This window comes from Camelus dromedarius, chromosome 7 (genome assembly GCF_036321535.1).
Source record: "Camelus dromedarius isolate mCamDro1 chromosome 7, mCamDro1.pat, whole genome shotgun sequence".
In the NCBI taxonomy this organism is placed as follows: Eukaryota; Metazoa; Chordata; class Mammalia; order Artiodactyla; family Camelidae; genus Camelus; species Camelus dromedarius.
This window is the reverse complement of record NC_087442.1, coordinates 10,057,419-10,118,366: the sequence shown is the minus strand read 5'-3', so window position 1 is coordinate 10,118,366 and position 60,948 is coordinate 10,057,419. Positions and strand designations below refer to the sequence as shown.

At 41.2% G+C, this 60,948-nt stretch overlaps 1 protein-coding gene across 5 annotated transcripts; it reads right to left on the bottom strand.

Annotated features, from left to right (window-relative positions):
* Positions 1-666: 666 nt before the first annotated feature.
* Positions 667-42,576, bottom strand: TCAF1 (TRPM8 channel associated factor 1). Of its 5 annotated transcripts, XM_064487276.1 has the most exons (10): positions 31,280-31,552; positions 30,274-30,414; positions 21,967-22,600; positions 10,781-11,775; positions 10,424-10,521; positions 9,105-9,318; positions 8,552-8,791; positions 7,134-7,471; positions 5,427-5,677; positions 667-2,874 (listed from the first exon to the last, which is right to left on the bottom strand). In XM_064487276.1, the coding sequence occupies exons 3-10, from the start codon at positions 22,584-22,586 to the stop codon at positions 2,865-2,867; spliced, it is 2,766 nt and encodes a 921-aa protein (XP_064343346.1). In that variant the 5' UTR covers positions 22,587-22,600; positions 30,274-30,414; positions 31,280-31,552; the 3' UTR covers positions 667-2,864. The 5 variants fall into 5 exon arrangements, with proteins under 5 accessions (XP_064343346.1, XP_064343347.1, XP_010997567.1 ...); XM_064487277.1 differs by lacking the exons at positions 30,274-30,414; positions 31,280-31,552 and adding an exon at positions 42,417-42,576 and having other exon boundaries at positions 5,401-5,677; XM_010999265.3 differs by lacking the exons at positions 30,274-30,414; positions 31,280-31,552 and adding an exon at positions 42,417-42,576.
* Positions 42,577-60,948: the final 18,372 nt, after the last annotated feature.

Sequence of the window (60,948 nt, the reverse complement as noted above, 5' to 3'; positions counted from 1 at the left end):
ATTAAAAATTTCTCAAATACATGCACAAGGTAAAAAATTAAATAGTACAGAAGGACTTAAAATGAAAAACATGGTTTCCCACCCCACCCTTTTAACCCTAGTCCCGTACCCTAGACGCAATGCACTTAACAATTTCTATTTTTAGATATTCTGTTAACTAACTTCCTAACATTAAATAATACGTTTGAACAATAATTTCTTGACTTATTAACTTTAGACAATCTTTAATAATTCCCCATTACAAAAGATAAGGATTTAACGTACGCAATTCCCACCTTTCATTTGCCTATCCTTTCCCAAGTTTTTGATAGATGTCATTTTTAATACCTAGGTTGGTTTCATTTATAGTTTTGAACAGTAGCTAATTCTTTAGTTCTTGTCCCATTGACTGTACACTTGATCTTTTCACTTTGAATAGATACGTAATTCTAGTCTTCCTTCCACTCCACCCCCCCACCGCCCCTCCACCTCCGCCCACAACTAATCCTCAATCTCTTCCTGCTTTCTTTTTCCTTGTCAGGATTAACTACTTTGAATTTCATTTCTGAATAAAAAATTAAGCCATTCATATTTTGTCTATAGGCTGATCAGAACACCAAATACCAATAAATAATATCTACATTATTTTGACTTTGTACATACTGTTTACTGAGAGCTAAGTAGAGCTAGGATATTTTCTTCCATACATATCCAGTGTCACGATTCCTGTGTCACTTGAAATGTACCTACCGCCGCTGTCAAATCGAGTCTCTTCTTACATTCTATGAGTATTTTTTGCTGTTGTTGCATAATTGGACCTGAATTTGACGTATTTTTGTTTTGTTTTCTTTTTGTTGACTGAAGAATGTATCTCCTCTGTATTCTCAAACATTCCAGCTTCTCAGTGATACTCCCTATGGTACATAATGCATATTCTCCCCAGGGAGCCCAAGACTGTGTACTCTCATCTGAAATGGGTCTCTTGGATGACTGTCACTCTAGAGTGAGACATCCTGTTGGATGACTGTCACTCTGGAGTAAGCCCATCCTATTGGATGAGTGTCACTCTAGAGTGAGATATCGTGTTGGATGACTGTCACTCTGGAGTAAGCCCGTCTGTTGGATGACTGTCACTCTGGAGTAAGCCCGTTCTGTTGGATGTCACTCTAGAGTGAGACATCCCTGTTGGATGACTGTCACTCTGGAGTAAGCCCATCCTGTTGGATGACTGTCACTCTGGAGTAAGCCCGTTCTGTTGGATGTCACTCTAGAGTGAGACATCCCTGTTGGATGACTGTCACTCTGGAGTAAGCCCATCCTGTTGGATGACTGTAACTCCAGAGTGAGACATCCTGTTGAATGACTGCAACTCTGGAGTGAGACATTTTGGGTGAGGTCCACTGTTTTCTGGATTCCACTTCTTCCTCTTTCCCGATTTTCATCCTCATTTTGCTGGAGAACTTCCTCAAGGTACTTCCTCAGTAAGGGTGCAAAGAAGGTAGACTTTCTGGAAACATGCATGTCAGAAAATTTCTTTCTTTTGACTTGACTCTTGACAGTTTGGCTTGCTGTGGAATTCTGGGTACAAGGATTTTCCATGTGAAGACACTTCTCTATTGGCTCCTAGCATTGTGTTGCTGATGAAAAATCTGCTCCCAGTCTATTTTCATCCCTTTTCAGTTGAGTTAATTATGACCTAGTTTTATTTTCTCTCGGTACTTTCATTGCCTTCTTTATCCTTAATGTTCCAAATTTTCACAAGATTGTGTCTACATGTAGGTTGAATGGGGTCCCCTTAATTTGGAGACATAGTTCTTTCTGTTCAATTCTTTTTCATTTCTTCACCTACATTTTCTGTTCTCTCTTCCAGAAACTCCTAACAGTTAGATATCGATTGTCTATGTCTCTTCCCTCTCTTTATATTTTCTGTTTCTTTTTGCTCTGTTATCTAGGGAGATCAGCTTGACTTTATATTCCAGCCTGTCTCTAAATATTTCACCTTTGGGAAAGTTATTTCACATTAGGGAAAATTATTTCGCCTTAGGGTTCTTATTTTCAGGGTTTCCCCTTCTTTGTAGCATCCTGTTTTTATCTAACAAATACACCTCAGATCTCTCTGATGATATAGTTAGATTTTTAAGTTATCTTTTTTCCATGTTAACTCTGTTTCCCCCAGAGTTTGCTGTAGTTTTCAAATCTCCTGATTCTAATTGGTTATTTTTCTTAGATAATTCTCTCTTGGTTCTTTCCCCAACCCCTGCTCCCAAGGCTCAGTGTCTGGGAATTCCTAGCTGACCATTTGCACTGAAGAATTAGTATGACTGCTGATGTTATATGGGAGTTGCTGTGGGTTCCCTCTGCCACTGTGTGGTCAGTCTGCTTCTCCAGCAAACCCTTCTATGACTAGAAGCACTTGGTTACTTGAGTAACCAAGATCTCAACTGTCAGTACAGAATTAGCTAATGGGCTAGGGGGTTACTTATTTCCACAAAAAGAGAAGTTTTATCTTGGAACACGAACTCCTACCTCGCCTCAGGCAGTTTATTCGATTCCTTTATACAAACAACAATAGACTTTTAACTGAAACCAAGGGTAGATTTCCCGTGTTCTGTGCACAATGGTTTGGGTAGAATGGGATGGGGTTCAATTTCACAATTAATATAATTCTTTAGTAGATAGACTTTTCAGATGCCCAAGTCTCTTTGGGGTTATGTGTTCAGATCAGCTTATTTTCTGTCTGAAAGGGAGCTTCACTCCTTCATTATCACTTCATCCATTTTCTCTCTTCCAGAAATGTGTTGAGATCTTCTTTACTAATAACCAAATCCCTTCAGTTTTGTTGGCTGAGACGTGTCAGTTCTCTTTTATGTTTCTTGACTTCGGTTTCAGTGGGGCCTAGGGAGGGAGGGAAGTAAACTTACATGTTCAGTTCATCATCTTAAATTCAAAGTCCCACTGGAAATTTTTAGACAAGGAGATTGACATGGATAACTTGATATTTTTAAAAGGTCCCCATGGTTGTACTGCTGAAAATGGCTTAAAGAGGGCAAGAATGAATATAAATATTGTTCTAAATGGCTGAGGATCTGATTTCTTTTCTGAAAACTTGCAGTGTCTGGGGCTTTTAGGAGTCAGACACTTTACCAAAATAGCCCATCATTCAAAATCCAGTAAGCTAGCAGGATGCTTTCATGGTGCCCTAGAGGGAAGGACTGAAACTTGAAGAACTTGGAACTCAGAAGACTAAAGGGGTCATCCAGCCCTGTCCACTGGGAAGCATGTCAGGAGCCTGCCTTCAAAAGTCTTCCTTTGAACTGGCATTTGGGATAAACAAAGGACTTCCTGTTCTGATAAAATCAGATGAGGGGCAGCCAAAGTCCTGGCAAGTAGGGACATAAAGGTCCTTCTACTTGCTGGTTGGTTTCTTCACTTACTCATTTATTTGGTTGTTCAAAGCACTGTAGTTACTAACACCTAGTCTGTAATCAGAATGCCTGGGTTCAAATCCCACATCTATCACTTACTAGCAGTAAAGGCTTAGGCAATTTACTCAATCTCTGTAAAATTCAGTTCACTCATTTGTAAAATGGGAGCAGTAAGTTTCCATCCCGTAAGATTCCTGTGAAGATTAAATGTAACAATCTATACTTTGCACACACTCAACAACCCACCAGTTGATAGCAGTTATTTAAATGTTGAATGTTCATTCAGCGCCTATGTTTAAAGTATCCAGATGATAGATGTTTATGAAATAAGGGAAAATAATTCTAGGACTGAGAAATAACATGATAAAAGAATTCAAAGAAAAACACTGTCCAGGTCAAATCTTATTGTCTGTGCATCCACCCAATTCCCAATAAAGGGAAGAAAAAAGTGCATTAAAACAATTAAAATAAGTGAGTAAAGGGAAACTGGGTGGATGTACACAGCAATAATCCTGGAGCCTCAACTCTAGGGGAAACGTCGAAGAAACGAGAGGTTCTGAATAAGATTGGAAGAAAAGTTAAGAAAATCTTTGAATGCACTGTAATTAAATGAAATCTGGGTCGGCGGTATCCAGTTATCTTGTTCCAAAGTAAAGGTTTCTATTTGTGCATGGACTTTTATCTGCCAAACAGCAATAGGAATCTGTGTCACTACGGAAATACAAACGCTGTTACTAAGCCGGATGTCCCTTGTTTGCTAAGGACAAACACTGTCATGCAACTGTCCTGGTTTTTCAAGCAACCTCCACTCTTGACTTAATGAAAGAAGAGATTTTACCTGAAAAAGGGAATTGAAGAAGGAGACCAAACTCTCCAAGTAGGTTTAGAACCCCACTGTGGATTTAGAGACCTTCCTTTAGACCACAGGGCAATGTACCAGAATCTTTTCAGAGTCACTGTATAAAGTGTAGGACGGGACAGGATTACTTCACTGCATCTGTAAATGCCATCTTAAAAGTGCAGTCCTGCTCCAAAACGATATTGAGTTGATCTGATAAAAATAGTGACAGCTGACATCTTCTCAGTACCTACTCACTGACAGGTACTGTTCTAAGCACTTTTAGAGGCACTAAAATTTAATCCTCACAAGAATCCTATGAAACAGATCCCATTTTACAGATTAGGAAATTGAGTCACGGAGAAGTTAAGGAGCTTGCCCGGAGTCATACAACTAATTGGTGAAAGAACCAGGATTTGGATGTGGGGAGTCATCTGTGAGATGATGACCTTAACCCCTGGGCTTTGGGAAGACAACGGGGAGTAGGAAGCTCACTACTCTGGACCAGCATAAAATAAAACCACGCCCTACAGTGCAGGCACGGGAGCCACACAGCTCCTCAGAATTACCAGAGTCTTCATGGCAACCCTGTGAGGCAGGGATCTTAACCCTGACCTCACATACAAAGAAAGGGGAGTTCAGGGACAAAATGACTTTCCTAAGAGCTAACCCTAGTTACAGGCCCTTCCGACTACACCAGACTGCTTTTCAAGCCACCCAAGATACAAAATCTATGAGTTATCAGGGAGCTATCTGAATATCATGGTAAATTTGTGTTTCATTTGGGTTCTATGGTCAGGTCTGGGGGGACATGATTAAAAATAAGAGCCCAGAGAGTCCTCAGGATGTCAAAAGGAGAGCCACCCTCTATGGGCTGTGGCCCTTGATGGTGAACCAAGGGCCATCCTAGAAGCAGGGGCCAACGCTCTCAGCACGGGCCCAGTCCAGGGACAGGAGGGAACCTGATGGCTGACAGCAGAGGAATGAGGCTCTGCTCCTGAGAAATTCTGATTCCACTTTTTTCTGTTTTCTTAACCCACTTCCCAGAGATACTGCTGAGATCCAGGGGCAGTGACCTGAGGGGGCAAGGCTAGGACCTAAGAGACAGAGGTCGAGGAGTGAATCCCCATCTCTGCCTACCTCCCCAGACCTCTCTACCTGCCACCTCGCTGGGCACTCCTTACATCTGTGTGAGGAGGTACAATTTCATAATATTTTCCTTCCATTCGGGCAGATATGCCAGGCTGGTTGCCACTTCCTTCTGGATCGGCCAGGCCCAGGCCTCAAAGAACGGAGCCAGATTCTTCTGCACTTGGTGGGAGAACATCTTCACCCACAGGTTCATTTTGTCGACGTTGTCTGTGGGCAGGTTGGTCTGGTTCCTATACTCAGTGAAGAGACGGATGAACGGCTCCCACCCAAAGGCCTCCTGGAGCTGGAGAGAGAAGGAAGAAGCAGGATGAGCCATCTGGGCTACAGAAAGGAGACCTGACCAACACTCTGAATGGACTCGTGTATCTCACCCGTTAAACACCAGCTTCACACCCATCACCGACCCTCTCCTGTTTGACCTGCTGGCCTTGCATGCTGCTGTCATGGTCTGAGGATGAGAAGGGCCTCTGAGCGAGCACGGCGCTCAGCACAAAGCAGACAATGGATAACTGCAGTGAATATTGTCAGGATTTACTACCACTTACTCATCTGTCTCACTAGATCATAAAAGTAGTGGTAGGATATGACACAAGGATTTAAAACTGGTTGAAGTGAAAAAATCCATTGTCTTTCATAGTTGCAAAGGTAAACTCCCACCCCTATTCTGCCATAATCTGCACTAATCATAGGTCCATGTCAATTTGCAAGGCGACTAAAATGGCTTTTGGGGAAAAAAGTGAGTTCAGTAGAAGCAGAAGACAATACACAGCCCAGGTAGCAAGAATTAAGAGTAAGGCGTCATTTTGGGAAAAGGCAGCCATCCTGAGGCTGGTGGAAAGAGGCCGTGTTAGGCTGGGTTAGGACACTTGGGAGCTCAGAGGGACATTAGCACTTCCATACTCAGCTGGGTTTCACAGATGAGGAACTCCTGTCCCTGGGGTGAAGTGGCCCCAATGACACAGTTAAAGCAGAGTCTCCTGGCAGCTTCACTGTCAGTTTCGTGGTGGAGGGAATCGACAGAGAGAACTTGAGCAGCTGGGAGGACCAGAATAGTGTGTGCCGGACCTGAGCCTGAGGTCCAGAGTCCAAGGTGATGCAACTCCCCATAGTGAGCTGGGAACTGATCCAGGGACTGGGGGGCCGGAACTGGGGTGTTGAATGATAACTCCAAGGCAAAGGCCACCCCCATGTTCAGGCCAGTGAGGAATCCTGGCTTGCTACTAAGGTGGAAACTGAGGCACAGGCAAGTCGTAAGGAGAAGATGGTATTTATCTAGGGGAAAAAATAGCTTCTATCCCACATATTGTGTGTGTGTGTGGGTGGGTGGGTGCGTGAGGAGGGGGTGTGTTGAGTTTGAGAGAGCTATTTAAGTAGCACAGTTTGGCTTCAGTCTCAGGTGTGTCTGGGTTTAAAGCCAGTGATAGTAAGTTTATTTATAGTATTACATTTGCCTCTTAACATTTTTTAACCTTTTCTCAGTGCTTTCTATCTACTCTCATAATCTCTTAAAAATTCTGGGGTGAATGGTGGGGCTGAGATAATTAAGTCCACTTCAGGGTCATACAAAGTGACTCCCTGAGTGGCATCGGCAACCAGGACCCACACACCTGGGCCGCGTCAGGGCCTCCCTCGGCCTGGTGTGGGAAGCAGATTAGTGTGAGGGCCCCTGGGCATCGCAAAACCATATGCTCAGGGTCCCCACAGTGGGGCTCCCACCACCCCCCATGCTGGCCCAGCACCTGCAAGTACGTTTCCAGGGCCGTCCACGCATTCCAGTTTTTCACATTGGGACCCTTGCCCAGGTAGATTCTGACTCTCTTCTCCCGAACTGGGGGCCACAGAGCGATGTTGGCTCGTCCGCGAGGGATGCCCAGGACCGTCTCGTGCACGTAGACACACCACAGGTTGCAGGTGGCCTCGGTGGTGTGTGGAGGGAACTCCCACTCCTGCCGCTGCTGGTTGCGGCCCAGCTCGTGCACAGGGCCCCAGAGACCCTTGGTTCTGATGAGTTTCTCATTGATGAGCTCCTGCACCGACTCCAGGTGGCACATGATGGGGTACCCCGCGTGCATCCAGCCTGGGAAAGGCAGGACAGGGAAGAGAAGGTTAGAATGCTTCCCACCCACCTTACAGAATTCTTCTCTGACTTGCATCTCCCGAAACTCCCCGTCATCCCCAATGACTTCCAGAACTCGGTGATGCTCAGAAAGGCAACCCAAACCCAGACCCTCCCAGGCTTTCCTCCTTCTCCTCTCATTCTGTAATAATGCCTGCATCCTCACTCTGACTGGCTGTGGGAGGTGAGGCAGGTATATATCGCCGCTCATGCTACTGTTCAGTTCTTCTGTTTCTAGGAGAGTGCCTTGTCCACCTGAACCTGTCATTACACTCCCTTCTCAGAATTAAGAACTTGTTGAAGGCATGTTCCCTTCTCATTATTTAGAAGTGGACTTGCCCACCTGACACTACTCTACACTGATCACCTATGTAAGCCAAGCAAGCTAGCGTCCAGAGAGATTTCCGTGGTTCTTAAATTTCTATACCTCCCCCTCATTTTTTAGGGCTTTTGACCCACTGGCAAAGATCTTTTTATTCAGTGCCTTCTCGAAGTTGTTAAATTCCTTCTTCCAGCAACTGTGATCTAGGAAGAGGCCCTCCGCCATTTTTAGCCACCCCTTGAAGTCCCCTGATGGACATCTGTCAAAGCCCTGCATGTATTTTCTGCACCATCCAGACTGGCTGACAGCATCCCTTGACATGTTGACTTAAATGGTTACATATTTTAACATACTCCATACTTACAGTTCTAGGATCTGCTTTTTTGGTCACATAATCTCATCATATTTCCTTTAGCCATCAAAATATCACTTTAAATGTCTTCCTTAATGTCCATTGAAGGTACACATAATACATTACATAACTGTTCCACAAATGTTGGACATTTAGGTAGTTTCCAATTTTTCTGCTTGGGAAGATGGCCAAGTCTTTTTTTTTTTTTTTTTTAATGTATTTTTCCCTTTTGATTTAAACAGCAAGGATTACATCTATGTCCTGCTAGAAAAACATTTTTACCCTGGTGGCTGCCCACTGCGTGGATGTTGTAAAACAGGAAGGCCCCGAGGGGCAGCATGCACAGAGGTTCGCCCCGGGTACCCACCAACTGAGATCTGCACGTCGGCCACGATCCTCTGAGGCAGACGCAGTGGGAAGGGCTCGGCCCCCAGCCGGGCCACGGCCTGCATCACCTCGTCCCAGAGGCGAAGCAGTGGCTCAGGGTTATCCAGAGTGCGAAGGTTGGCAGTTGGCACAGTCAAGATGATGTTGTCCGTAGCCAGCTCTCCCCAGGGGCCTGGATTCTCCTGGATACGCCTTTTCCACTCCTCCTGGGATGTTTCCCCTGGAAGAAAGGCCACAGGGCTTGAAACTCACTTTCTCAAACCCCTTGGACATTAACACGTGCAACTTGAACACCAGGAGGAGAACATCAAGGCCATGAACAGCCCGACCCCACCTCTGTCCCTCTTCTGCAAAGTTCCCGTGGATGCGAAGCGGTTTGGTCTTCATCTCCTTTGCCCCAAAGCTGAAGCTATGGAAGGCTACCTCCCATCCCTCCACCAGTCTGCGTCTCTTCCTACACCAGCAGCCCCAGATGACCACCTCGCCCCCAGCTCTCCCTGTCCCTCGGGGCTGGCTCCGGGGCCTCCCCTCACCCAGCTTGTAGTAGGGGGCACGCACAGCCCCCTTAACGGTGACGGGCACAGCGCCCAGCTTGCTGCTCTGAGGCACGATGATGTAGAGGAGGCCGCCCCAGAGGCAGGTGATCGACTTCGTGGGCTTGTCCAGGCAGCAGCGGTTAATCACAAGTGGGCCTCGGAACAGCTTGCTGGCCCTGGTCAGGTCGTCAGTGTGGCAGCCAATCTGTACCTGGGGCAGAGAGATCCCCCAAGTCACCATGGGGTGTGTGTAGTCAGAAGGAGAAAGTGCCCAGGATGTGGGGACAGGAAGGGTCATAGGGCCCCATGCAAGCCCAAGCATCTCACCACTTATGAACCATATCTGCTAAACCCATCCTTTGAGGTCACATGGACCAGATGTGTAAATCCCCTCTCGGGGTGGGGGGGTCAAACAGCTCCACAAAGGGTCATGCTGAGACGCCGTGTGAGGGGCAACAGGTGTGACCCACAGGCTAATTCTGAGGAGGGCGACTCCCACACATTATCCCTTGGTGTCTTTGTAGCAGAATTGTAGGCTGCCTATTCCCTGGTGGTGATTTTGGCTTTGGGAGTGGGCAGAGGGGATCCTGCCTTTTGCTGACCAGAGAGAAGGCCCAGTGGGAAGGCAGTGTGATCAATGGATGAGCGGAGGGTTGATTCCCTTCCTCCCATTCACCAAGGCCCCCCGTTCCTGGGCCGATGGAGTGACCCCTGCCTTTGGAGGAGTCCTGGGACTGTTTTCCCGGGTTTATGCTAAACAAGTTCCAGGATAGATATAGGCACAGAACAGACTCTAAATATCAGGGTGACCCTCAAAGGGGACAGAGCAGGACAGCAGCTTAATTTTGTGAACAGGGTGTGTGTATGTGAAAGTGACAGTGAAGGTGGGCTGGGCAGGTGAGGAACAGCCTGTGGCATCGCAGGGAAGAAGCTGACGTCAGAAGGGCCTCGTGCTCCAATGTGAGATGTACACAGCACGGAACATGAACGAGGATTTACTGGACGCTACTGTGTGCGAGGGCACCTTCCACTTGGTACCTTCCTTATTCCCCATCTTACGATGTAAACTAAAAGCACGGGGACCTGAGCCAGACGTCGGTTAGGTTTGAGTCCTAGACTCTGAAATGTGTCAGGTCCATACATTTAAATCAGTTAGCTGTTCTGTACCTTAGTTGCCCTGTTCTTAAAATGGAGGTAAAGGTACGTGCCCTGTATCACCAATAGGGTTTGTAGGAGGATCAAACAAGATGCCGACTGTGAAAGCAGGAGCATCTAGGTTCTGTGTTACGTACGTAGCGAGATCAGGCATGCCTTACCTTCAGGTCAGCAGAGGCAGCAGCTTCGGGCAATGAGACCTCTATAATTTGCCTTCCTGGTATGTAGAGCCCGGTACTCATCCAGCAATACCTGGTGCCTGCCAAAAGCAAAGGAGGAGCAGGCGTCACCCCTCCTCCAGGATGCCACCTCCACCCAGCTTCCAGGGTCCCTTCAAGAGCTCTGCATGCTGCCTCCCCCTCTGTGCTCCCTTGGCTGCACTCTTCCATTACCCGAACCCCCAACCCCCATCTTCTTGAGAGTGCCTGGCAGAGGACGGAGATGGCCCCTGGGAGGCAATCAGACCCTGTCCTGTCCCCCAGGTCCCCACCCGCTGGCTCCCTCCCCTCCTTCCACACCTGGATTGTTGCAGTTGACCTCAACAGTGATGGGAGATTCCGAGGGGCGCAGGTACTGGCTGCTGTACATATCTTCCATTTCTGGGACTAACAGAGAGAGGTCACTTCCCGAGTGGGCCAGCCCGGTGGCCAGGGAGAGCATGGCACCCCTGCAGCAGTCGTTGATGACCGGGTTCTCTCGGGTGGCCACGGGGAGCCGATAGCGGCTCAGCAGCTTCCTCAGGAGCCGGTGCACCGACATGTAGGCGGGGACCTCCTCGGCCGGGATCTGCAGGAAGGCTGCGCCGTCCGGGCCCAGCTTTGCCAGCCAGCCCTTTTCCACGTTCCCTCTCTTCCTGCCCATGATCACCTGGAACTCGGCCAGGGTGGAGCGGAAGTGATAGGTCCTTATTCCTGCCTTAGGGGTGCGAAAGGGCCCGGGGTTGAGGCTTTGGCTGGTGATGCTGATGCCAAAGGGGTTGAGGAGGAGGTTTCCCGGGAATCGAGCCAAAGGGGACACTCCTGGGTTCTTGAAGGCCCACCACCAGGCTTGGGCCCCAACGAATAGGCCCCCGCCCTCTGCTACAAACTCCTGCAGCTCCTTGACCCCGACGTCACTCACGGGCTCAAAGCAATAGACACTCGCATCGCTGGTCAGATTGGGCTCAATGCTGGTGTCTATTCCCCCCACGGCAAGCAGCCCACTCAGAGTCCTCAGTTCTGTCTGCACCACGATCTTGCCTCTGCGGCCCCCGTCTAGCCAGCGGACAGCATTGAGCAGAAAGGGGCCCAGTTTACCAACGGTGAATAAGACCTTGTGGCCAGTCACGACCACCCGGCCCCGGCCGTAGCGGGCAGCCGCTATGACACAGCCGTGGTAGGAATCTAGCCCCAGGGGAAAGGCTAACGCCCCGTGCACCAGCAGCTGGGACGGGAAACAGTCCGAGTTGCTGATGTCCAGCTCAGAAATCCCGTGCAGGAGCTCATCTCTGTCCTCGGAGAGATCATCTTCACAACTGCAAAAGAAACGTGTTCTCTATTACAAAGCGCTCAGAACACCCCCCGGCATATAGCAAGTGTCGTGTTTAATAATGTAATCATTTTTAGCTCTTAAAGGAGAACTGGGAGAACAAAGTGGGCAGATCTGACCTCACCAGGTATAGAGATTTGTTTGAGGGAAGACAGGGACTTGGCATTAATTCTGCTCTACTTGTTCTTGAAGCAAACTCTCCAAAGGAAATTTTGAAGGAATCCTCTTGAGTTTACCCAATAACATGTCTCAGATATTATGGATTTAAATGTTTTGTATCAGCCTTTTAAGCATTACATAAAGAACTGAATGGCTTTCTTTTTATAGAGTCTTGTTTATAAATTTCATGCAGCTAATTTTCTGCAAATAAAGTCAACAGAGAGCTGAGTTAGTTACTGGCGCTGGTGAAAAATCACCATTATCTCAAAAGGTGGGGCAGGGAGCTGACTGACCTCAACTCTAGAGAGACCCTCCTGTCACTTGAACCCAAGAGGACTGACTGTGTCCACCCAGCATTCCACACATTCATTGTCGGCCCAACAGGAGTGATACACAGCTATACTGTAAGGTTTTTCTCATCACCAACTGTTCCTGTCTAAGGATAACAAGCTTCCTTAAGACTTCAGGACATCTGTAAGCCCCAAATGGGGCAGAGAGCCCTGGACACCTATGGGGTTATTAGAGGGTAAGAGGTACAGAGATCTCTATAAGCTTGAGATCCCAGAGCAGGTTGAATCACTTCTGTAGGTAAAGCTGTGGCAACTGAACGGTCAGAGGCAGCTGTAAGGAAAACACTGAAAACTGGGGGTCGGGTAGATGGTATACTTGCAGGATCTGTGTTGTACTCTCTGTGGTTTGCAGAACTATAATTAACTGATAGGGAAACTGTAGTCCTCTTAGCAGGTACAAACCTCTCCTAAAGATAAAGGTATCTATTATCTTACGAGATGACTCTCCAGCCCCTTGAAGGCTGGCACTTCTTACTCTGATTTCAGGTTTACCCAACAACCTTGTGTTAAAATCTTGCTTTCTATGATCATCAGCCTAAAGAAATAAGTCATTGGCCAGGCCAATCAGAATGTTCTATTTTTGTGACATTTATATTTCTCAAGCAATATCTTAATGTATCTTTAATCTGCTGATTCTAAAATTTAAAAAATTCATTTTTAAACTTTAGTGCTTTAAACATGTATCGAAAATTAAATGGAAAATGTGTTTTAATTCTAATAACCAGGAGTTCTGTTCATAAATTTCGTGCAATTAGTTGTTTTACAAATTAAGTCAGTGAAAAAATGAATTACTGTGCTTTAAATTAATACTCTGATACAATTAATTAATTGGTATCAAAGTTTATGCACTAGCCTGTTATGAGAAGATGAGCAATACTGAGTGTGCAAGGTTGAGACCCAGACACTGAGGCACTAGCAGGACCCCAGGTGAAGTCCTGCTCAGTGCTGAGCCAGGGGCATCGTCCGAGACCTCTGTCTCTTATTTCCAACAGCCATGACTTATATGCAGGGGGGAAATAACTCTTTTATAAAAAAAGGCTGAATTGGATTTTTATTTCTCTTTACCACTCTGTTCTGAAATAAAACAAAAGCTATTAAAATAAGAATAAATCCATGATAGCACTGGATTTTGAGAAGGGTGCAATCAACAAACTGGGACAGGAGGACTTAAGAGGAAGTTTAAGTCAAATGGAATCAGATTGATCAGAAACCCACGAGAAGAGAAGAATCTATAACTGCACATATGAGGAGAAGATCAAGAAAACAACACTGGAATTTGACACAACATTGTAAAATGATTATAAAAAAAAAAAAAAGAAAACAAGAGCCACAGAGGTTATCATTTGTCTTTAGAAAATACACTTCAATAACCAAAAATGTTCAATAGGATTTCAATGCTATTTAACATTTAAATAAACAAGAATCACCAAATATTTGATGAAAATTAACAGCACGAAAGACAAGCACCAAACTAAACAAAGGGAAAACCAACTCCCTCCAAAATAACTGAAAAATGAACAAGAAAGTCCTAAATAAATATTGTACATCATTGGAGAGTACAGAGATGATATATCATCTCTCTTCAAAAGCTGCTATAAAAAGTTACTAATTAGAATAAAAACGTAATTGCCAAACAGGTAATCCCACTTACACATGGGCAGAAAATGAGTCTTAACATAAAGACTACGAATAAATCAACAGGAAAGTTGAGTGAAATGATTCTTCCAAACAACAGTGCTGAAGGTCAGTCAGATGAACGTTTATTAGAAAAAAATTAAGAGATAGCAAAGGACAGATGAGAAGATCTAATGGCTCGCAAGGAGTTCTAAAACAAAGAACAAAGAGAAAAAAGAAGAAATAAAGAAAATTAGATGAAAATTTCCTTGTGCCGAAAAACAGATTTGCGTTTTTAGAATGAAATGACTATCCGAATGCAAAGCAGCACGAATAAAATGAAGAACAAAGTCTGGTCAATTCATGGTAAGCTTACGAACTTCAGAGTACAAAGAAAAGGAAAAAAAAATGCCTACAAAGAAATAAGTGAAATGAGTGCCCTAAAAACAGTATTTTAGGGCAATGAAAATACTCTGTATGATACAAAGCTTCAGGAAGACTCTTCACTGGCACAGGGAACCCTGAAAAAATGTCAGAGGGACTAATGAAATTTACCACTCATGAAAGTTTTCCAGAAAAGCTACTTGAGGTTATGCTGTAGGTTTAGAAAAACAAAAATGAATACAATGTAGGAACAAATTTGCTACACGAAGCAGTGGTGGGCAAAAATGCCGGTATAATTTATAACTAATGCTGGAAAACTGCTGATAAAGTTCTTGTGATACTTGATGTGATTGGCAACAAATCATTCCAAGTTAGTAGGAGCCACAGTGTTAAAAAAACAAAGCGAACAAAGAAACAAATAAAGCAAAGTTAAAACCAAATTGGAACCAAATACCAGACAATTTCAAAAGAACATGGGCGGTAAGGAGTGAGCACAGGAAAGCAGAAGGATGGGACAAAGGAAGTTCCTGTTTTGAATGGAAAGGTAGATTATAAAAACTAGTTAATTCCCAACTCAGAAAAATACACATCTGTTAAAAAATTAAAGGCAACATGGTAAATGTGGGTATTAGTAATATAATAAAGGTGGCATTTTATATTACCTGGAAAAGATAGATGTTTTCACAAATGTCGTTGGTACAACTGATTGCCGTTTGGAAAAAGATAAACTGAACCCAGGATACACAAGAAAAGATTCCAAATGCATCAGAGATACACATTTTAAAAATGAAAACACACAAGTACTAGAAGAAACCAAGAGTGAAATCTTTTCTAATCTGGGTGTGAGGAAAGGCTTTTAACTATGATCCTAAATCAGATGTGATAATAGAAAAGACTGGCAACTCTTACAGTGTTGTGGTCACTTTAGCTTTCTAGTAAACCTTGAAATTAAGTTATGTTAGTTCCTTTCATTTGCATATAATTTTAGAACCAATATGAATTTTGTCTGGGACTGCACTGGATCTACAGATCATTTGGGGAAAAACTGACATCTTAAAAATATTGCATGTTCTAATCCATCGACGTAGTGTATTTTGCCATTTCTTTAGGTTTTAATTTCTCTCAGTGATGTTTTATGCTTTTCAGCACACAGGTTGTGTGATATATTTTCTTAAATTTATCTGCTAGTATCTCATGATTTGGGGTTCTGTTTTAACTGATACTGTATTTCTAATTTCAGTGACCAATTTTTGATTACTAATATACAGAAATAGAATTTATTTTTGTATTTGGACTTTATATCCTGCAGCTTTGCTAAACTCAGTTATTACAGTAGCTTTTTTGTAGGGTTTTAAGAATTTTTTACACAGTCATGTTTTCTGCAAATAAACACAGGCTTGGCTCTTAATTTTTAACATCTATTCCCTTTTACTTGCCTTACTGCACTGACTAGAACATTTAGTACAATGTTGAATAAAAACAGTGAGAGCGGTCATCCTTTCTTGCCCTGTTTTCAATACTTAGGGTATTTCACCTAAGTTTGTTTATTAAATATGTTCGTAGCTCTAGGTCTTTCAAAGATGACTCATCGCATTGAAGAAGTCCCCTTTTGTATTTAGTTTGCTGAAATTTTATCATGATTCAGCACTGAATTTTGTCAGAGTTCTTTGATGTGAGTGCATCTGTTGAATTATATAGTTTCCCTCATTGATTCTGTTATTATGGTGAATTAATTCAATGTTTGAATGTTAAACCAGCCATGCATTCCTAGAATAAGCCTTACTTGGTCTTGACGTATTATCCTTTTTATGTACTGTAGTCTATTTACAATATTTTGTTAAGAATTTTTGCAGCCATATTCATGAGGGACATTGTTCTATAGTTTTTTGTTTTGCAATTTCTTTCTCTGGTTTTAGTGTCAGAGAAATACTGGCTGAATCAATTAAGTTACAGAAACTTTCCTCCTCCCTTACTTCCTGAAAGAGTACATGTAGGGTTAGCATCCAAAAAGACACAGTCCAAACCATTAGCAGTGATCACCTCTGGGCAGAAGTGGTAAGAGGCAGAGGTGGAGGACAGAAGATCTTTCACTTTTTATTTTATATACTTTGGGACTGTTTCCCTTTTCTCCAGGAAGCAAATGTTTTGAAATTGAAGAAAGGAAAATGTTCATAAAAAGGAAAAGAAAACTGAATTGTGATTTAGCAATTTCTCTTGTCAAGTGGCTCATCTTCCCTCTTGAATGTACTCTCTAAAAACTTATAGATTATTTTGTGAGAACCAAGTGATACCATTCTGCTAGACACGGCTAGGAACACAGTGAGAAGGGCAGAGGACGAGTCAGGCAGGTATGTTCACCCCAGCATGCAGGGCCGTGACCTGACATACCATCTGTGGTCAGCATTCTGTCCATCCTAGCAGTGACTTCCAAGGACTTGTGGATCCTCGTTACAAATAAGCTTATTAATATCTGCTCAGATATTTTTGTTTTCCAAACAACTTGGGGAGTCATATTCATGCTTCTCTTCCGTACATTTTCTTGTTTCATTTGAGCTCAATTCAAGTAGATAGTCAGTTCTCAAGATTCTGAAATCTTCATAATCTGGAATTCCAAAGACTCCTTTTATGTATAGTATCTCTTGACCATCTTTCAAAATGAAGTGGAGATACATGCATACCAACATATGGCATCATTTTACAATGTCTGCCAATTCCGGTTTCACGGGTGTTTTCAAGGTGAGGAATGTGGAGCACGTGGACATTTCAGAGCATGACCATTGTACCACATTCTTTCCTCTGCATCTCTGATGACTCTGTGAATATATAGGGATCACTGAAGACTGAAAACCAGTCTCAGTGGAGTAATAGCTGAAAGGGGGACTAAGACCTACTCCAGCACTTTCCCTTTAGAGGGAAAAAGAGAGTTGAAAGCACATGCTGAGGTCACCACATGCAGCTGCTGGCAGCAACCCCAGGTTTCCACTGAACCACGACATCACAGTCCTCTTCCTACAACAGTTACTTGGTTTTGCAGTTTCTTCCAGGCCTGGTTATTGGAGATGTTTGTGTGCTTCTAATTCTCAGATCTTTGGAAGTCATTTTCTTGAAATGAGAAATAATACCTGGGAAGTAGCGTATACTCAATAAATGCTCACTGAATGAATGAATGAATGAATGAACGAACATAGAACTAGAACTCTAACAGACGCCTGAGATTTGCGTTAAAATGAGACACAGGCCTTCTTATCCAAAAGACAGAGCAGACAGACTGCTGTGGAACTATTGTGGTCAATTCTCTCGAAACCTCTCTAAGATTCGTTACCTAATAATATGTTTAATCTGCATCAAATCCCTTTATTGGTAAAGCCAGTTCCTAATCCCTGTTTTGTAAAATGTATAAAGAAGGTAAAACGTGGCTTCCATCATGATGCTGCGGCCTCGGTCTGGTGGAGGAAGTAGGAAGAGATATCAGTTAAAATGTCAATAACTTATACAACTGTAACAACATATATGACTTGGGGCAAAGCAGAATAATGATGGATGCCATGTAATTTTCAATTTCGGAATGATATTCATGCCCTCATCCACTTCCATACCATAGCACGGAGGCTGATGTCAAAATAATTAAAGTGTTTTAGGTACTTTGAGCATATTTCTTCATTTAATCCTCACAACCACCCTTAAAGGTAATCATTATTAATCCTGCTTTAGAGGTGAGGCTCACCTGTGGCTCAAGGTTTTAGAGCAAGCACTAGACAGAGCTTGGGAATTTACTAAGACCTGCTTCCACTAAAATCGGTGCTTTTCCCAGTATATATGAAATATCTTACTAGAATCCTGAGTCCTGCAGTGAGACTGGGAGTAGTTTACGACAGTTGGATCCAGTGTGCGCTCAAATGAAATGCTTAATAGGAAGAAGGTGGGACTGGTTTTTGCAAGTACCATAGCTGTTGCCCTCAGAGCTGGAGGCACAGCGGAGGCCACTGAGGACAAGCGGGTGGAAGGGCAGAGACTGCTCAGGGAACAGAGCACCGGCGGCTTGGTCATGCTGATGCCACAGAGGCTAGTGTTCTCAACACAGTTCCTGATGCTTTCCAGGCGGGAAGTGAGGGCAGGGACCGCGGGGCTTGCGTCCTGACATCTGTGGGTATCCTCACTAGGCTAAAAGTAGATCCTCCGGTTTTATTACTTAGGGTTTTATTTTTCTGATCATAAAATAAAAATTTGATTCATCTTGGTAAGACCTGTGGACAGTTTACTCTTCGAAGGTTGAGATGATCCCAAGATCTTATTTAGGATTTAATTTAGTAAGAAATGTGCAAGCAACAAGGTTAAAGCCATCTTAATTCACACTCACGTGTTCAAACGCGGGTTTAAAAATAAATAACAAGACACTTGGGCAGAGTAACTAAATCCATAGGGGCTTTCAATGTGAACCTCACATGGCCTGTGATGGAAATAATCTTCCTTCTTGAATTCTAATAGAAGCATGTTGGTGTCTAGTACTGTCTAATATTTCTAAAGTGCTTTGAAGATATTTTATACAGTATTACATAATTACAAGACCGAAAAAAAGATCCAAATCCTCAACAGTAGGCAAATGATTAAATAAATAAGGTATATACACTGGTATTCCCATAAAAGCCATCAAATATAATTTTAAAGATTACATAGAATGAAAATTACTTATGAGCAGAATTCCAAACAGCATGTGTGCTAAGATGACAACAGCATAAAATTATGAATGAATAGGGAAAATAATGTGCAAAGATGAAAAGAGTTGTGGGTTTATGATTTAATAATTTTAAAATGAAAATTAAAAAATAAGAGATCCAGCAATATTGAAAATGTAGTTTAAAAGAATATCCCATGAAGAAAAATCATAATTCAAAAATACAGTTGACCCTTGAACAACATGGGTCCACTTATATGCGAGTTTTTTTCAACAGTAAGCACTGCAGTACTGCAGGATCCAGTTGGTTGAATCCGAGGATATGGAACCAGAGACACAGAGGGCTGACTCTAAGTTATGTGTTGATTTTCCACTGCATGGAGCAGTGCCCTCAACCCCCAAGTTGTTCAAGGGCCAACTGTATTGGTAACACCGTGTGTGTGTGTGTGTGTGTGTGTGTGTGTGTGTGTGTGTGTATTCAGAGATATTAGAAAGGAAAAAGTGAAAAAAAGTGACCCATTAAGTGAGTTAGAATTTTAAAAATATTTTCTTTTTATATAATAAGAAGCATTTGTGTGTTGTAAAGATGTGGGATTTTTAACGTGACTTCTGAACTGCATGTGAAGCAAGGTAATGAAATATATGCCTCATTAAAAAATTTGATAGAAGGTTTGGAAAATTAAAGTTTATAACTGAAAATCATCTATCATTATTCGATGATCAAGAGATCCACCTATTAGTACTGTTTTGGGCTCTTTTCTTATGTAATACTCTCTACACATAGCTATATTTTTTGAACAAAATTGGGAACATGTTGAACAATTATTAGCATCCTGCTTATTTCATTTCATGGTGCCCCCCAAAATATTTTTCCTATGTCCTTAAATATTCATGGAAACGTAATATTTGTAATGGTTAGTTAATAGTCCATTGTATAACATTACATAATTTATTTATTTACCCATTCTACTCTTACAGGTAACAAATAATGCGTAGTTGTGATCCTTATACATGAATCTGATTATTTCTCAGATTATTTCTTTATTTTTAAAAGTCCTATTTAAAAACATTTTTTCAAAGGTTTATTGAGATTTAATTTACATAAAGTAAAATTCACTCAACTTCAGGGTACAATTAATCAATCTGGATAAATGTATACCGTTTGGTAACCACCACCACATCAGGTGGGAAAAAGATAGCTCAGTGTCGACCTTTAAGCATTGTTTTGATTTTTTGAATTCTGTGACTACATTATTTAGTAGAAGGAAGGAAATAAAGAAGGGAAGAGCAAGGGAGAGGGAGGGAAGGAGGGAGGAAGAACACACACTGGGCGTTTGAGAGCTAATACTCAGAACATTGTGGGGTTAGGTTTTCCTTTTCTCTTTTTCCCTACTCTACTCATGTAAAAGTACTTCTTAATGTAGGTATGTTAAGAAATATATATATATATCACACACACACACAGATACGTATTCTCTTGCACCTTTTTCTTCTCTTTACTTCATCTCAGCCAATTAGCTTAGGAAAATCACTGCTGCCATCTTCAATTCATCCCCAAGTCAAAAAATGACACACATAACACAGGAGTAACACTATGATATACCTACCTATATAAGCAGAGGTAAGAGTTATGATGCAGTCTTACCTAGTGAATAACCAGTGCTAACAACGAATACTCTCCACAGTAGCTTTATATACTTCCTCTATTAAGTCTGGTCGTCTCCTCCAGCGTTAGCCTTCAAGTCGATTTCACACGTGTGCGCACGCCCCCCCCCCCCCCCACATACGACTAACCAAAAAGAAAACAATTCAGATTCCATGATGATGGGATATAGGCACAGCTAAAGAAGAAAGAGGTATGATTTTGATAGATAAAAAACATCTTTTAAGGCAACTAAAGGGGATTACACGGTTTAAAAGCAGAGTTATGGCCGTCCTTTCCCTTCCTGTGCCTTACGATGAAGATCACCAGTAAGCCGAAGTTTGATCAATCTGATCAATCACTGCGCCTCTGAATAACTCTTTCCTTGTTGCACGTGTGAGAATGCAGCTGTGGGTGTTGCAGGAGTTCCATGCCTCAGAGAGGCCACAGCTCATGCTCTCTCTCTATTCTATATCTGGTGTGCCCGCCTCAACCAATCCTGCCTTGGGTCAGAAACACCAGTGCTCTTTGCTCCAAGGAGGCTGTGAGTTTTCCCATACAATTTAGGGCGTGGCCTGGTGTACTTTTTCTACTCCTGGGACAACTCCAGCTTCTCATCTCTCTCTTCATCCATCCAGCAAATGTTTACTGAGCACCTATTAACCTGCTCCATGTTTAGCACTGTATGAGGTGCTGGAACACAATGTGAATGGAACAGGATGGACAATGCCCTCAAAGAACTTTCTGTCCAGCCTGATTCTGCACCCGTCACCTGCCTCCTTCATTCTCCATTATCTGATTTTTTTGCCCCCAGAGGTTAAAAATCCTTTCTTCACTCCAAGATTTAAGATTCAGCACATATCACTTTTGCCAACTCTTCTGGTATCTCAGCTTCTGAATCCTCTAATTTTCACTTCCATCCTAATCCCAACCAGCTGTATATTTCAAAACCTTTCCCACAGTTCTCTAGACTTTGTCTTCTGGGGTGCTTTATGTCTCTTTCCCTTTTTCTCACATTTCAGTCGCAAGCAACCTTCTCCTGGGAACCCTCTTGGATTAGTCATACCAGATCTGAGATTCAGCAATATATTTTATTAAGCTAGATGCTGGGGGACAAAATGGTCACAAGGATGTTTCTCCCCTCAAAAAGCTAAGTGATCTGGTCCAAAGAGGCAGCAGAACCAGGGACCCTGCCCCTCCTGTGCATTAAGGTATTTTAAAACTCTGGTTGATTCATGGTGAATCCATGTTCAAGTGCCAAATTCTCTTACGTTAGCCTGGGAGTAGCCCGAAGACAAGAACCATTTGTCTGCTTTTTAACCTGGGACCAAGTCCCCACGGGGGTAATACACTCACCTAACTAAGACTGGGATCTTGGGCATCTTCTTAGAGACTTTGAAGAAACTTGTGTCTCCTTTGTTGTCGGTGAAGTACACGCCAGCCACGCTGGTCACGAGGTTCCCAGGGAACGTGAACAGAACCCTTTCATCGTCGCCCTGGTTGGCCCAATCCCAGGCTTGGCCTCCAATGAGCAAGCCCCCTCCACGCTTCACGAACTTGACCAACTTTTCAGTCATGGTTTCATTGTAGGCATCAATACAGTAAACACCCAGGGAGTCCTTCACTTCCGGCTCAATCTTTGCCTCCACACCAGAGCCCTCGAGGATTTTGGCCAGAGGGGCCAAGGATGGGTGTACACCAATGGGAGCCCCAGGGGAAGAGCAAAGCCAGCCCACTGCATTGAGGAGAAAGGGAGTGAGCTGGGCCTCCACCAGGTAGTCCTCGTGGGACACCACCACCAGGCGGCCTCGGCCATAGGAGGAGGCGGCAATAAGGACCTGGCCCATGTCATTCACCATCACCGGGAAGGAGGCTTCTCCAATAAGAAGCAGTTCACATGGGATGGCATCTTCGGGGACATCCCAGCTTGTCACTCCATTCATAAGGGCCTCAAAGGCAGCAGAGGGAGTCGCCATGGCTGGATCGGCTTCTGCAGAGAGGAAAGCAAAGACAGCCTGGTGAAAGGTGGATAAACAAACAAACACGCCAGGCAGTTCACTCCCCCACTGGCTGGGGCAGTTCTTCCCATTCAGCAAATGAGTGACACTGCGAAATGACTCAAGAGCTCACCGGGGTGTCAGTGTCTCCCTGACCCCAGGAGCACCGTTGTGTCCCATCCTCTAACACTCCTCTGGTCAAACTAAATGAGTTCAGTACTTTTCTGTCACAGAATGAAACAAAGAGAAGTGAAGAATGAGAGCAGAACTGGGTCCCCAAAGACATATTTAAGTACTAACTCCCAGTACTGGTGAATGTGACTTTGTTTGGAAACAGGGTCTTTGCAGATGTAATGAAGTTAAGGTGTGCTCATACTAGATTTGAGTAGGCCCTGATGTAATGACTGGTGTCCTTATGAAAGGAGGGTATTTGGGCGCAGACACAGATACACAGGAGAGAATGCTATGAGAACACGGAGGTGGAGACTGGAAGGATGCCTCTACAAGCCAAGGAATGCCAAAGATTGCTGGCAAAAACACCAGAAGATGGAAGAGAGGCATGGAACAGATTCTCCTTTGGAACTTCCAGAAAGAACCAAACTTGCCAACACCTGGATTTCAAACTTCTAAGCTTCCAGAACAATTAGAGAATACATTTCTGTTGTTTAAGCTACCCAGTTTGTGGTACTTTGTAGTGGCAACCACTGGAAACGAACATGCTGCCTCCCCACTCTCACTTCACCCAACTCAGCTCCCACACTGATCCAGTTAATCCCAGCTTAGGGCCAGAACCTCAGTCTGAAAATTCTGGGTCCTCAGAGAGTGTTCTTTGGTCACAGTCACACGTAGGTAAGAGGAAAGCAGAAGTCCTCTGTGGCTCGAGTCCAGATCCCAGACAATCAGAAGCAGAAGGTAACACATTCTGAACTACGGCAGATTCTTACTGACACCTGGACATAGCAGAGAAAGGTGTGTATGTCTGTGGATGTGTCCTCACAGAAGTCCTCTGCTTCTTCACCGTGAGCTCCCGCTTAGGGTCACGCTATTGTCTGACCTCCGTTGTATGCACTTCCCTGGAGCACTTCCCATGTGTAATAGTCAGGACATCCAGGCCCGTCATCCTCACCGACCACTTGGGTGCAGCTTCCTGGCCTCGGAGGCTCTTACCTCTTCTAACGTTACGGCCTGAGCCAACCTCATCATCTGCAACCTCTCAATCGACTCACTTCCTGTCTTCCCTTACCGCTCCTGAAAAATGCAGGTATTCCTTATGTGTTTATCTTTGGCTCCTACTGCCTCTCCCTTGTTAGAGAACATGCTCACTCTCCAGGTGCTGTGGCAAAGTAGGCAGAAACTTAGACGCTGGAGTTAGGCTATCTGGGTTAGAATCTCAGCTCTGCTACTAACTGAGATCAGGCAACACTTCCCAGACTCAGTTTCCTCATTCATTAAGTAGGGATAATAGTATCTACCACATAGTATTAAAGGAACAACATGGGTTAAGTGCCTTCCCATTATTTATTATATGTATAAGTATTCATGTGTTTTTATATATATATATATATATATATATATACACACACACACACACACACATATATGTATATATATATATGTATATGTATTTGCCTAAAATTACTTGGTTAAGAGTAAACTATTTAAGTATATACATAATAGGGAATTCTTATAAAGTGAAAAAAATCTAATTTTTAAAGCATTTATTGATTCTGATTTTATAAGTTTCCTATTTTGGAGACAATACTAACACTAATGATGGTATTTCCTTCTTAAGTGTTCTGTGGGCCCTTGAAGAAGTCCTTGGCATAGGCCTTCCCTGTGCCTTCTCCCGGCCACAGATGCGAAGACCTTGGTCCTGATATAACTAACAAACTCGAGACCCCTCGTGAATGCACACTGTCATTTGTAGCTATCTCTAAAACTAAAAGGTCTAAAATTTATTCTTTTCCCTCCAAACCAGCTCCTCTTGGGTAAATTACATAAACTCAAGGTTCCCAGTTGTTAAAGAGGGGACCCTCTACCTCTTCACTTCTATTCTACTGAGAAGATGCAATCAGCAAACAGCTGGTTGATAAGGGGCTTGTCTGTCCCTGCTCCTCCTGGTGTCCACAAATAGCCAGGACAGCGAACTGCAAAAAGTCACAGTTGTGTCCCTTCTCTCTCCTGGTCCACATCCAGCTGGTCACAATGTCCTTCTTCATAGCTTCCAATCACACAGCCGTTAACCTCGTTTGCATCCTCAGTAATGCATTCCTGAACTAAATGGATCCAGTTTCTAAGTCACCAGTATCTGTTCTCGCCTTTATTCTTCTACAGCAGCTGACTGTATTATTTCTCAGAAAAGATCCTTCCAGAGCTTCGCTTTTGCCCACTGGGGAAAACCTGAGCTTCCTCCTGGGGTTTAAGGCCTTCGGGGCTGTCTGCTCCTTACTTTCCAGCTGTACCTCCTTGTCACCTTACCTCCCTGCAGCTTCCAGGATATTTGCCCTTCCTGGACGTGCCCTGCTTTCATTTTAGATTATCTTTCTATTGTCTTTCTTCGTGTTACCTCTCTCACATCTTTCTACCTGATGAAATCCTACCCTTCTAAGAGAAGACTCTCACAGAAGAGGAAATTTAAATAGCCCAGTAGTCTATGAAAATATGCTCAATCTCACTAATCAGGCATTTGAAATATATGTTACCCATAAGATTGTCCAAAAAGAAGGCGGGGAAAGAGGAAAGAGGAGGAGGAGAAGGTGAAGATAATGATGTCCAATGTCCCCGAGGCCATGGAAACACTGTCACAGTCTGCTGGAAGGACTGAGAATCTGAAAGTAGTATGACAGTGGCAACTCCGTTTTAAAGGTGTGCCTGTCCTTAGACTAGCGATCCCTCGAATGACCTTTCTTACAGAAATAAGAGCAGCTGTATTAAAGATAAATGTGCACGGACGCTCACTGCCACACAGAACTGCAAGTGGACACAGATTAAAGGAAAACCTAGACGTGCAGTTAGATCAATGACAACAAATATTTCCCAGAGTCATTTCTGACTCCCATGGGTGCAGGGTCTCTAACCCACAGCTACAGCTACCGAGCTTCTACATTTGCCCCCGGCGCCCCCCGCCCACCAGAGCCTACTGTGCCCAACGTGAGACTGTGAGGCACAGCCCCAGCCAGCCACCCACACACACCCCTGCAAACAGCTGCCTGTTGCTACCAGTGTTGATACTCCAGACACACCTGGAGCAGGGCACTCACAGTTCTGTCTCACTAGCTGTATCTGAGCTAGCTCACGGGAGAAGAAATATCCGTGGTGAAGTGATAAACGGCTGGACAGGTGGCCTGGAGATTTGAACAGTAGGGGACCAGATGGAAGAGGGGCACTTTTCCTGCTGTGTCTCCTCCTCCTTCCTGGTTCCCTGGCTCGACTGCCAGCCTGAGGTTAGGGGGGTTTGGGTGGAAACACCCGAGCGCCCCTCTGGCTGCCAGCTCTCCCCTTTCCTACACTGTGAGTGAGTTGCTGTGTCAGCCACACTCTGACCCCAAAGCTGTGGGTGTGGCAAGACGAGTTTTGAGAGGGAGAGTGTTTGAGTAAAGTAGGATAATCAGTACTACAAAATACCACGTAGCTATTATAAAGAATAGAGTTAAATCTACTTTCCTTCTACCTAGAAGAATGTCCTAGATACATTTGAAGTGCAAATTTCAAGTCACTTTAATATGTAGGACACAAATCCATTTTTGTACGGATGAAGGTACTACTAGTAGTAGTACTAGTAATTTTCGTGGCCGTAAGGGCAATCCCGGGCTCACCAGGCTCCAGGCCTCCTCATGAGTGCCTTATATACACTATTTAATCCTGATAATAAACCTGTGAGGTGTGTACTATTACTATCCCAATTTTAAAAATGGGCAAAACCAAAAAACAAACCAAACAAAAAACCTGACGGCCAGAGAATCTGTTACTTGCTTAAGTCATGGAGGTGGTAAGTGGTGGATCCAGCATTCAAACCCAGGAAATCTAGGCTTGGAGCCCATGCTCTGAAATACATAAGCCTGTTCCTAGGGCTTTACAGACACAGAAAATTTAAAGAAGCCACATTTCAACAAGCTAACACTGACTGCATTAGAAAGGAAGAGGTGGACAGTACTCTTTCTCTTTACACAACTCTGCAGCCTTTGAATTGTGGTGTATGACTATTACAATTAAAAATAGCACAGGAAATACAAATTCAAGCAAGCAAACACACATGAAATGGTTGAGTATATAAATGATTAGATTCATCAGCTGACCCCACCTCAGTCATCCTAAAATGTCTTCCTTCATCTCCCAAAAGATTGTGCATTTGGTCACCAATAAATCTGATTTCCTCCTCTGCAGGGAATTCCCTGACCTTTGCAGTGGGTTCTGTTCCCACTTTAACCAGCTATCGGTGACACTTGATTTTTGAAGCAAATGTTTCCTCTCTGCGCCTCTGTCACTTTCTGCCCTCCCCCTCGGTGAGCTCAGATGGACACAACATGAGGGAATCTCTTATTTCTCTCCTGAAGTTCTTCAACCTTGATTCTCCTTCCATGCTCCTGCCTTCTCTCCCCCAGGCCCACTAGCTTGCTGGAACCCAAGGCACTTCTAAAGCAGGAAGCACCTGACGCTCACCCTGTAACTCAGGGAGAGGGCTTCCCAAATCCCCTACCACAAAGAGCCCCGTGGTACCTAGACAGGGCTTCCCTTTCTAAGAGATGTATTTGGGAGGGAAGGAGGGTAGCAGGCCTGCATTATAGTTTGATTTCAAACCCCCAAAGTAGGGTAAGTGTCTGAGGTCAGGGGACACGTTTTATTCTTTGGATTCCCCAGGAGAATGAGTAGGTACTCCATAGATGGATGAGCGAATGATGGATGTGGGTGTAAGGGCAAACTGGGATCACTTCTTCAGCAAACAGCTGCCCTGGCCTTGAAAAGGATTCATATCACAGACATGCAATTCTATGGGTCTTCTCTTCTTCATGCTGTTTTTTTTTCATGAACCCCTTGTTTCTTTTCCCTTATACATCCAATATTTTTTCCAGTGTCCACCATCTTCTGCAAATAGTAACCAGAATTGGGGTGGGTTTAGCTCTTTTTGCATGCTTAGACACAACTAGGGCAATCTTATTTATTTGATTTTCACTTAAAAAGGGTTTAATTCATGCATTTAAAGAAATAAGTAATGCACGTGTAAGAATACAGACAGTAAAAAATCATAAAACATTTAAAAAATTAAACAAACTCCCATATACCAACCATCCAGCACAAAAAAACAGACCATTAATGATCTTTGAATACCCTCTCTTTGCCCTCCAGAATCAGTTCCTCTCTCCATCCCTATAAAAGTCGGCACAATTCAAAACTTTTGCTTTTTCTCTTCCCTATTTCAATCTTAATGCACCCCGTTCTTAATCCTAAATTCCCCTGGCGCTCTCTGTCTTTCTCTCACTCATGTTAGCTCACTTCTTTCACTAGTTTACTTCCAGGAAAACAGCATAATAGATGAACATGAGCCCAGCAGTGAGACCTGGGCTTTGGGGGGAAAAAAAATCCAGGTGCTGCCTCTTACTAGCTGCTGACCAGCCTGCTTAAGAGGGTGTCCTATCAAATGGACAACGTGAGAGACAGATGTCCCTAACTCCGAGCTCGGGGCTGTCAGCACTAAGTTCTGGTGTGGGATCCCACTTTCTCCTTCTTTCTCTAGGGCCTCACCAGGCCAGACTTTCCTTCCCAGGCCCGGAGCCAGTCTGCAAAGAGCATGTCGGTGACGTCAGAGGAGGAGTGGAGAGGGGGCTGAGGTAGGGGGAGGCAGCAGGGGGAGGGGTGAGCGAAGGGGGCAACAGACAAGTGGAAAAGCTCGCGTTGGCAGGGAATTCTCTAGGCCCGCTGGCACGGAGGTCTGGGTGGGATGGGGGTGCAAAGACCTCTGTCCCCTCTTAGACACGCACACGCACAAACACACACATCCCCCAGCGTCCGGGGGGCAATGTGAGCGGGCGAGGGATCTCAGTCCCAGAGACGGTGTTTGCAAAGATCAAAGGGCAGTAGAACAGAAGTGATGCTCTGTCACCAGCTACCTGGGTGACCCTGAGCAAGCCCTGCCACCTCGTTGGCTACGGTAGTCTCATCCGATAAAGCTGTGGATCAGACGTTGTTTCTCCAGGCCAGGCCTGTGCGTAACTCCGCGACACAAAGCAGGCAAGCAAACATCAGATATCAGAACCCAGAGAGGAGGAGCAATGCGGCAGGAAAGATGCAGAGGGGGAGGAGAGAGAACAATCGCCGCAGAAAGGCGGACACAACAGCAAGGGATTCTGTAGCCAATTTGGGCACCCTCAGCCTCGCCGTGCGCCCGCAGGTGGGCCCGCGCGCCCCTCGCGCCCCCTCGGCCTCCGGCACCGCCCTCCGGCTACCCGAGCTCAGTCCACGACCACCCGCCCCTAGTCCAGCTTGCGGGGCATTCGGAAGAGGGCCACTCACCAGGTCGCCCTGCAACTTCCACGGGGGCAGCTGGAGGAAGCAGGCCTGGGTGCAGAGGGGGAGACGCTCGGTGGGGCGGGGAAGGGGCGTCCCTGCAAGCAGGGCTGGGCGAGCGAGCTGGGAGGAGACCGAGCGGGAGGAGGGGAGGGGTTCCCCACCAGTCTCCTCCCCACTTCCTCCCGGGATCGCGAGCCCGAGGGGGCGGCGCTTGGCAGGGGACAGGGCTTCTTTGTGTCGCCAGCCCTGTCGGCTCGGCATTGCGGCGCCCCCATCCCGGCAGTGGGGGCAGCCGTCTTATTAAAGACAAACTTCTCAGCCTATTCATTAGTAATGAAAAGGCTGAACAGACCATAGGACACAGTCTACAGAGTACGATTCAATTCTTAAGAGGAGCTTGGATTTCCATTTCGTTGAGGGAATGTACTTCCGACATACTGCCTAGGGGAAAATAAAAATTGTAGAAATTGTTGAATATACTTTCATTTCTATAATAAAAAGCAGCCTTGCATATATTTGTATTATGGTGGGTGAAGGGAAAGATACAACTCTACCTCCTAGAATTGTTTCATCTGAGGAATAGCGGAGGGCAACTTTTTTATAGCTCTGTGTCATTTGCAGTGTTATTACTTTACTTTTTTAAGTTAAAAATAAGAATATATCATATTTCAAACAAACAATAGGTGGCTGAAATTTATTCTTCTGTATACATTTCAAATTCTCTTTCTTTCCTTAAGTCCTTTCTGATAACCCGTTGCCAGCTGCTCCTCCCTTCTATGAATTGCAAGTTCCTACTGTGTGTGATGCTTTACCTCCTCAGGGGCTATGATAGTATAACGTAGCACAGTGGTTAAGAACTTAGACTGTCATCAGATGTCCTAGATTCAGATCTTAGTGCTACACTTTACATGCTGAGTTGACTTTGTGCAAGTTACTTAATTTTTCTGTGCCTCAGTTTCATGACCCGTATGTAAAATGGGGATGCTAAGATTAGTACCTATGTTACAGATTTATTTTATAAGGTTTAAGTTTGATGAGTGAATACTTGCAAAATTCTTAGACCAATGTCTCACATATAGTAAGGCTGTACACATGCTTGTTAAATAAAATAAATATTCAGGTCGTCGAAGATTTAATAAATATGTTTCAGGAAAATGCATACCTTTTCATCTTGACTAGGATTTTGGTCCAAATCCAAGTCGTATTTCTTTTCCGCATTTCCCTTCAATCCTCTTTCCCCAAATTGAATCATATGAACAACATTCAATAGGAGCATGTGGGTAGGTGAGCTCACCGGCAGGGTCTATGTAGAGGAAACGCCAGGAACAAAAATCAAGAGAACCTGAATTCAGGATCCTGCCCAGTCAAGGAGTGATGGACGCCCTTTATCTTCTCCAGGGCTCAGGATTCTTAGCCAAACAAGGAGGGCTAGTGACTTGTTTGCTAAGTTCCTTTTGGGTCTGAAATGCCAAGACCAGTAACGCCAAGGTAAAAACCCCCAAATGTTGAGTTTCACGAAAAAATTTAAAATTCACAGTGAAAACGCATATATTTCTTACGTAAAAATATATAATAAAAAGACCAAAATATACAAGGGAGGGATACAACCTAACTTACCTCTGAGGATGGCAGCATGAGACTTGGTGGGGTAAAAAGGTTTTAAATGTCGGATTTTGTGTCTTTAGAAAGGAGGAGAGGCACGGAGGGAGAAAGAGGGAGTGACGTTAAGAGGGAGCTGAAGGAGAGGTGAAAAAATGTCAGCATCTGATAAATCTGTTACATTATTTTCTCTACTTATCTGTAGCTTTGAAAGATTTTATTATGAAGAATGTTTAGAAAGGGCAGCGATATATTAGACTTTTGATGCCTTCCTGGAGGAGAAGAAATACAGCACTAAAGAAATAAGAGCCAGAGGGGTAGGGAAAAAAAGGTGAGCGAGAAACAGACATGAAGAAAACACAGGGAATCTTCTCTGAAAGACATCTGCCTCCTTAGGCCCAAACGGTCTCAGGCCAAAATCCCGATCACCTTCGCAGGCCCGCAGGGCCCCGTTCCCTGCGCTCCCGCAAACCCGGCTGCGTCCCTCCCTCTCCCAGCCGGGCATTAGGGGGTTTGGTCGGTGCGCCGGCCCGCTCTGCTTCCTGAAACCATCTTTGGACAAGACTCACCCGTTTTCCAGCAATTTCCACACTCGCTACTTCAGAGAGGGAAGGGAGTCCTTTGTAGAGATGTGACAGGGAGAGGAGACACAGAGCCTGGGATTTGAAAATTGGTGGAGGTGGTGGTGGAGGCTGCGGATGGAGGTGGGCAGCTATGGGGGTAGTGGTACTGAGAAGGGGGCCGTCCCAGGAGCTGATTGGCGGACGCGGCAGTGGGGGCGGAGCCTGGCCTGCCTCCCCCAAACTGCAGAGGCCCAGCTTTTGTGTCAGTTTCTGCGCGAAGATGTCACCCCAAATCCGGGATGGAGACCCTGGCACCTGCCCGGGAAGAGGGGCGGGGCAATTTGTCAAAAAAAAAAAAAAAAAAATCCGTGAAACTATTTACCAGCAAGCGAGTTCGTTGATAAATAATGATGTCTTAATATAAAATAATACAGCTATTTACAAGGATGTCTTAAATCTATATATATTTGCCAGGAGTTTGGATATATATATATATATATATATATATATATATAGTACACACACACACACATTTAATGGAGACTTTGTATTTCTGTAGATATAAAAAATATTTTTATATGCTTATATAAACAAAAATTATATAGAAGACATACATCAAACTATAAGAATCGGTTAGTTAAGACAGGAAAGAGAAGTTTACTTGTATTTTTTCTTTATACACCTCATTAACGTTTCAAGAGTAATATGTATTATTATGTGATAAAAATAGATAAATTTAATGAATTAAAAATAGATAAAATATCTTTGCTCAAATAGCTGGTAGTGACCCCTCTATAAATATGATCTGTCTCTCTAGATAGGTTTCTTGAGTTTTGTTCGTAGTTCTGACTTACTTTAATCAAGAAATAGTGGGTTCTAACACTTGACTTTTGAGCCAGGACTTGGCTTTATGCCTGACTGGGTCCTGTCTTGAATCAGTGTCTGCTCATCTAGCTTGGTGACCTCAACATTAGAACCTGGGGGAAAACCACTTGCCCTTTTTTTATGGCTGGCCCAAAAGGCTTGCAAGATCCATGTGACCTCTGTACATTGTCCTGTTTCCTCACTCCTCACCGCCCTGGCTGGTGTACGTAAGGAGAAGGTGTACCCAGACTAAACTGTCCTCAGCAAGAGACCACTTTAAAGCTTTCTCCACTAGCACAAAACAGTATCCAGGCTGGACCTTCCACAGGAATGTAGATTCAAGGTAAAGTGGATAGAGTACCACATCTTGGATTACTTTAGGGTTTCATTACAACTTCCCAAACTAGAGGAAGCTTAAGCCAAGAATTGTTTTATTCTTGTCTAGATTCTCCACTTCATGTGGTTGTAAACAGGTGCTCCATGATGTCTAATTGATGGCTGGATGGACAAGACGGGTAAATGTGGGGTAAGGAAGGCAAACTAAGGATCACTTCTCAATGAAACAAATGGGCGTGAGGTAGACAACTGACCAAATTTCAAATTTCTGTACTGTAAGTTTCATCTTCATGCTCTTTTAATATTCTCCCTTAAGCCTTTAGTTTTTTTTCTATGTCTCCCCAAATTTCAGTTGGTTCTATCTTTCCTTTGTTTCAAACTCCATTACTAGCTCAATTATAAATCCTGTATCCTCTCTTATTTCTACTTACTTGCCCTCGTGTTTCTGTTTTACTTTCCAGTTTCTGCCCTGAGTAATAGAAGCTGTCATGAAATCCTGAAAGCACTGAAATAACTTTTGAGATATTAAGTACTGCAAATACTCAGCAACATAGGAATGAATAAGTTATTAAAAATCCATACTACAAAATGTTACACCATTCTTAAAAAAGATGAGCTCAAGTCAAACCTTGAGGAATGATCTCAATACATATTTTCAGTGAAAAATTTATGATCCTGCTTTTGTAAGTTTCTGTTTCTCTAATGGGAAAAATAAAGACATATTTGGCTATGTCATGAAATGGGGAGGTCATGAATTTTTTTCTAAGGAAAACAGTAACTTTTTCTTTAGACATTTTGTACTTTTAAAATGTTACAAAAATCATTTTGAAATTTAAAAAATAGGACTACTCAGTAATACCACTCTTAAGTATACATCCAACAGATATGCATACACATGTCACCAAAAGATATGTATAGTCTGTTTTTGTGTGTGTGTGTATGTGGAAGAGCTAATATGTTCAGGAAAAACCTGAAATGGACTAGGTCTAAGAAAGCTTAAAATTAACCTTTGATAGTATAAAAGTAACCTGCTAGTACTTTATCTGTCCCCCACTCCCAAAAAATCCTCTTTGAAAAACAATAACATCAACCAGAACTTTATGATTTTTCATTCATAATGTCCTGCATCCAATCAAAAATTTAGAAGGAGGCGAAAAATAGATAAAATGTCAAGAACTCAAGAGAAATAACAAATAATAGAAACAGACTCACAAGTGGTTCAATGAGTTCTTAGATAGGGACTGACTTTAAAATAACTGTAATTAGTGTGTTCAAAAATAACAGAAACAGGCTGGAAAATTTCAGTATAGAATTAAAACTCATTAAATATTAAAATGAAAATTTTAGAAATAAAAAAATAATTGAAATCAAGAATTCAACAGTTGACTATAATAGCATGTTAGACACAAATGACCAGAGAATTGGTGAACTGTCACAAGGATCAGTAGAAAGTATCCAAAAATAGCATACACGGAGAGGAAAGGATTATGCATATAGAGATGAAAGAATGTACAAAGGCTATATAATAAAAATTATAAGACATGGTATAAAGTCATGACATATGTGTAGAGTCCCAGAAGGAGAGGAGAGAGAATGAAACAGAAGCAATATTTAATAATTAATGACTGAAAATTTCCTGAAAGAGATGAAAAACATTAAAACTCAGATTGAAAAACAAAGAATCCCTCTACATTCCCTAAGGAGAATAAATACAAAGAAAACTACATTTAGGCACATCATAGTCAAGTGCTAAAAAACAAATTCAGAGAGGAAATCTAAAAGTTAGTGGTAAGTGAAGGATACTATCCATTCAGAGGACGAATAATACATCTGGATTTTCAAAAGAAATGATGGAAACCAGAACACAATGGTTTTGCCACAGGAAAAAAAAAGAAGAAGATAATCTGCCAACCTAAAACTTACACAGAGCAAAAATATCCCTCAAAAAATGAAGGCAAAATAAAGACAATTTTAGATTAAAAAAACCTGAGATAATTTGCTGGCAATGCAGTGTAAGAACTATAAAAAGGAGTACTTCAACATCAAGAAAAATGATCCCAGACAGGCATCTATAACTATAGGAAGGAATAGAGAATGCTGGAAAGAGTAAATATACAGGCAAACACCAATTAATATTGACTATTTAAATAAACAAGTACCTCTTCTGGGATATAAAGGCATATAAAAACGTACAATAACAACAACACAGTTGTAAGATGGGGGTTAACGAAGATAAATTGGTTTAAAGTTATTGTGCCGTTTGAGCCTTACCCGTACCCTGATACCAAAGTCAGACAAGCAGACTACAAGAAAAGAAAATTACAGGCCAACATTCCTGAAGAACACAGATGCAAAATCCTAGACAAAATATTACCAAAGTGAATTCAACTGCATTAAAAGAATCGTACACCATGATCAGGTGGGATTTATTCCAGGGATGCATGGGTGGTTCAACATCTGCAAATTAATAAATGTGCTACAACATTAACAAAATGAAGGATAAAATCATCTCAGCAGGTACAGAAAGAGCATTTGACAAAATACAACTTTCTTTCATGACAAAAACTGTCAGATATTGGACATGGAAGGAATGTACCTCAACAAAATAAAGGCCATATATGACAAATCTACAGTTAACATCATACTCAAGAGTCAAAAGTTGAAAGCTTCTCCTCTAGGATCAGGGACAAGGCAAGGGGTCTCCCTCTCAGTTTTTTTCAACATAGTACTGGAAGTTCTAGCCAGAGCAATGAAGTAAGAAAAAAATGGAAAGAAGGAAGTAAAATTGTCTTTGTTTGCAGATATCTCTATTTGCAGATGACTTAATTTATTGATTAAGCTTTTTTATATATAAGATCATGTCATCTTCTAACAGAGACGGTTTAACGTTATTAATTCTTCCAATCCATGGCTGGAATATCTTTTCATTTATTTGTGTCTTCAGTTACTTTCATCAGTGTTTTATCATTTTCAGTGTATAGATCTTTTACCTCCTTGGTTAAATTGGTTCCTAAGTATTTCTTGTTTTTGATGCTACTATAAATCAAGTTGTTTTTTAATTTCCTTTTCAGGAAATAGCTAAATAGCTGTTAGTGTATAGAAACACTACTGATTTTTATAAGTTGATTTCGTATCCTATAGCCATACATTCAATTGATTGTCAACAAATGTGCAAGGAGCATACAACGGGGGAAGGATAGTCTCTTCAATAAATGGTGTTGGGATAACTGGTTATCCAGATGCAGAAAAATGAAATTGAATTCTTACCTCATACTATATATAAAAATCAACTCAAAATGCATTAAAGACTTAAACATAATGCCTGAAACTGTAAAGCTACTAGAAGAAAATGTAGGAAAAAAGCTCCTTAACATTGGGCTGAGCAATAAATTTTCAGATATGGCCCCAAAAGCATAGGCAACAAAAGCAAAAATAAATAAGTGGAACTATATCAAACTAAAAAGTGTCTGTACAGCAAAGGAAACAACAGAATGAAGGACAGAATGGGAGAAAGCTGTTTACAAACCATATATCCAATAAAGGGTTAATAATACCCAAAATATATAAGGAACTCAAACAACTCAATAGCGAAAAACCAAATAATCTAATTAAAAATAAGGAAAGGACCTGAATAGACATTTCTCAAAAGAAGACATACAAATGGCCAACAGGTATATGAGAAGTTTTTCAAATCATTAATCATCAGGGAAATGCAAATCTAAGTCACAAGATACCACTTCATACCTGTTAGAAGGGCTAATATCAAAAAGACAAAAGATGACAAGTGTTGGTGAGGATGTGGAGAAAAAGGAAACCTTGTGCATTGTTGATGTGAATGTAATTGATTCAGTCATTATAGAAAACAGTATAGAGATTCATTAAAAAATTAAAAATGGAACTACTGTATTATCTAACAATCCTAATTCTGGGTATATATTCAAAGGAAATGAAATTAGTATCTGGAAATGATATCTGCACTCGTATGTTCATTGCAGCACTATTTACAGTAGCCAAAATATGGAAACAACCTAAGTGTCTATCAAATGGATTAATGAATAAAAAATTGTGGTATATATATATATATATATATATATATGAATTTATTTAGCCATTAAAAAGAAGGAAATCCTGCCATTCGTAACAACATGGATGAACCTCGAGGGCATTATGCTAAGTTTTGAAATAATTCAGACAGAGAAAGACAAATACTGTACAAACTTACATATATGTAGAATCTAAGAAAGTTGAACTCAGATGCAGAGAGTAGCATGGTGTTTAATAGAAACTGGGGCGAAGTTGGAAATGGGGAAATATTGATCAAAGGTTGCAAAGTTTTAGATATTTAGGCTGAATAAGTTCTGAAGATCTAACGTATAGCACAGTGACTATAGTTAATAGTATTGTATTATATACTTAAAAATTTCTAAGATAGTAGATCTCAATTGTTCTCACCAAAAAAGGGTAAACTATTTGAGGTGATCAATGAGTTAATTAGCCTGAGTGTGGTAATCATTTTACAATGTATACATAAATCTGTCTAAAAGTCACATTGTACACCTTAAGATATATGCAAATTTTAATTGTCAATTGTATCTCAATAAATGTTATAAGTTAAGTGTACTGTACAACTAGAGTTACTCCTAAAACATTTGACCTAAAACATTAGAACATGTAACTTCCAAATAAGAGGAGGAGTAAAATGGGGAAATATAGGAGAGAAAAGAAAGAATGGTGAGGAATGAAAGAGACAGATAAACCATAAAAAATTAAAAGCAAATAATAAGATGGTAGAAGTAAATCTAATTGTATTACTAATCACAATAAATATAACAGGACTAAAATTCAATGATAAGTTATAAATTGTCAATCAATAATTTAAAAAACAAGATTTAAAAAATACAAGTAAGTTTATGACATATATACTTACAATGTAGATTTAGAAAGATTTACAGTCAAAGGATGAAAGAAAGATAAATGAGGTAAACACCAATTAAGGAAACCTTGATTTGATGATACATGAACACATTAAAAATTCAAAACAAAAAGCATTAAGAGATAGCCATAATATTTTATATTCCTACATTTGATATTTCCAGTTTATTCCAATTCATTAGTAACATTGCAGCAAAATATGTGAAGTAAAACTACAAAGATCTACAATGAGAAATTTCAAAATGCAGCATCATAGTGAGAGATTTTAACATACCTATTTTTGTAATTGATAATTCAAGCAGATAAAAATTGGTGAAGATATGGCAGATCTGGATTGCATAATTAACACTTGTTTTAAACGTATATGTAGGACATTACACAATTAGAGACTACACATTATTTTCAAGTACACAAAGAAAACTGACTACATGCTATGTTATAAAGCTAGCTTCAAAAAATCCAAAGGAATTGGCATCTTATGGTCCCTGAATGAATTATTAGTCAGCTAGGCAACATTTACTACAAGACAATAAAATATTCTTCATATGAGTGATTAGGCATTAAAATACACATTTCTTAAAAATTAATGGTTCAAACAATAAACCATAATGGAAATATAAATACTTAAAGCATGAAAGCAAAAATATTCACATCAAATCTTGTGAGATATAGCTGAAGAGCAGCAACACAAAGTTATAGCCTTAAGAGTTTATGTAAGAAGAACAGCTCAAAATTAGTAAGCTAAGCATACACCTTAAGAGCTTAGAAAATAAATAACAGAAAAATTCAAAGAAAGAAGAAAGAAGTAATAAAATAAATTTTAAAAACACAGTTTTTTTTGTGTGTATGTGAAAGAGCTAATAAGGTAGTCCAAGTTCCAGTAAAATTAATCAAACCAAAAACAGAAAAAAAAATACACACATTAGTAATGAAAAGAAGGTCATAATAATAAATGAGAAAATATTTAAACAGATGAGAGAATATTGTGAACAATTTTGTTCTATTAAGTTTGAATATATATACACACATGTATATATAAAATAGTTAAATATCTTGGAAAATACAATTTATGAAAACTGATTCCATAGGAAAATCTAAATAGGCCTATAATCCTTAAAGTAATTGGACCAATAAGTTTAATACCGTCTGACAAACTAAACTCCAAACTCTGAGTATTTTGCTGGTGATCTGAAGTAATATTCGACCAGATAATTCCAATCTTGCACAATTCTTCCAGAGAATAGTAATAGTGAGACTACTACTCATCTTATTTTATGAAATGATATTAACAACAGATAGTGTTAGTACCATGAGGAATATTTATAAGCCAATCTCAATTCACATATATAGCTGCAGATACCTAATACTTATCTTTATATCTATATCTAAAAGTTATTACATATTTATCATAGAGAGTTTATTTCAGGAATGTAAAGTTGATTTAATATTAAAAATTAAATACTAAACTTCACCATGTTAACATATTTAAATTAAAAAAATCATACGAGAAAATCAACAGCTACAGAAGAAGCATTCAATAAACTATTTACTCATAATAAAAGTGCTTGCCAAATGAAGAACCAAACTTTATTATCATGGGACAAAGCATTTACAAAATAACCATGTGATATTTAAAGCTGATATAATTAAATCTTTCTCTATTAAGGATAAAACAAGACACCTTTCTCTACTTTAACATTATATTGGAAGTCCTAGCCAATGCAGTAAGGCAGGAAAAAGAAATTAAAGGTATAAGGATTAGAAAGGAAGAAACAAAACTGTCACTATTTTCAGATGATATTACGGCCTTTATAGCAAATCTGTTCTACAGGTAAATTTAGAATTATTAATGGAGGCTATCACATTTGATATATAATCAGTATATAAAAGGCAATTGGATTCCTATACATCAGCAACAAACAATAAGCAACAAATACAATTTTTATGAAGGAAAACATTTACAATAGCAGTTAGAATATAATGTACTTAGAAATAAAGTTAACAAAAATGAGCAAAAGGAAAACAAAAAATATTATAGAATATTAAAAAACATTAATGGTAAGCTAAATAAATGGCATTAAATATCAAGTTTATAGATGAAAAATTCAACATCTTGAAGAAGCCATTTCTCCCCAAATTGATATACAGAATTAATGCAATGTTAATAAAAATACAGCAGGCTTGTTTCTTTGCTTATTTTTTTTTTCCTGTTTTGAAGAATTTGACAAGTTTATTTAAATATTTACATGGAAGGTCAAAGATCCAAGAATTGCTAAAACACTCTTGAACTAGAATAAAGAGGTGGGAGGATCTTTCCTACTAGATTTAAACTTATTATAAAACTACTGTAATTAAAAACAATTTTGTATTGGTGTAGAGTTAGACAAATAGATAATGAAAGAGAATAGGGAGCTTACAACAAATTCATGCATATATGAAAAACCTGATTCATGCAGATCACTGATACTGGGATAGTTGATTATCCATATACAGTAAACAGTATAGTAATCAATTTCCAGGTGGAGCAAGGCTAACTGCCAAATACAAAACCTTAAAAACCTTTAGAGGAAAGTATAGTAAAATTGAAATTAAAATTCAAAACTTAGTTCATTGAGAGAGATAGTCAGACATACAGAGAAAGAAAAGCTAAGCACCAAATTGAAAGCAGACATTTGCAGCATATATAGTTAACAAAGGATTGATTAGCATTCAGGCTATATAAAGAAAGCATTCCAATGAGACAATAAGAAAAAGGTAAACAACCCAATATGAAAATGAATAAAAGACTGGAAGGAGGCTTTCTCAGAGAGAAAGCACAATAGCTCGTCATTCTATGAAAATATGTTCAACTTCATTAGTGATCAAAGAAATGCTAGTTAAAATCAAAATAGAATGCTATTTCATGCCTGCTAGACTGGCTAAAAATGAAATTTGATAATACCAAGTTATGACAAGTATGTGGAGCAAGAGGAACTGTCATCTGTTGCTGGAGAGTGCAAACTGGCTCAACACTTTGGAAACAGTTTAGGAATAACCTAAGAAAGTCAAACATATACAAATCTTACAACCCAGTAGTTCTACACTGAGGTGTACACTCCACAGAACCAAAGTGTACCAGTGTATGTGAACCAGAACGCATGTACAAGATAGAGAACATTGTTAATACTGCCTGTAGTAGGCAGCCTTCAAAATGGCACCCAATGATCCCTGCCTCCAGATATTCATGGTCTTGTGTAACCCCCTTCCGTTGAGTGTGGGCTAGAACTAGTGACTCACTTCTAATGAGCAGAAGATGGCAAAAATTATGGGATATCACTTCTGAGTGTAGGTTACAAAAAGACACTGGCTTTTGTCTTTCTCTCTCTCTCTGGAAGCCTTCAGTCTGGGAGACGCAAGCTGCCCTTATTAACTCCTGTACAGAGGCCCAGGTGGCAAAGAACTGATATGTCCTACTAAGCCAGTGAGGCCCACAGGCCGGTCGAGATTCATGCTAGTGAACTTAAAAGGGGTTCCCGTCACCCCAGCCTTGAAATGACTGTAGCCTCAGCCAATACCTTGCCTGTAGCCTGTGAGAGATACTAGGTCAGACTCCCAACAAAGCTCATCCTGGATTCTTGACCCACTGAAACTGTGACATAATAGGCTTTTTGTCTGTTGGTTTTGTTTGTTTTAAGCTGCTAAGTGTCGGGGTAATTTGTTATACAGCAATGGATAACTAATACAAATCCCAAACAAGCAACAACCCACACGTAGAGTAGATAAATTAAGGTATACTCAAACCCTAAACAGTGAAAATGAAGGAATTACCAACAGGGGTGAATCTCAAAAACTTAAGAATATGTACAGTATAATGCCATTAATATGAAAGTAAAAAACAGGGAAAGTCAACACATATATATGTTTTTGGAATACACACAGAGATAATAAAACTATAAAAGAGAGCAAGGAGCTGATTAATACAAAAAAATCAGGATAGATGTTGTCTCTTAGGGAAGGGAGAAGGATGGGCATGATCTACAACACAGAGGGGTTTCTAAGGTACTGCAGTGTCCTATTTCTTGACCTAGGAGATGGTCAGGCACTCACTTTATTATCCTTAGATGTTTTATATACTTTTATTAATGCATTTAAAAAATAAAAGAAAAAAGGAAAGTATTGAAATGAAGTCAATTCACAAATATTTTGTAGTATGGAAGGAAGGATGGATGGATGGCCTGCTAGACAGATATATTCTGTCCTTTATGTCGTTAGACCTGCACTTCTTCCAAGAAGTTTCCATGATTATCTGATTGGTACATCTTTTTCTCCCATATGTAAGGCCTCCCTCCATTGCAGGTTGAGCCAAGCTCAGTGGCCACCTCGGGGCTGTTAACCCGGGAACTGTTCTATCCAGCACTGACTGCCTCAGGCCAAAGCATTGCAGACTAAACAGGACGCGCAATTCCCCACACCCAGTGCTGCGCACCCCGAGCTCCCTCCCCCACTGCAGACACACGCTTAGAGCCCATGGGCGCCTACAGCACCCGGGGAGGAGGGGACTTTCACCTTGGGGGTTATGCAGAGGCAAGCTAGCCCCAAGGAATTCGAGATCAAGTCCCCAGGAGGTATAATGACCTCGCCTCCACAGTTCCTTTTAGCTCTTATCTCAGTGTCTCCCTGCAGAGGACAAAAAGCACAAGAAACAGGGGGGTCCTACGCCCCCAGACAAGCAGGGTTTAATAACAATGCGGCAAGAAGGGAGCTGAGACGGAGCTGCAGAGACATCAGGGAAGAGCCGAGAGGCAAAGAGCGAGCAATCCTCCGTAGAATTCGTCTGCTACCCTGCCTGGGGGACCGCAAAGGACCCACGCCAGTGCCCACGTCTCCCCTATCCCGCGCAGACACACAGACAGCCTCCGCGGGCATCCTCCACGTCGCCCAGTCTCCCCGCCCGGCCACCCGCGCTCCAGGCTGTGGCCTGTGTCACCGCCAGGGCTTTCTTGTCCAGAACCCATCGCAGGCCCCCACTCACCGTTTGCCCCGCTATTCCCTGCAGCGCGCGTTGGAGGCAGAGAGGACTGGCTAGGAGGCAGCGGCAGTTCCCAAGGGGCAAGAGCTTCTTAGGCGAAAAGGGACTGGGCGGCAGACAGAGGCCTGAGACGTGGAAAGTCAGTCGCCGGGGTACAGGGGTGGAAGAGGAGTCCGTCCTGGGATCTGATTGGCGGCGGCGGCGGCGGGGGCGGAGCCTGGCCCTCAGCACCCAAGCTGCAGAGGCCCCGCTTTGTGTCAGTTTCTGCGTGAAGATACGGCCCCAAATCCAGGGTGGAGACCCCCGCCCCCGCCCTGCGAGTGCGGCAGGGCAATTTGTCAAAAAAGAAATCCATGAGAATATGAACAAGTGAGCCGTGGATAAATAATAATATATTTTTTCTGTAAGATAATGCACAATTATTTCCGAGGGTCCAGTTAAATCTGTGGGTCCTAGACAAATTGTTCATTAAAAGAATGAAGTTGCATTACAGTGGAGGCTATGGTTACATTTTCGTACAAGAAGAAAATGATTTCACATTGCTTTTATAGGGGGAAGGGCTAAGAGTGAAGATGGCTATTGGTACTTACCTTCGTAACCGCTGAATTGTTTTAAACTATCACACATACTGTTTCATAAACTAAACAGGAAATTGTTAACATTTTTTTGCTAACCAACAGATAAGTGACAGATACTATGCAGGAGAGTGAGAAGAAAGGTGTGGTAGTTGAAAGCATGGACCCTGAAGCCCCCACCACATCCCCTACTCACCAGCTGGGGAACTATGGATACCTTAACAAATGACCACAGATTCAGTGGCTTGAAACAACGCATTTATTATCTCTGTAGCCAGAAGTCCAAGAGGGTCTCACTGGGTACACTGGGGTGTAGTCAGGGAGACTCTTCCTTCTGGAGGCTCTGGGGGGAACCTATTTCCTGGCCTTTTCCATCGTCTAGAGGCTGCCCAAATGCTCCGACTTGGAGCCCCTTGCTCCATTTTCAGAGCCAGCGATCTGATCCCTTGAACCTCTGTTTCTATCGTCACATCCTATTCTCTGCTTCTCCTCTTTCACTTATTTCTGAGCGAGTTTGACCTGTTAGTTCCTTCGTGCCTGGATCCAGCAGGCGTCCCTCTGTTCTAAATTCCACTTCTCTTCTTAGCTCGTTTTCCTTTGGTCTTTCTGTTCACCTCCTCTCTTTTGCATTATGTCTTTGTCCCCCAGATAATTTAGTTTTTCACAGGTAGGAAGTGTAGTGGGTAGAACACCTTATCAACAGAGCAATTCCTTGTCCTCTTACTGCCACTCAAAATTCTGCTGCTTCTCGGAGTTGTTGAAACACGTGTGATATGTGAGAAGGGATGTTCTAAGGTCCCACTCTGTGTGGACTGCTCTCTCTCTCTCCTTTCCTCTCCAGACCCTCACTTAAGCCAGACTTTCCTCCCCAGGCCCAGAGCTAGTCTGCAAAGAGCACATCCATGATGGTGACATCGGAGGAGGAGGGGCAGGGGGGCTGGGGTTGGGAGAGGCAATAGGTGGGGGAGGGGAGGGGAGCAGAACAGGCTGGCCCCCATTGGCAGGGAATTTGCTGGCAGAGGTCCTCATAGTCTGCATGTGATTGCAGGAGGGAGGAGGTTTGCAGGCTGCTCTGGCCTTGTGTCCTCCCCACCCCCAAAACACACACACACACACACACACACACACACACACACACACACACACACACACACACACACACACACACACACACACACAGCAAAGCCCAGAGGACTGGGCCAGTGATCTTGGTCTCGGGGGTTTTGTACTGGAACCACTGGAGCCTAGTTGGACATTGAATGTCAAGGTCATACCCCGTCTCTGCCTGCGCTCACCTTTTCTGCTGCCTGCATTTCAGTATTCCTTTTCTGATAAAGATGGAGGTTGGATGAGATGTTTTAGCTCTGAAACTCTGTGACTAATTGCACAGCAAAAACAACACCAACTACAAATAGTGGACTCTATGAGTATGTCTGGGGAGAGAGCGCGGACAGGCAGTCATGTGTCATGTTGACCGTCAGGTTCTGAGGGGAGGAGGGATATGGCAAGAGAGAGATGCAGCTGTCTTGGCAGAGAGAACGAGAAAGAGAAAGCTCAAGGCCAAGGAAGCTGGGTCTTTTAGGAATGCTTAGTCTGCAATCCCTCAACACCCATCTACCTCCACAGGTCCCCCAGGACACCCCACTCAGCTGCACAAACATGCCCAGACATTGGCTTTTCCTTTTAGCTTCAAAGGACATTGTAGTCAGAAACTACCCCTCTGTGCTTGTGCAGCCGGGTTGCTCACTTCTAGAAACCTCTGAGAAGTGAGCCCCCTTTTCTGCCCTCCAATCTCAGGTCAGGCTTGGCAGGGTAGCTCTGAGGGAGATCAAGCTTTGGCCGGGAGGCGAGGGAGAGGGGAGCAGAAGTCGTGCCTGTGAACACAAAGGCTGACCCTCCCCTGAGTAAAAGAAAATTCTTCTTGCCTTCAAACTGGGACGTGGCCTGTTTTCCTGCCTGCAGACTCCAACTGAAACATCGGCTCTTCCTGAGGGTTGAGCCTGTTGACCTTCAGAGTGGAATTACACCCTCAGCTCTCCTGGGTCTCCAGCTTGCAGGCTCACCAGGCACATTTTGAGACTTACTAGCCTCTACTTTTTGACCCTGATGTGAGCCAATTCCTTGTAATAAATCTTTATCTGTATATCTGTCATCAATCAATCAATCAGTCTATCTGTCTGTCTATCCTATTGTTTTTGTTTCTCTAGGTAACCCTAATACAGCCCACACCCTCCCCTGGGTTATTTATTTGGAACTTGCTGCCCAGTGCTCCGTGTCCCTCAGCTGCTGCCAGCCTCCACATGGCTTCGCTGCTGGTCACTCCTGTTAACTCCTGAGCACAAGCCTCTCACGGGGGCTTCTCTTTATTTACAGAAGTGAAGGGTGAACTCAGGACAGGCCTCACTCCCTATTTCCCTGTGCTTTTTTTCTCCTCATCATCCCTTAGAGAGATCCCTGCAAAGTACTGCCTCTGTGAAAGACAGAGATTTCAGTGCCCTGATTGTAACTCTCTACCAGAGTCTGGGATGAACCCCCAGGGACATAAATCTGCCAGAGGAGGGCCTTTGTGGTTGCTTCCCTCTCTCCCTATTTCCTTCCTTCCTTCCTCATACATCCCTTCCTATGAACTTTTATAGAGACAAAAATTGATTTTTTTTAAAAAATGGAATTATAGTAAACAGCAACTTGAAGAAGAAAATTTAAAGCTTATGCTTGATTTTGTGTTTGGAAATCAAGTATTGGTCTTAAGTAGGAACTTCACTGAGAAATAAATATAATCAAAATAGAAACAGTGGGAGAAGGGGAGAAAACTGAAGGAAGACATTAAGCTGGAGAATTTTTTTAAAAAGGAAGGTTAAATGCTATCTTCTCCTTTTAGGATAATGACTTCCTTATTTTTATGAAAGAAATACAATGCATAAATAGATGGGGAAAAGGGGGAAAAACAAAGAGGATCATACTGTACATACTATTTAATTTAATCGGTATCATTTCTGGGTGGTATAACAAAAATATCGTAGACTGGGTGAGTTAAACAGCAAACATTTATTTCTCAAAGTACTGGAGGCTGGGAAATCCAAGACCAAGTCGCCAGCAGATTTGGTGTCTGGTGAGAACCCTCTTCCTGGTTCGTAGATGGTGTCTTCTTGATGTGCTCTCACCTGGCAGAGAGAGAGCTTGGACTTCTTCACCCCTTTCCTAGGGCACTAATCCCATTCATGAGGGCTTCACTCTCATGACCTAACGACCTCCCTCACCTCCTAATACCATCACATTAGGGTTTAAGATTCACCTCTGTGGAACAGCAACTGGGGACAAATTGGCCTATGAGTTTCTTTTCTTGTACTAATTTTTGTCAGATTTAGTACTAGAGCTGTGCTAACTTTATAGAATCTGGACATGAATAAAACTTTGTCAATATTTTGGCTTATTTATATTAAAATAACATATTTTTCATGATTATTATACTACCACAAGTTCATTACAGAAAATTGGGAAAATACCAAAAATCAGAGAACAAAAGCATTTAAGTCACCTATATGTAATCCCAATATTAAAGATAACTGTACTTAACATTCTAATTTTTTTATTTACCTATGTCTATATAGGTATCTGTCTTAGATTTATGTATGGTCAGATATTTGTAAAGTTGAGATTATTGTGTGTATTGTATACAGTTCTATGTTGTGTTCTTTTCACCATGATTTATATCTTGCACCATGTCGTTAAACATTTTTTAAACATGTTTTGTAACTATATAGTAGTTCAGCTCATTTACCAAAATTATATTTATTTTCCATTTTGAAATTCGATTATTTCAGAAGTTTGCTAGTCAAAATAATCTTGTTAAAAATGTCTGTTTTACTTACTACATCTTGATCTGCATTTCTGATTATAGGATGGATTCCTTGAAGTAGAAGTAAGGAGCCAAAAGACATAACACTTAGATTTTTGATACATATTGCCAAATTATCTTCTAGAAATGCTTTTTATTCATACTCCCAACAACTCAATGTAAATGCACCCATCTGGACTTCTAATAGACTGAATGTCTTCTTTTCCAAACATTATGTAGGTTTTCCACATGTTGACTGAAATCCCTTTTGGTACAGATTTGAAACATGTGTGGCGTAATGGGCTTTTCTCTCCTTTCTTTCCTCCCTGGAGCCCAAGACATATAGAGCCGAAGATGAGAGAAAGGCATATTTTGGAATATAAGCCAAGGTATGGGAGGTTAGGAAGATTTACTAGCTTAAAGTTAAATTTGCAGTTCATAATTCTGTATATCTTTTAGAGGATCCTTCCAGAGGCTGATTTGGGTAAGGGTCCTGATCCGTTTCCTTCTCTAATTATCCAAAGGACTCCCCCTGCCTCATCTCAGCCTCCTATTAAGTAGGGAAGCTGAGTGGAGTGAGAAAAATGACTGGAAACTTGAGGCAAAGGCTGGTCACAGAGGACCTGTGGTGGGCAAATGGGGACAGCAGGACAGGGGGCGGGGGAAACAAGAGGAAGTAGGCAAAGGGGGAATGTTTGCTACTGACTGCAGGGACATATTTGGGTTAGACCCTTGGAATATAGGACTAAGGCCTTGTGCTCATGGGTGGAGTTTGGGAACAGACTGAATACAAACAAGAAGTTGCTCCAACATCTCTGCTTGGATTAGAGTCTATCACAGACACCTGCAATAAGAAATCGCTAGTCTTCCTCTGGGATTATAAGCATAAGAATGTTTCTCTTGTTCTTGTTCATTACCCTTGTTTGAGCATTACTGGGTCGTAGAACTGAGCCAAGGACAGTGCTTCACCATGGCTGCTAAACTGTAAGGAAAATAGTTTCAAGCAGCTGAAGTAGATCCTAAGAGCGGGGTAATGGTACTTAAAATGTGCTCTCCGGGAAAAGGAGATGCTGTGATCTCACTTCTAAAGATTGTCTGTAATTTAATAGCTGATGCCTCAGTCAGAGAGTCTTGATTTGTTTTAATTCTTATTTTTTATTGAAGTGTAGTCGATTTACAATGTTAGTTTCATGTGTGCAGCAAAGCAATTCAGTTATATATATACATATATGTAAATCTATTTTCAGATTCTTTTCACTTACAAGTGAAATTGTAATTTCACAATTGAATTACAGTTGAAATTGTAAATTACTTTACAAGTAATTGAATATAGTTTCCTGTGCTATACAGTGGGTCCTTGTTTACCTATTTTATATATAGCAATGTGTATCTGTTAATGCCAAACTCCTAATCTTTCCTTCTCCCAACTTTCCCCCACTGGTAACCACAGTTTTTCTATGTCCATGAATCTATTTCTGGTTTGTAAATATAATTTTAATCTTTTTTTTTAAGATTCTGCATATAAATAACATTATATGATATTTGTCTTTCTCTGTCTGACTTACTTCACTTACTATGGTAATCTCTAGATCCATCTATGTTGCTGCAAATGGCACTATTCCATTCTCTTTTATGGCTGAGTAATATTCCATTGTGTATGTGTGTATATATATGTATCTCTTATCTTCTTTATCCAGTCATCTGTCGATGGACTTTTAGGCTGTTTCCATGTCTTGGCTGTTGTAAATAGTGCTGCTGTGAACATTGTGCATGTGTGTTTTCAAATTGTAGTTTTCTCTAGATATATGCCAAGGGGTGGGATTTCTGGAGCATATGGTAAGTCTATTTTTAGGAACCTCCATAGTGGCTGCACCAGTTTACATTCCCACCAACAGTGTAAGAGGGTTTCTTTTTCAGAGTCATGATTACTCTGTGTTATGAAAGGTGCCAGATAATGGTGGCCCATAGCAGGTGGGGTATGTGTGGGGTAAGAACAAATCTATGCCAATTAACGTATTTTGGAGAAAAAAAGATTATTTTTGGAAGAAGTGAGATAGATGGGTAACATGATCATACAGGACAACATACCCAAACAGAATGAAATTTGTTGATTTCATTTTCAGAACCCTGGACTCTTGGGATATGAAGAGTAGGCAGTAGGGCAAGCATCAGATCCAGGTGGGGTGCTATGAAGTCCAGAAAGCCACCGGTGTTTATAAGGTGTAGAAAAGGAAGCGCAAAAGTAAGAAGTTTAAACTGCGAATTGAATACATTAAGAGTCTGAGAGACAGAGTTATATATTACGGTAGTTAGCAGAATCTAAAGGTGATGCCTGGGTTGAAAGCTGTGAAAACAACAGCTCAGTGCATTATTAGGTGCTGGTCTTTGAGTCTTTGAAGGCTAGAGAGGGCTGAGAAAATGCATGGCAGATTTCTGACCATCTATCAAGGAATGGGCAAAAAATTTTGATTATGAAGAGTTTTCTGTAAGGCAATAATAAAGGCCCTAAAATACAGGCACAGACAGGAGGCATTTAGAGTCAAATACAACTGACTGACTCACTTGCATAACTGGCCTGAGAGCTGTCTGAGGTTCTTTTTGCTAATGTATAATTGAAGTGGAAGAGGAGGAAGCCAAAGCCAGAGAGATTGTGAGACTCAGCACAGCACAGCTGAGACTGTATCTTGGACCCAAGCCTCAAGTCTCAGAGGATGATGGAAAAGCCGACAGGTTAAACTGATGGTGCTTCTTTGCTTCTAAAGACAGAGAGGACTGAGAGGCAGCAAACTCCACCTTAACCAGGGGAGGATGCCAGTGAAAAAGACATCTCAAATTTTGTTATTCATGAAGACTGGATGGGCATGAAGTCACAAACTTTACTCTCCTGTGGGGGTTTTACTTTAGTGTTAAAGTGTCTCAATGGTCAGTTGGATGATTTTGTTAGATAGATGTTCCACATTTGAATCGGAGTCTTGCCCAATTCATTATTGATCACACGATCTCCTTGAACTTCGGAGATTCCATTATCTCCTCTGAAGGATTTGGTTACCCAGGAGGAAAATATGTTTTCCCATTCCATAGGTTGTCTTTTCATTTTGTTCATAGTTTTCTTTGCTGTGCAAAAGCTCATAAGTTTGATTAGGCCCCGTTCGTTTATTTTTGCTTTTATTTCTATTGCCTGGGTAGACTGCCCTGGGGGAACATTGCTAAGATGTATGTTGGAGAATGTTTTGCCTACGTTTTCTTCTAGGAGGTTTATAGTGTCATGTCTTATGTTTAAGTCTAAGCCATTTTGAGTTTATTTTTGTGTATGATGTGAGGGAGTGTTCTAACCTCATTGATTTACATGCAGCTGTCCAGTTTTCCCAATACCACTTGCTGAAGAGGCTGTCTTCTTTCCGTTGTGTAGTCTTGCCTCCTTTGTCGAAGTTTAATTGACTGTAGGTGTGTGGGTTTATTTCTGGGCTCTTTATTCTGTTTTGTTGATCCATAGGTCTGTTTTTGTGCTGATACCATGCTGTTTTGATTACTGCCGTAGCTTTGCAGTATAAAGTCAGGGAGTGTGACCCCCCAGCTCCATTTTTCTTTCTCAAGATTGTTTCGGGTATTTGGGGTCTTTTGTGATTCCATACAAATTTTAGGATTATTTGTTCTAGTTCTGTGAAGAATGTCCTGGGTAATTTGATAGAGATCTCATTAAATCTGTAGATTGCTTTGGGTAGTATGGCCATGTTAATGATATTAATTCTTCCAATCCAAGAGCATGAGATATCTTTCCATTTCTTTAAATCATCTTTAATTTCCTTAATCAATATTTTATACTTCTCTGCATATAAGTTTTCCACCTCCTTGATCAGGTTTAGTACCTACTCTTTTAAGTGGAATTACCTGGAATGTATGGCTGGAAATGCTTTTGCATGCATCTTGATGACAAAATGAAATGCATCTCTTTCTGTCTGTGTAAATCTACCTGTATTTCAGGTCATATAAAATACTTGGTTGTTGCTTTACAAGGAAATATAAAAGTTTGTGAGTTTTTCTTGTTATGAATACTTGCTTCATTTATAATCAATTTATACTCCACACTTCTACTTAAATGTGATTATATATACAGAAAACTTCATTTCAATTAAAATTTTTATTTAAAATTAAATTTCAGAGCCATATCTCTGAAGAAATTTTAAATATAATTAGGCTTCCAAATTTAATTTAAAATTCAACTGTCCATGTTACTATGTGAAAAACTCAACAAAGATGACAAGATGAGTAAAGCTCATCTTTCTGTTTTTTTAATTGAATGAAAGTTCTTTAAATTCTATAGTGCTTTATAGTTTTCCAAAAGTTTCACACACATGATTTCATATACTCCTGTAATAAGCTTACCCCTACCTTGGCCCTTCCCTCTTTGTTCTCCCCACTGGTAACCATTAGTTTGTTCTCTTTATCTGAGTCTGCTTCTTTTTTTGTTTTATTCACTAGTTTGTTGTATTTTTTAGATTCCACATATTAAGTGATATCATACAGTATTTTTCTTTCTCTCTCTGACTTATTTCTCTTAGCATAATGCCCTCCAAGTCCATCCATGTTGCTGCAAATGGCAAAATTTCATTCTTTTCTTGTGGCTGAGTAGCATCCCATTGTGTGTGTGTGTGTGTGTGTATGTATAGTGTGTGTGTGTATATATATATTTATATCTGTTGATGTACACAGGTTTCTTCCATATCTTGGCAATTGTAAATAATGCTGCATGGCCAATCTTTCTGATGATAAAATTCACGTATGCCCAGGCAATAGTGACTCCATCATAACTCAATCCTCTGCCTAGAAGACAGCAGGTTCTTTTGATATTGGATACTTTAAAATCTGGAAAAAAACCAACTACAATTTTATTAGAAATATAAAGGACAAAGGAATACATAAAATGGCACCAAAAGATTAAATCAGCAAATCCAAATTATGGGAAATTCTAAAAGAGCTTCAAGTGCACAGAAAATGTTTTTTCCCTGAACCATTTGAGAGCAATTGCTAATATAATGCCCCAATCACCCCTGAATAGTAAAGAGATTCTCCTGAGTAAGCACCATACAATCACTGCAATCAGAAAAATTAACACTGCTACAACACTACCATCTGATTTTCAGACCTCATTTAAATTTTGCTAATGATCCCATTAGTGGCATTTGAGCTACAGGATCTAGTCTAGAGTCACATGTGTTGCATTTAGTTGTCATTGTCTCTTTAGTCTTCAGCCTAGAAAAGATCTTCAGTCTTTCCTTCACATTGTGACCTTGAAACTTCTGAAGACTGCAAGTTATTTTACATATTCTCAATTTGAATTTTTCTGTGATTTCCTTGTGATTAGTTTCAGGTTATGCATTTTGGCTAGAGTATCATTGTGCCGAGTTCTCCATTCTATTTGATGTCATACGATTTAAACGTGTCCTTTTACTAACGATGTTTATGCTCATTACTTGATTAAGGTGGTATCTGCCAAGCAGCTGAGTAGCTGTTTCTTTTTTTAAAAAAATCTTGCATTTACCTCTCTTACAATACAGTCCTCCAATGCTATTTTAATTTAGTGCATCCCACCTTGTAACTCCACAGACTCACTGTTTCCAAGTGTGGTGGAAATGACATATCTAAGGCCACTGACCTGGCTTCATTTGTATTTGCATAGTTTTGGTGTCATGTTAGCCTTGTTTATTTGATTATTTAGAAAACTTTTCTTATCCTTTTTCTTGATATGCAGTATCATTTGTCCTCAATTTATATGTAAGAATATTGCATCTAGGTTTCCAATATCTCACTTTGATCATTTACATTAATGTGCAGAGAGTATATTTCTTCAGGCTTATACAACCCTTTCTATGGAAGACTAATTAGAGAAATCCTTTTATTCTATCTAAAAACAAAAATCATATATATATACTAGAATCATTTGTCTAAACACTAGGTTGATATATAAAATGCAATTTTGACTTTCAAAGAGGAGAAGGAGTTGATGGGAGGGTAGGAAGAAAGTGGGACAGCAAAAGTAGACAGGAGAGGAATGCTGCTTCCGCATCTGACATCGTGAGTGGAGGCTGCTCCCGGGTCTGGATACCACATGTCTGAGTGCTGGGTGGTGGGTCCGCATGTCAGTCCCTCCAAATTGTGTAAGTAGGGAGCCGTGTACTCAGCTCTGGGGGTTTTGTAGGAAAGAGCAGATGGGAGGTGGAGCACGTGAGGACTCCTGCCTGTGCTCTCATAAATTCCTTGTGCCATGCTGTCCTTTTTCTTCTCTGGACCTCAGTTTTCGTGCTGTGGAGAAAAAGGGTTATGTCAGGACTGCGAAATTCTGAGACGAGAAATAAGGCAGGGGAGAAACACAAGTGGAGTAAAACAGAAACAGATACTCATTAAGAAAACTTTTGCCCCCTTTGGGCTCACAGAGTCTCTAAGCCTTGGGCACACCTTCCTGTTTCACACATTTGCAAAGACCGCCCCCTATTCCAGCCACATGTACCTCTCAGACTGCATCCATCCCCGCCCCCACCCAAGGAATCGGCTGTCTGTCCTCTGATCTTTGATGCCTGTTAAGCTAAATTTGCCGTGTTCCAGAAATTCTTCAAGGTAAAAGCTCCCTACGGTTCCAACTCACAACATACTTAGAAGGAGATTCATTTTCAGACAGGTGATGAGGAGACAGATGAAACAGCCTGGAGGTCTAAAAATCAGGAAAAGAGAGTAAAAAAGAAGAATTGTTGTTCATAGAAGCCTCTTTCATCCCATCTGGGCTTCCCTGGAGGCCTGAGGAGCTGCGGCTTTGCTGTGGAGGCACTCCTGTTACACAGACACAGCTCGTGGGGTCCTGTGCTTAAGGAACTTGTAGAACTGGGTGAAAAGAAATTAGAAAGCTATTAAACATTTTTTAGTCTTGTTAAAATGTGTGTTTTTTTTTAAAGGATCAAGTTCTGACACAGCTTTCTCACTGAAGTGCTATCAGAGACATTTTGCACAGCTGGAGGTGGCAACAGTCTCTTCAAAATGATCACCAAGGAGCTATCAGGTAAGGGAGCATACAGGAGAAGGAAGAAGATTCTTTTGCATTAAAATAAGTAATAAATAAGTACAATTTAAAAAGCTGAACTGCCTTCTAGGAATGGAAAGAATTAGTCATGGGCACGGGCTTTCCGCTGGCATTGGGAACACCATGCCGTTACCTGCCCACAGGAACGTCTTAGGGTGGGGGGCAGAAAGGAGAAAATATTTCCTTTAGGCGTACTAACACAAAGTCAGACCTGTTCTTTCAAAGAACTTCAAATGCCAAGCAAGACAAGTTGACCACTGCAGTGGCAGAAGGCAGGAAAGCAATTTAAAAATTCTTCTTATCGAGGAGGGCAGAGCTCAGTGGTAGAATGTGTGCTTAGCATGCACGAGATCCTGGATTCAATCCCCAGTACCTCCATTAAAAAAAGAAAAAAAGTAAATAAATAAACCTAATGACTGCCCCCCCCCCAAAGAAAACAAAGCTAAAATACTGGGAAAAAAGAAAAAGAAGGAAAAAGACGTTATTTAAAAAAAAAAAGATTAAAAGGCTGTCTAAAGAGACTATCGGTATTCGAAAATCCCAGAGTAGCTTCCCTAACTGCCCATGTGGTTCACTATGTTGTGTGGTGATAAAAATAGATAAATCTCCCATCATTACGAGATCCAATGAAAGCTACTCTTAAGATTAATTATTTTCTTCCTTTTAAAAACTGTATTTTTAAAAACGTAGCTGCAAATTGTGCTTAATTAGTTAATTAAATCTTTCAACTATTAAAAAAATTTTTTTTGAAATAATTATAGATGTTGTGGGCACACAGCACAGTGACAATGACACGCGGGTTCGTAAAGAATTACCAGAGACCAAGAAGAGTTTAGGAAAGTTTAATATGTGTGCTGCCCTAGGCAACGGCGGGCCACACAGGCAAGAGGAGCCTGCATGAGCGTCAGGGATGGGCGTGCAGGGTCTTTTACTGGGAGGAGGGATCTGTGCACACAGGGAGTAGGGGACTGTATGATCAGTTTGTGCACAGGTCCCTGATTGATTGTAAGATCCATCAGGGACTTCTCTGAACAATAGGACTGTGATAGGGGCAGGGTGTGAGGCCTGTCTGCCTAGGGTATTGTGGACGGGGCAATGCATTTTGTTAGGGTAAACACACATCAAGAGAAGATGTTTTATATCTTGCAGAAATGCAGGTATGCACAGGGTCCTGCAGTGGGGAGCAGGGGTTAAGGTGTCAGTGGCTCCAGGCACACAGAGAGCCCTGGGGTGGGGCAGTTGTGACTCCAGAGAGTGCCAGCCGTCTCCACAGTAGATTCACAGGAAGTTGTAAAAAAATGTACAGAGAATTTCTGTGTACCCTTCACCTGGTTTTCCCTAACATCTTGTGTAATTATAGTACAACATCAAAGCCAGGAAACGACGTTGGTACAATACACAGATCTTATTCAGATTTCACCGGTTTTATACGCACTCATCTGTGTGTAGGTATATATAGGTCTGTGCTGTTTTTATCACATGTGCACAGTTGTGTAACCACCACAGTCAAGATACAGAACTGTTCCATCACCACAAAGCTCCCTCATATCACCTCTTTATAGTCACATGCACCCTAACAGCTTACAGTTTGAATGTTTGCATACTTTCTGTGTACAAGGCACTGTACGGCCCTAGAAACATATCACTGAACAAGCAAGATCCCTGCTCTGTTGAGAAGAGACAAAAAATAAACCATTTTTAAAAACGAATAGAGGCATATCTTGGGGATGTTGAGGGTTTAGTCCAGACCTCCGTTAGTCCAGACCTCCGTAATAAAGTGAACATTGAAATAAAGCCAGTCACATGAATTTTTTGGTTTTCCAGTGGATATAAAAGTTAAGTTCATACCATATTGTAGGCTATTAATAGCATTATGTCTAAAAATTACATACTTTAATTAAAAGATACTTTATTGCTAAAAAATGCTATCATCTGAGCTTTCAGTGAGTCATAATCTTTTTTTAAAAATTAAAAATAATTTTTATTGAAGTACAATCAATTACAATGTATCAATTTCTGGTGTACAGCACAATGTCCCAGTCATGCATATACATACATATATTCATTTTCTTTTTTGTTTTTTGAGTCATAATCTTTTTGCAGTGATAACATCAAAGGTCACTGATCACAGATCACCATAACAGATATAATAATGAAAAAGTTTGAAATAGGTGTTACCAAAACGCAGAGACATGAAGTGAGCAAATGATGTTGGAAAAATGTTGCTGATAGATTTGCTTGACACAGGGTTGCCACAAAACTTGAATTTGTGAAAAATGCAATCTCTGATAAGCTTAATAAAATGAGGTATGCCTGTAGGAAAAAAATCACAAGGCCTTTAGGGCTGGAAAGAACTAGCCAAGGATGTTTTCATGATTTTAGGAAAGGCATGCCTCTCCAAATCTCAGAGACTGCCCTCTGGATTTCAGGTGGGTGGGACAAAAAGACTGAAGGGATTGACGGCAGGAAATGCTAAAGATTTTTCCAGATAGTGAAGGTATACAGAAAAGCAAACCAAATATATGTTTCCAATTAGCTCTAAATGCTTAAGCTAGGAAAATTGACTCTGGCAGGGACAGAAGGTTGGTGTCGAAAACTGTCCAGAGAAGCAATTGCTGACAGATAGCTTGAAGTACTTTTCCTGATTGTCTGTGGTGAGTCATCCTTTTATAGGGCAAAGCTATCATGTTGGTGCATTCAAGTCATAGCAGGACAGTGAGCTGAGAGCGGTGCCTTGAAATTCCAAGGGTTAATCCTTGTGGCATTCTTTGAGGGTCTCCTTCCTGTGGTTATAAGCCTGGGCCTAAGCTTTATAAAGAAAAATTGGATGAACAAACAAAAAAGGAAACCTATTTTTTTCTTTCTTCTCTTATGGTATTTAAACAGAAAAGTAGGTAAAAGAAAAAAAAAAACCCGCTCATTGTATCACTCCCGTATTTACCAAGTTTCCACATATCATTGTCATCTCGTATTCATAGCTGCAAGGAATAGATGCAAACTTTGGCTAATTAAAGCAGAAAACACATTTATTAAGGGGAAATAAATAGCTCACATAATCTCTGAAAATCAGGCCTCAAGTTGACCAGTGTTATGCAAAACAGTAAAAATGATTCTGCAGAACTGGTTCTGTGAGGACACCACCCCACAGTCTTTCCTGGGTCCGGACAGTGTAGTGTGTGCTGCAGATACCTAATTGCTGCTGATTCTGGAAACTGGACTCACCAATGCCTCTAGTACCAGCCTCATCACATTTGATTCTGGGTGGTTCCTCCTTTGCATCACTAGTCCTTGTGCCAAATTCTGGCATGAAAACATCTGAGTGACAGATCTTGGTCACAAGCCCGTGTTCCCGCTGCAAAGGATGCTGAGAACATTCTAGATTCTGATGAGGGAGGACATTCCAAACAGAGAGGGAAGATTCAGATGCAGGGGGAAAAAAAGAAATCATGACAGATGTTGCTTACAATTTCATTGGCTACCCCAAATAAACATATTTCCTTCTTCCCACCTTAACAACTCCTCCCCTGTATAAAGCTCTTGTCTACCACAATGCACAACTCGAGTGCATCAGCTGAGTCTCTGTTGGTGTCAAAGACTTACCCATCTCTAAGACCAGAATTCCTGTATCGACCCTATTCCTCGTCTAGCATGTGAACACCCTCCCTGGGTATTCTGTAACTCGTGGACGAGTGTGAAAACTGTGCCACCATGAACACACTCTACATAGAACAGAGGGGCGAGGAAATGGAAGAAGAAAACAAGTCAAAAATACCAATACACACAGGACACATCAAGGAACAGAATGTGTGAAGACACTAAATCCTCATTACTGTGACCGGTGTTGTGGTCACAGTATTTGTGACTTTCCTCCACTTCGTATCCCATGACTTCTTTACCCTCACTCAGCTTCACTGCTTATTTGGTTTCTTCACTCAGAGTCATCCAAGTGTTCATTCTGAGAAAGGAATGCTGAGAATGGGCACTACACATGTAGATGCATAATATCGTGTACCTCAAAGTCTATCTGTTAAATTCTGTTTTTCTCTTTTTCATTTTATAGCCTAACTTTTTTTTCAGAGCAGTATTTTCTCGGCCAGTTCCAATCAATTAAATTCCTGTGTGCCTCCTGGAGGCACTAACTAACATTCCTAGTTAGAAGCTGCTTATGAAAGACATTCTAGGCCTATAGGAGAGAGGAGAGGGCTATTGATGCAGGAAAGAATAAGAAGAAATTCTAAACAATAAAACCATTAAGAAGAAACTAGTTTTTTTTTAATTTGGATACTTAAAAATATTTGAGAATAAAGATCAGACTCAGTAGTTAATAACCGTACAGGCATCCTTGAAGGTTGTCTGTAAAGCAAGCCTTTGGGGGACATTTGGGATTTGAAGGTTGACTTGTTTCTATTATAGAACATTAACACTTAATATCCACAAGCCTTTAAGACAATTAGTCACCATGGACGCGATACTTAAATTAATGTGTGTAATCTTAGGACATTGATGAATGATTATGTCTTTTTGTTAATCAAAACACCATGATTTATCTTTCTAGTTTCTTTATGTCTGTGAAAGTAAATACAGGATTTGGGTAGCTTCCTAATCTAAAATGATGCATTTGAATGATTTTTGATGTGACAGGTGTAATAGTAAAAAATGCCTTTAACTCTTAAGTTTAGCCTTTGGAGCCCAGTACTAACTGTTCTTTGGCCTCTGGAAGAAACATTATATGCTGGTCCTAGATTAGAGCAGCTTCTCAACCTTGGCGGTATTGACTTTTGGGCTGTTTAATACTTTGTTGTGGGGGATTGTCCCGCCCATTGCAGGGTGTTTAGTAGCATCCTTGGCTTCTACCCACTAGATAACCAAATATCCCTTTGAGGGTGGGGAGGAGAAGCAAAGTCACCCCAAGGTGAGAGCCACTGGATCACAGCATATACAACCAAAAAATCTCATATACAATCAAAAAACCTCAACATTGTTTTCCAGCTGCAGGCACCCTAACTTTTCAACAGGCTCTCCTACCTGGGTAATGGGTTAGTTACATGGTGAAACTTAAGAATCTCTTAAGCATTAGATCATTTCCTTATTTCTTTTTTTGAAGAATACAAGTACAGTTAGGAGTTTGGAGTTCTTATAAGCAGTGGTTGGAAGCACTTTTCACGTGTAAACTCATTTAGTACGTTTCCTGTTGGGGAAAACATTTTTATTAACCCTATTTTATAAAGGAGGCACCTGAGGCACAGAGAGGTTAAAAAAATGTCCTTAAGGCAACACTGCTAGTGGTGGATAGAGCCAAGATTTTGAAAATTGATTTTTAAAACTTACTACTTTCTTTTGAATTACTTGGGGGGCTGTCAAAATTTTCTAACAGTACAAAAAGCTGCATTATAAAATATAAATCTTTTTCACACATCCACTGCAGTCTTCTTCCAAAGCAAACACAGAATGTATGTATGTTTATGTATGTACACATGTATAAATAGCTCTTTTAACACAATTGGTGGTATGTCATACAATCTGCTTTATATCTTAATTATTTTCACTCTTCGACATACCTTGGAATTCATTTAATGTCATTAATATATAAAGAGATTGCTCATTATTTTTATATTAAAGTGATCAGCCCTTGATAGGATTAAAACATTTTCCAATATAAAAATTTTAAAAATCTGCTAAAGAGAAGGAATGGTAATGAATCTCCACGTATACATACATAACAACACTCAGCCTCAACAATGAGCAAATCATGGCCAATTTTGTTTTATATGTAACACCACCATTTCCTCTTCCTTCAATCATTCTGAAGCACTGTTTCATTATGTACCTCTAAAAGATATAGACTTGTTGAATTTATTACCAAAATACTATTATTACACTTAATAATATTTAACAATAATTCCTTACATCATTTTTTTTTTAATTTCAATATCCATTAAATGTTCATATGACTACTTTTCTCCCGCTTGCATCCTAATTTTTAAAAATATTTTTTGTATGACTTACTTGTTAGATCAGGAACACTCCAAATTAAAAGCAAACTAAATTAGTAGCAAACTGGATCTCCAGCCTGGATCTGAGTCTGTGGTCTGGTCTGTAGAGGCTGAAGACCACATGCTGCTCCTGGTTCCTTCTTGTGAGATAACACCGAGTGGACCCTGCTTTAGAATCTCCATTGTCTTCCAGTATGTTAAAACTTAAAAAATGAGTTTTATGTTTATCTCGGTTTTATCACTTTAGCACTTTTCATGTCTTAGTGTGTATCCAGATTTAAGTCTGGTATTATATTCTCTTTGTCTGACAAATTTCCATGAACATTTTTTGTAGGGTGTGTCTTGAGCAAAAAATTCTGTTTTTATTTGTCTGATGAACTCCTATTTCTCCTTTATCTTTGAAAGAAATTTTTTCTGAAATTCTGGTTGATAGCTCTTCTTTGCTTTGTCAGCACTTTACAGTTGTCACTCCATTGGCTTCCAGCCTGCATAGTTTTGATGGGGTTAGAGGTTTCTTTTCTTTGGTTCTGGTTCTCAGGCTTAGGCTCATCCTTTGTTCCTGGGTCTCAGGGAAGGGGCTTTCTCAGCGCCCCCTAGAGCTCCCACTGGGGAAGTGTTAGAGATGGTGAAGTAGGGTGCCAAGATCTTCATTTGTGCTAGCCAGTAGTGAGTCCTCTCCTCACCTTGGTGTCAGTGGGAACTGTGTGGGGGGCTTAGCCTTTCACCACCTGGCTGTAATGAGGCACCTGCCTCCTTTTAATTTTATAAATATTAAGGACATTGAATTCATGACGTAAAAACTCCCCCAAAATCACTCTCCAGGTCCATATGCTTTTGCTGGAAAGTTCTACCAGACATTTAAAGAAGAATTAGCACTAGTTCTGCCTGATATTTTCCAAAATTAGAAAAAAGGAACACTTCCAAATTCATTTGATGAAACTATTACTATTCTGATATCAAAATCATAAAAAGATGACACATAAAAGAAAACTACAAACCAATATCCCTCTTGAAAATAGGTGTAAACATTCCTAAAAATGTAACAGCAAATAGAATACATCAA

Bases quoted from the DNA above. Each gene is read 5' to 3' on its own strand.
- TCAF1 (XM_010999265.3), bottom strand. From the start codon at position 22,586: ATGGCGACTCCCTCTGCTGCCTTTGAGGCCCTTATGAATGGAGTGACA. The intron at 10,522-10,780 runs GTGTGGAAGGAG...TGCTTTTGGCAG, and splicing joins GGTCAACTGCAACAATCCAG to GCACCAGGTATTGCTGGATG. The intron at 7,472-8,551 runs GTGGGTACCCGG...TGCCTTTCCCAG, and splicing joins CGACGTGCAGATCTCAGTTG to GCTGGATGCACGCGGGGTAC.